This window comes from Pseudophryne corroboree, chromosome 4 (genome assembly GCF_028390025.1).
Source record: "Pseudophryne corroboree isolate aPseCor3 chromosome 4, aPseCor3.hap2, whole genome shotgun sequence".
In the NCBI taxonomy this organism is placed as follows: domain Eukaryota; kingdom Metazoa; phylum Chordata; class Amphibia; order Anura; family Myobatrachidae; genus Pseudophryne; species Pseudophryne corroboree.
Window position 1 is genome coordinate 177,797,950 of NC_086447.1, and position 72,089 is coordinate 177,870,038.

The following is a 72,089-nucleotide window of genomic DNA, read 5'->3' on the forward strand; positions in this document are numbered from 1 at the left end:
AGGCCCAGTTAGATGTAATGACCAACCGATTCCTACAGAGAGGCTACCCGCTTAGCCTTTTAAAAAAAGCACGAGCAAGGGCCTTATCCCTCAATAGACAGGAATTACTACAGGCCAAGGAAACAACGCCGACTGTTTTAAAAATGGCGTGGGTGAACCAGTTTAACACATCCAGTAAAAGGACCACCAGAAGAGTTAAACAGTGGTGGCCCATGATTACATCAGACCCCAATTTGTCCAGTTTAAAGAACAGCAAAATAATGCCGTGTTATACACGCAGCTCTAACATCAAAGACATGGTAGTCAAGAATGATGTTACAGGGTTCACTAAAGCACGGCCAACCACACATTTTCTGACTCGAAAGGCAGGCTGTTTCAAATGTCTGGGATGTACCACATGCAGCTACATGCTGACGGGGGATTCCATCCTACATCCCCACACGGGGAAAAAGATGAGAATCCTTAAACCGTTGACATGTAGCTCTATGTTTGTCATCTACGTGTTGATTTGCCCCTGCAGCTTGTATTATATAGGCAAAACCCAATGTCTATTCAAAGAACGCATGGCCCAACACAGGTCGGCCATTAGAGCAGCACTAGTGTCAGGGACCAGCGAACAACCTGTGGCGCGTCATTTTGCACAGATGCGCCACAGCTTAGCTTCAGTCCGCTATAAAATAGTGGACCAGGTGCCTGAGTCAATACGTGGAGGTAACCGAGCAAAACAATTGCTACAACTGGAGGCGAGATGGATCCATAAACTGGACACGATCCATCCACGCGGCCTAAATGAATATCTTAGCTTGAGTTGTTTCCTGTGAATATCATGATTTATTCAGGAACCGCAAAAATAGGCAACCTCCTCATGCCCAGAATGATATCCGCCTTTTCTCTCCCCCGGTTTTTCCCCCCCTTTGTTTCCCCCTTTTTTTTCCCTTGTCCTATGTGTCTCGTTTCCCCCTTTTTGGGGGTCTCCGCCAGAGGTTCTGGATTAGACAGTTAGGTCCAGTTTGCTGTTGGCTTTATAGATTGATATAGAAGTACCTATATGACATTAGTAAGTTGTGCCCGCATGTTTTTTAAATTTTATGACTGCACTTTAATTCTATATTTGCACTTTAATTGGTACACCATCTAGAATGATTGTTCTAGACCTATTTTAAATACACTCACTTTGATTATACATAGTACACTCTGCTGGTACAGCGTGTGTCTTCCAGGTTGTCTCACAATTGTTCACAGATTCACGTTGTGTGATCAGATCTGCACTAACAGTTTTACTTTGTTTATGTTTTTGCTGTTGCTATAGCAACATATCCCCATGACAACGCTGGCTGTAGCCTGCGTGGACTCTCCTAGCGGCTGCGACGCCCGGCAGCGGAAGTTCGTCATCCGGAAGAGGCGGGGTTACCAAAACCGGAAGTGCGGACTCCGTGGTCCGGGACGCCGCCAGCCGCGACGGAGACGACCGAGCCAGGGGAAGGTAAGGTATTTAAGTTTGTTTGTTGCACTGTGTTTTCACTTGTCTTGCTGTATCTTGAAGAAGGGAGTCCGTCTCCCGAAACGTCATATTAAAGCACTTCTTTTTCACTCACTTGAAAGTCTCCTGAGTGCCGCCTTCCACGTATCCTATTCAGAGCCACCTTGCTCAGGGAGGGCACCGGAGCAAATACCCAGCCGGGACGAGGAGTGCCAGACCCAGCAGATTGGTATATATATATATATATATATATATATATATATATATATATATATATATATATATATATACACATATATACATACACACACACACACACACACACATATATACACATACATACATACATACTAGGGTCTCAATCTCTGCTGATAAGGTACCTGTCCACACTGCCACAGCACTATAAACCCATGCCGACACAATCGCCGGTCTGAGTAGTGTACCAGAATGTGCACGCTATCTGCAGGATCCCTGAGAATAGCTGTTACGTCAGGGCTACCTTTTGGGCAAACGTGACACCCTAGGGGAAGATTTTCATCATATCCTGGCCCTAGTGGGGAAAGGATACTGCCTGAGAATTCTTTGTGGGAAACTGCAGTCTCTTGTCTGGAGATTCACGCTCTTTTTCATCATGAGAGGAGGGAAATTTACCTCAGCTTTCTTCCCCTTAAACATGTGTACCCTTGTGTCAGGGACAGATGAGTCATCAGTGATATGCAAATCATCTTTTATTACAATAATCATATATTGAATACTTTTCTGCCATTTTGGCTGTAACTTTGCATTATCGTAGTTGACACTGGAGTCAAACTCTGTGTCGATATCAGTGTCTATTATTTTGGATAGGGAGCATTGAGAGACTCTGAAGGTCTCTGCGACATAGGGACAGACATAGGTAGATTTCCTGTCCTCTAATCTTTTGTGCTTACACATATCCAAACAGGTGTCGGCGTTGTCGACGGAGACACCCTCTCACACGCATATTTGCTCCATCTCCTTAGGGGAGCCTTTTACCTCAGACATGTCGACACACACGTACAGACACACCACACACTCAGGGAATGCTCATCTGAAGACAATTCCCCCATAAGGCCCTTTGGAGAGACAGAGAGAGAGTATGCCAGCACACACCCCAGCGCTATTAACCCAGGAATAACACAATAACTTAATGTTAACCCAGTAGCTGCTGTTTATATTGATTTTTGCGCCTAATTATGTGCCCCCCTTCTCTTTTTACCCTTTTTTTACTGTGTAACTGCAGGGGAGAGACTGGGGAGCTTCCTCTCAGCGGTGCTGTGGAGAAAAAACATGGCGCTGGTGAGTGCTGAGGAAGAAGCCCCGCCCCCTCGACGGCAGGCTTCTCTCCCGCTTTCATGTACAATTTTGGCGGGGGCTCATACATATATACAGTGCCCAACTGTATATTATGCAAACTTTTGCCAAATAGGTCTCTAATTGCTGCCCAGGGCACCCCCCCCCCCCCCCGCGCCCTTACAGTGACCGGGGTATGTGGGTGTAGTGTGGGAGCAATGGCGCACAGCTGCAGAGCTGTGCGCTAGCTCATATTTAGACTGGAGTCTTCTGCCGCCGATTTCGAAGTCTTCTTGCTTCTTTCACCCGGCTTCCGTCTTCCGGCTCTGCGAGGGGGACGGCGGCGCGGCTCCGGGATCGGACGACAAAGGGTGAGATCCTGTGTACGATCCCTCTGGAGCTAATGGTGTCCAGTAGCCTAAGAAGCAGGACCTATCTTCAGAGAGTAGGGCTGCTTCTCTCCCCTCAGTCCCACGATGCAGGGAGTATGTTGCCAGCAGAGCTCCCCGAAAATATAAAACCTAACAAAATACTTTTATAGCAAGCTCAGGAGAGCTCACTAAGTAGCACCCAGCTCGTCCGGGCACAGATTCAAACTGAGGTCTGGAGGAGGGACATAGAGGGAGGAGCCAGAGCACACCAGAATCTAAATTCATTCTTAAAGTGCCCATGTCTCCTGCGGAGCCCGTCTATTCCCCATGGTCCTTACGGAGTCCCCAGCATCCACTAGGACGTTAGAGAAAGTGTAGTGTAAACGCTCTGTGAGGGGAGGTCTGCCATTATACAGGCGAGAGGGGATGCATATACATTAATAGAAAAGTGTAGTGTAAATGCTCTGTGAGGGGAGGTCTGCCATTATACAGGGGAGAGGGGATGCATATACATTAATATAAAAGTGTAGTGTAAACGCTCTGTGAGGTCTGCCATTATACAGGGGAGAGGGGATGCATATACATTAATAGAAAAGTGTACCATAAACGCTCTGTTGGTCAGAAAAACATTAGTGGAATCTTGGAAGAATATCATATAGTTATTTGATGTGACAAGTGTTGCCTATAAAGCAGCAGAGTAGTATTTCAGGGGAGCTGAACTTTAGTTAAACTTTAATAAGTTAAAGAGACTTTATACAGACTGTCATAACATTCCCATAAAACAACTGGCAAGATCCCTTTACATAAACCAACAGCGCCTGAGACCTAACAGTGGTTATAAAGTATTCACCCCTTTGGCATTTTTTCATACTTTATTTTCTTACATCACAGGATCAAAATAGACTTCGGAGTTCTCATTGAGCAGCTCAAATGTCAAATAAAAACAGAAAAATGAAAGTACAAAACAAAATATTAATGGACAATAATGTATTACTTAAGTATTCACCAATTTTGCCAAGATACACCAAAATCCATTACAATCCATTGTCTTAAAGAGTCACAAAATTAATTAATATTCACCTGTGTGCTTTTAAAGTGTTACAACAGATTTCTAAAAAATAAATAAATCTATATGTGATATGGCCCACAAGTTGGTTTGGTGCATTTCCAAATGAGCGCTTCATCGTGAACATCAAAGAATACTGAAAACAACTATGAGAAAAAGTTCTTTAAAACCTTATATTTTGGTGTGGGCAGTTCCCACGTTGTTAAAAACTTTTTATAGACCAGAAATGCTTCACTACATAGGGCAGTGCAGTGTTTAGATCTAGAATGTTGCATTTATATTACATGGGCTTGAACCAAGGGCAATATACTATTAAATAAATATGATACAATAGAGTCTAGTGAGTTTGTAAAGGCAAGAGTTGGGTTCTAGCCCTGACATAGGGAGTAAGTAACTAAGTATCCCCCATAGAGCTTGTACAACGTGAACGTAGGGGCCAGAACTAATATAGCGATCAATTAGTTGCTATGCCAAGAATAGGAATTGTACCAATTGTGGGATTACATGAAATGCCTGGATACACGAGGCAAAATGGGGGAATAGCAAAATGTGTATTTCAAAGCTACTATTCTTACAGCTTCTCAGTTACTCCAAGTGTGGCTGAAAATCCTTTACATAAACGACTCCATTAAGCTAGTAAGAAATCTTATACAATTCACATTCCACTTTTAAAATCCACTTTATTTCGCTTTTTTCATACAGGACTTAAGGCATCTGCACAAGACACACAATTCTTGCAGAGGTTATAAAATCTTTCCTTGATTTTTTTTTGTATTTTTACTCTTTTTTTGTATTTATTTGTTTGTACATGTTGGTCAGGTACCATTCACTTGTTTGTAATTTTTGTTCCCTAAAACTGTGTAGGCGTTTGAGATATGACCGTTAAACCAGTGTTAAATCAATTAAATATTTACATAGCACAACACATTAAGCTTGTAACACTCACAGAGGGGGCTTTGGGGGAAGGAATAAAATCACATCAAAAATAGGACGAAGACCACCAGTATTATGTTCGGAATCAGCTATTTACAGGTCCCCTAATATGAAATGATAATTTATTTAGGTTTTTAATTGTTTGTAAACTGGCCCCCCCCATAGGGGCAGAGAGATGCATGTAAGGGAAAATGTAACCTCTTCCAAGTCGGAGAAGTCAGGAGAACCCAATCTAGCATTCTAAACACAGAAGAGGTTAACGCATCAGATTTGGAAGCACATTGTTATGCTACCCTGAATCATGTGCCACTTATATCATCCTCCCAGATGGTTTCAGATTCTACAAAAAGCAGGTATGGCTGATTTAAAAACAAAAAACAAATAAAGAAGAAAAATCTCAAAATAATAATAAAAAAAATATTAAAACATAAAAAAACAAAACAATTTATTCAACTGGACACTGTTCAGCTGCCTATTTTAATCCTGAATTTGGATTCTAAAATTCACTCGACCAAGGAACTTGTCTCGATCGTCTTCATTCTTCAAGTTGGCAGATCCGTAGATCTTGCACTCGACCAGTACTTCTGATGTGCCGGTGGAGTTGGCGGGTATAATTCTCACAGCAACCAAGGGCTGCACGTAATTCAACTGTAGGGAGAAGGAAGTGTTGAGGGGTTTCCTGCCCACAAAGTACTTGATAAAACAGTATATACTGTAGGGGGATACGGTCATTAGGTCAACAACACTTAGGTCAACCACTACTGGTCGACATGGTCACTAGATCGACACGAGTTTCACTTTTTTTTTTTTTTTTAACTTTTTTATACTTTACGATCCACATGGACTACGATTAGGAATAGTAATCTGTGCCGAGCGGAGTGGTCGACCTAATGACCCATACCCACTGTAAGTAGCAAATCCATCAGTGGTAGTTAATGTTTATCTATATGTACCCACAGTGGCGGTAAACACTCTCTATTTTCACTACCTTTTGTGCTCTGTGTATTGTGTGAGCAGCAATATAGTGCTGGACTTAAATAGGCCATGAAAATAATACATTGTGGGGGAGATGTACTAAGCTTTGTAGAGTGATAAAAGTGGAGAGAGATAAATTACCATCCAATCAGCTCTAACTGTCATGTTACAGGCCCTGTTTGAAAAATGACAGTTAAGAGCTGATTGGCTGGTACTTAATCTCTCTCTCTCCAAGGCTTAGTACATCTGCCCCTGTGACAGTGTGTCTGGTATGAAATTATTCAAGGAAGTTTGAATGAAAGCAATACAATAGTGAAAGTTGGAAGTGAAATATAAAACTCACAATGTCTTTTTTTTTTTTTCCCCCTTAAGCAACCCGAAGCTAGAAAGCCCCTTTTACGTAAGGGTATAGTCAATAAGTGTCGGATCCATTCAGACATGCATTTGTCGGAATGGATCAGACAAGGGCTATTCAACGAACGGCCAAATCAGACTGTTGGATTTGAGCCAAATCAGACAGTCCGATATGGCCGTTCCCGGTGTGCTGTCCTGCTGCTGCTGTCAGGAAAGCTGGCGGGGGGGGGGGGGGGGGGGGAGAGGAAGCTGCCGGGAGTGAGGAGCGCCGGGGGGACGTCGTGCTCAGACTTTTTTTAAAGTCTGATTGAGATTGTTGGAAAGGGGACCAAAACCTGTCAGATTTGGCCCAGTTTCCGACAGAAGCACACGGATCGGCGCCTATTCCGCCGCACCACATGTTTTCCGGCAAGCCGGGAATTCCCGACTTGCCGGAAAAAAAACTGCCCAAATTGAATAGGTCGGAACCCCTTCCGTCAGAAATCAGTCGGAAGCTGCAGTCTTTCCGACAAGAGGGCAGCTTCCGACAGCTATTGAATACAGCCCTTAGTGTCCATGTTTAAAAAAATAAAATAAATCAACTCGGGTAAACTAACAGGCCATAACTGACTACAGAGAGAGAATTTGTATTTATTCATCTCTTTATAATAGGCTGTTACTTACGTGGGTCTTCTTCCCGTAGTATGGAAAATACATCAAGTCAATCTTCCCAAACTCCGGGTAATACTGCAGGCTCACGTTCTCAGTCTGTACAAATTAAGCCACATGTTAGACCTGGTCCAGCAATAACCATTATTAAAAGCTAAAAAAATAATACAAATAATAATAATAATAATAATAATAATATATAATAAAAAATAAATACAAATATAATAATAAAAATATAATAATAATAATTATCTATAAATTATGTATGCTGCATAATGGGTAGTAATTGAGCCTCTTGGCTTACTTAATACTGGCAGCATAAATTGATACCAGATTTAAAAAAAAAACCAATAAAAAAAAAAAACCTGGATTTACCAGTTCCAAGATAATCTTATTTTTTTAATAAGCAAGAGGCTAAATATTGATTTTCACGTATTTCTCTTTAATTGTGGCAACGGGTGTGACTCATAAGACTGGTCACTGAACAGTAGGTTAGTCCTTACAGTAATGCATTTATCAGATGGGATGTGCATTACAAGGCCAGCTACTACTACGGATATGAAACATTCGGCGGGATGTAATGGAGTCCGAGATCGCCAAAGGTGTGGGATGCCGGACAATCTGGGGCATTTTTTAAAAGGGGCAATCACTTACAGGGCAAAAACATACCTTGTAAGAGACTGCCCCTTTAAAAAAAATATCCTAGATCGGCCGGCATCCTGCCGATTGAATTGTATGTACTAAAACAGTAACAGGACATGAATATATATAAGCAACTGCAATAGCCGGTGCGTTACAGTAAGTGACAAGATTTTGTTGAACTAGCTGTGAGATTTTAAGTGGTACAATCTGGTTTTGCCTTTAAAAAAAAGAAATAAAATTACAGCTTTAAATCTCGTGGCTAAAATCACCAAAATCTTGGTCTGCCATAACTTGCAGGGCACTGCATTTGGTGCTTAGTATTGCATTATTAGACATGCTGGAACTGGGTTAATGGACATATTGCCACAAAAGTAGAGAGGATTTTATGAACATTTGTTCCATAGCTTTGAAGAAGACTGGTTTTGTGTATTCAGCTGCTCTCCAAAAGCTGCCTAAAGAAAAACAAAACACGTGAGGCAACTAGTACGGGTGTGACTGTGTGACAGGGGGGAAAAGGTGCTGGCTTACAGCCTGTTACACAGAAACAGGACCCGCTGAGTTCTGTACACCCCAGCCGTGTTCTGTGGCATTGTGGGAATTCTCCACATACTCACATGAAGAATCCTTACCACAACCTCATCTGATCGCCCACTGTGCCAGCACTATTCTTTCATAACAACAATCACCGCTAGATATAGTGGCGGCCCCACTTTTCTTAAGAAAAGCGGACAACTTAAAGTCGACCGCAGCATCATTTGGGAAAGACAATCATAAAAATATGACATTTACTTGAAACACTGCATGAAATATCTGCAGAGCATTGCATCAGCAACTGCTAGGGCTCCCCCAGACTTCTGCATTCTCCCACACAGTATTTGCATTGGGTATGGGACTCAAGGTCGACACCTGAAATAGGTCGACATGGACAAAAAGTTGGCACAGGTTACCATTCCCAATTGAAGTCCACGTGGATCGTAAAGTATGAAAAATTAAAAAAAGAAAAGTGAAAACCTCATATCGACCTATTGCAGGTGTCGACCTTGGGTCCGGATACCATTTTGGGTCTAACAATAAATGACACAAGTATACAGCAGATAAGAGAATGTCAGCAAAGGATGCACAGAGATCCAGAAAGTTTTCACAATTGCAGAATATGCCGCCGGACCCAATGGAACATTTTGGCAGGCACTCAGCCTTCATTATGGTAAAGTGGTGGAACTTTACCATATAATTCACAGATACGATCACTTTACTGACAGAGTGTTGGATATGCAGGTGGGAATGTCACAGAACCAGTACAAAAAGTATATAACGGCAAAGTCACAGCTAGATTTACAAACGTATGTTTATCTTAGAGAACAGTCCATGGCAACAGAAGAGGTGCAGCAGCCTTTGTAGTGAGGAACAGCTTCCTGGGGTATTGGTGGCTTTTAAAGTTAATGTATTTTTAAATATAGCTGTGATTTCTTGTATACATACACCGCACGCTGGTCCTGCCTACAACTGGTTTGGCCTCACCTACAGGTCACTTTCAGGTCCCAAGCTGCCCCTGCAGTGAGGACAGAACAGGCACCTTGACCTGTTCCTAGGAGCTGGTATTATACTTGCACTGCAAGTCGGCGTGCCAACACAAGGTCCTACTATTTAAGGTATTGAGAAATACCTGGATACCATTGCCATTATTCAGGTCCTACTGGAAGCTTACCTTAGAAGTGCAGTTTATTTTCGGATTTCCTTGCGGCTTTAATCCAATAATCTAAAAAAAACAAAGCATTAAAAAAAAACCCCCACAATAACGTAGAGGTATAAAACCATTCAACAAATAACGTCAAGTTCTCTGCACTACCCAAATAGCCAATCACCTGGGTATGATTTTTACACCAGTTACCATTCTACTCACTCTCTGCTGTTCTAAAATGAATATAACAAAAGTAACATGGGATTGCAGTTAATACAATGGCAGGTGTCTTACAGTATTTAGGACACTGTATTGGGGTAACTTCCTTCTAGATTTTAGGAAACCAGTTAAAATAAATAACATCATTATGAGCTGGTTCAAGTAACAGAATGTTAGCTGCTGAATTTCCTTACAAATACTCAGTTTATAACATTTATTTATGGTATTTAGCTAAACCCCTGATATTCCAGACAGGGAGGAAAGGCACTACCCTTCCTCTAGTGCCCAACCCAATAACCCTCCCCCCCCTTAGTGCCCAACCCTATAACTCTCACCCCCTTAGTGCCCAACCCTATAACCCTCACCCCCCACAGTGCCCAACCCTATAACTCTCCCCTTGGTGCCCAACCCTAACCCTCCCCTTGGTGCCCAACCCTATAACCCTCCCCTTGGTGCCCAACCCTATAACCCTCCCCTTCTGCAACTGAACCCTAAAAATCATGCAAAGTCATAAAAAAGGTTGACACGCGGTTTTTTCGTGTTGTCCGTTTAAATATCAACCTTTTGACCCTGTCAACCTAAATCCATGTCCACCTACTGACTATCTGGTGTTGACCTTTTGACTATGTATTTATGGTCCATCTCCATCCGTATACCGCCATAAGAACTTATTGTGGTGCACTTTGCCATCTCCATCCAATTGTACAATTCAATAAAAATGACTAACTACCCCAACTCCACCTAATGTCTGATGTACTCCACCCTCCTTAATAGCATGGTGGTCCACGTTCTCTTTATTACTAAAATGAATAAAGGTGACAAAGCACTTGAGACTGACGCGCATGGTACTTTGTAGACACATACTCTGTTCATCTTGACGATCACACATGGGTTCCCCTCGTCGTAACCAAAGTACTCATATCCTTCAAGCCCGGAGCAAGGTCCCAGTGAGGACCTGTTGAACTGGCAAGACTTCCTCTCTTCTACACCATCCTGGTCGTAGTAATGTCCTTGTATGCACTGCATATTTGTGGCTTGTATGGAGTCATTGTATGCTGGAGGAAAAACAAGAAAAACATTTTTGTGGCGCTCCAATATCTCTGCCCACGTGTCTGTCCACAATCAGCATGTAAGCTTTAAAAAGTGTGATGAATTCTATCTTTACACCCATAAACATAAGGAACAGGGTTTAATCTGCCACCAGAAGATTAAAGACCAGACTCTGAAGATGAAGAAACATCTTGAGATCAGTGTGAGAGTTACAAATGTTGAAAATCGCAATCTTTGCAGATATTTTTCCACCTCACTTCTGCAGGACAGAAGGTCACTTTGGTCCTGCTGGGAAGTGAACAAGTGACCTCCTGATCACAGCACGTCTAGTACAGGCCTATGTAACTATTTCACTGCTAGGCAGAGGTACTGTACAATGCTCAGTAGCAGAAGAACTTGCACTGTGCATCAACCCGCTGAAAGTACCGGTCAGCCACACACACAATAGAGGCAACCTTTTTACATGTGAGCCACTATTCGTGGAAATAGCAGCCTATCACTAAGATCATAGACATGAGCAACTTTGTCTCAGGAATTCAGGCACTTTGCAAGGGCACCAGATTAATATAGGATAGACTGCATTGAAATGAATAATTCCAGAAAGTGGCTCACTATACTCTGTAAAGGAGATGGGTACAATTTTATTTCTACTAAATAAAAAAATAAAAAAACAGAACAAAAAAAACAACACTTTTTTATATTACCAACATCCTCCAGAATATTTCTTTTTAGCAGTGTTAGAAAATCTAATGAATCTACTATAACCTATTGTGTACTGCATAAACATATCATCTGTGATGGCTGATACCAGTAGCAGATAATACCTAAGGGCTGACACTTGCAGGGATTGCATAGCAGTGACTTCCCATAAAACGATCTCCCTGCTAATCAGACAAACAAGAAGTCTCAAGTGGGGGTGTTTTCTCCCCCTGGGACTGCCAGTCCACCTGCGATAGCAGACAGAGCACTTCCCATGGGATGCCACTCCCCTGCTATCACATTAGCCCTATATGGCTTCTATGGACTGCATCAGCTGCAGTCCGGAGAAGCAGGGTCATTTAACCACGCTCCCAGGCCTAAGTCCCACCTCTGCCTCCCGGTGATGGCCCAGTGATGAATAGGGGAGCAGAGAGAAAAGTGCTGCAGATCCCCCGGCCAGACAACAAGCCGCCACTGGTTAATACAGATTCCAGGTCAGGTCTCTCTTGATGAGCTACAAAACCCAGACATATGTATGTACTGTGTGGTTGGAGCGTTTAGGAACCTTGTCCAGCAGCAATGAATAGTGTTTGAACACAGTATGTATGTATGTATGTATGTATGTATGTATGTATGTATGTATGTATGTATGTATGTAAATAATAGGAATCATAGGAGTACTAAGTCCATATATAAAGTTTAAAAAGGTCAAAGAACACGGGGAGAGAGAAATTAGAGGCATTGCTTTTAGCAACGAGATTCTAGCCATCATTTTATAAAATGTACTAGTTAAAAAGGACAGCTAAAATCATATTGGTTGCTATGGGCAATATCTCCACCTTTTTATTCAAAATCAAAATAGCACGAAGCACCAGTTACAAATATACATGCAATGGATTATTCAGATATGGACAGATCACCTTGCAACATATTTATGTATTCTAGAAAGAGAAAAGAAGACTATCTTGGGGGCACTCTTTGAAATATAAATAGGGCCAGATATACCCTTAGGTATCATTAAAATATAACCTTTAATTGTATCTTTAAAATTAATAGGAATTTGAAAAGGAAAAATATATAAACACACACACAGGTTTATTCCAGATAGTGCAGTGAAGTGAGCAAGCCTACGGGTGAAAACGCGTTTTGGCACGGTTGGAATCAGCATGGCAATGTCGCCTTGTGAAAGTTAGAATCACTGGTCCTACAACCAACATACGCTGCTCCGTCCAGAAGTCCTGCTGCCTTTAGAACGGTAATCTTCCTATTTTCAGCTAGCTCTCATCCACGGATTGTGGTGCAGCGTCCTTGCTCTGTCCTATGATATCAAGGCGCTGCAACCGCTCTAACGTGGAAAGCAGCACAGCTACTAATCTTTTTTCCGGCCAGTAATACCCGAAGCGCTGCCGTTTTCATATTTGCCGTCCGCTGCACCGGTCCTAGTTACCAGAGTACATGACGAAAAGAGATCTCAGCGGCTGGACTGGGTTTGCGGTCATAAAAACTTTTCATTCTAGCTGGGTTTGCTGCTACTTTTAGCCCAACACATATTGTTCAGTGACCTATGGTCAAATGTTAGAGAAAATAATAAGAATTTACTTACCGATAATTCTATTTCTCGGAGTCCGTAGTGGATGCTGGGGTTCCTGAAAGGACCATGGGGAATAGCGGCTCCGCAGGAGACAGGGCACAAAAGTAAAGCTTTCCGATCAGGTGGTGTGCACTGGCTCCTCCCCCTATGACCCTCCTCCAAGCCAGTTAGGTACTGTGCCCGGACGAGCGTACACAATAAGGGAGGAATTTTGAATCCCGGGTAAGACTCATACCAGCCACACCAATCACACCGTACAACTTGTGATCTAAACCCAGTTAACAGTATGATAACAGCGGAGCCTCTGAAAAGATGGCTCACAACAATAATAACCCGATTTTTGTAACTATGTACAAGTATTGCAGATAATCCGCACTTAGGATGGGCGCCCAGCATCCACTACGGACTCCGAGAAATAGAATTATCGGTAAGTAAATTCTTATTTTCTCTATCGTCCTAGTGGATGCTGGGGTTCCTGAAAGGACCATGGGGATTATACCAAAGCTCCCAAACGGGCGGGAGAGTGCGGATGACTCTGCAGCACCGAATGAGAGAACTCCAGGTCCTCCTTAGCCAGGGTATCAAATTTGTAGAATTTAGCAAACGTGTTTGCCCCTGACCAAGTAGCTGCTCGGCAAAGTTGTAAAGCCGAGACCCCTCGGGCAGCCGCCCAAGATGAGCCCACCTTCCTTGTGGAATGGGCATTTACATATTTTGGCTGTGGCAGGCCTGCCACAGAATGTGCAAGCTGAATTGTATTACACATCCAACTAGCAATAGTCTGCTTAGAAGCAAGAGCACCCAGTTTGTTGGGTGCATACAGGATAACAGCAAGTCAGTTTTCCTGACTCCAGCCGTCCTGGAACATATTTTCAGGGCCCTGACAACATCTAGCAACTTGGAGTCCTCCAAGTCCCTAGTAGGTGCAAGGCACCACAATAAGCTGGTTCAGGTGAAACACTGACACCACCTTTAGGGAGAGAACTGGGGACGAGTCCGCAGCTCTGCCCTGTCCGAATGGACAAACAGATATGGGCTTTTTTGAGAAAAAAACACCAATTTGACACTCGCCTGGTCCAGGCCAGGGCCAAGAGCATGGTCACTTTTCATGTGAGATGCTTCAAATCCACAGATTTGACTGGTTTTAAACCAATGTGATTTGAGGAATCCCAGAACTACGTTGAGATCCCACAGTGCCACTGGAGGCACAAAAGGGGGTTGTATATGCAATACTCCCTTGACAAACTTCTGGACTTCAGGAACTGAAGCCAATTCTTTCTGGAAGAAAATCGACAGGGCCGAAATTTGAACCTTAATGGACCCCAATTTGAGGCCCATAGACACTCCTGTTTGCAGGAAATGCAGGAAACGACAGAGTTGAAATTTCTTTGTGGGGCCTTCCTGGCCTCACACCACGCAACATATTTTCGCCACATGTGGTGATAATGTTGTGCGGTCACCTCCTTTCTGGCTTTGACCAGGGTAGGAATGACCTCTTCCGGAATGCCTTTTTCCCTTAGGATCCGGCTTTCCACCGCCATGCCGACAAACGCAGCTGCGGTAAGTCTTGGAACAGACATGGTACTTGCTGAAGCAAGTCCCTTCTTAGCGGCAGAGGCCATAAGACCTCTGTAAGCATCTCTTGAAGTTCCGGGTACCAAGTCCTTCTTGGCCAATCCGGAGCCATGAGTATAGTTCTTACTCCTCTACGTCTTATAATTCTCAGCACCTTAGGTATGAGAAGCAGAGGAGGGAACACATACACCGACTGGTACACCCACGGTGTTACCAGAACGTCCACAGCTATTGCCTGAGGGTCTCTTGACCTGGCGCAATACCTGTCCCGTTTTTTGTTCAGACGGGACGCCATCATGTCCACCTTTGGTATTTCCCAACGGTTTACAATCATGTGGAAAAAAACTTCCCGATGAAGTTTCCACTCTCCCGGGTGGAGGTCGTGCCTGCTGAGGAAGTCTGCTTCCCAGTTTCCATTCCCGGGATGAAACACTGCTGACAGTGCTATCACATGATTTTCCGCCCAGCGAAAAGTCCTTGCAGTTTTTGCCATTGCCCTCCTGCTTCTTGTGTCGCCCTGTCTGTTTACGTGGGCGACTGCCGTGATGTTTTTCCCACTGGATCAATACCGGCTGACCTTGAAGCAGAGGTCTTGCTAAGCTTAGAGCATTATAAATTTACCCTTAGCTCCAGTATATTTATGTGGAGAAAAGTCTCCAGACTTGATCAAACTCCCTGGAAATTTTTTCCTTGTGTGACTGCTCCCCAGCCTCTCGGGCTGGGCTCCGTGGTCACCAGCATCCAATCCTGAATGCCGAATCTGCGGCCCTCTAGAAGATGAGCACTCTATAACCACCACAGGAGAGACACCCTTGTCCTTGGATATAGGGTTATCCGCTGATGCATCTGAAGATGCGATCCGGACCATTTGTCCAGCAGATCCCACTGAAAAGTTCTTGCGTGAAATCTGCCGAATGGAATCGCTTCGTAGGAAGCCACCATTTTTACCAGGACCCTTGTGCAATGATGCACTGTTTTTAGGAGGTTCCTGACTAGCTCGGATAACTCCCTGGCTTTCTCTTCCGGGAGAAACACCTTTTTCTGGACTGTGTCCAGAATCATCCCTAGGCACAGCAGACGTGTCGTCGGGATCAGCTGCGATTTTGGAATATTTAGAATCCACCCGTGCTGTTGTAGCAGTATCCGAGATAGTGCTACTCCGACCTCCAACTGTTCCCTGGACTATGCCCTTATCAGGAGATCGTCCAAGTAAGGGATAATTAAGACGCCTTTTCTTCGAAGAAGAATCATCATTTCGGCCATTACCTTGGTAAAGACCCGGGGTGCCGTGGACAATCCAAACGGCAGCGTCTGAAACTGATAGTGACAGTTCTGCACCACGAACCTGAGGTACCCTTAGTGAGAAGGGCAAATTTGGGACATAGAGGTAAGCATCCCTGATGTCCCGGGACACTATATAGTCCCCTTCTTCCTGGTTCGTTATCACTGCTCTGAGTGACTCCATCTTGATTTGAACCTTTGTAAGTGTTCAAAATTTTTTTTTTTTTTTTTTAGAATAAGTCTCACCTAGCCTTCTGGCTTCAGTACCACAATATAGTGTGGAATAATACCCCTTTTCTTGTAGTAGGAGGGGTAATTTAATTATCACCTGCTGGGAATACAGCTTGTGAATTTTTTCCCATACTGCCTCCTTGTCGGAGGGAGACCTTGGTAAAGCAGACTTCAGGAGCCTGCGAAGGGGAAACGTCTCGACATTCCAATCTGTACCCCTGGGATACTACTTGTAGGATCCAGGGGTCCTGTACGGTCTCAGCGCCATGCTGAGAACTTGTCAGAAGCGGTGGAACGCTTCTGTTCCTGGGAATGGGCTGCCTGCTGCAGTCTTCTTCCCTTTCCTTTATCCCTGGGCAGATATGATCTTATAGGGACGAAAGGACTGAGGCTGAAAAGACGGTGTCTTTTTCTGCAGAGATGTGACTTAGGGTAAACACGGCGGATTTTCCAGCAGTTGCCGTGGCCACCAGGTCCGATGGACCGACCCCAAATAACTCCTCTTCCTTTATACGGCAATACACCTTTGTGCCGTTTGGAATCTGCATCACCTGACCACTGTCGTGTCCATAACATCTTCTGGCAGATATGGACATCGCATTTACTCTTGATGCCAGAGTGCAAATATCCCTCTGTGCATCTCGCATATATAGAAATGCATCCTTTAAATGCTCTATAGTCAATAAAATAATGTCCCTGTCAAGGGTATCACTATTTTTAGTCAGGGAATCCGACCAAGCCACCCCAGCTCTGCACATCCAGGCTGAGGCGATCGCTGGTCGCAGTATAACACCAGTATGTGTGTATATACTTTTTATGATATTTTCCAGCCTCCTGTCAGCTGGTCCTTGAGGACGGCCCTATCTATAGACGGTACCGCCACTTGTTTTGATAAGCGTGTGAGCGCCTTATCCACCCTAAGGGGTGTTTCCCAACGCGCCCTAACTTCTGGCGGGAAAGGGTATACCGCCCATAATTTTCTATCGGGGGGAACCCACGCATCATCACACACTTTATTTAATTTATCTGATTCAGGAAAAACTACGGTAGTTTTTTCACATCCCACATAATACCCTCTTTTGTGGTACTTGTAGTATCAGAAATATGAAACACCTCCTTCATTGCCTTTAACGTGTGGCCCTAATAAGGAATACGTTTGTTTATTCACCGTCGACACTGGATTCAGTGTCCCTGTCTGTGTCTGTGTCGACCGACTAAAGTAAACGGGCGTTTTAAAACCCCTGACGGTGTTTTTGAGACGTCTGGACCGGTACTAATTGTTTGTCGGCCGTCTCATGTCGTCAACCGACCTTGCAGCGTGTTGACATTATCACGTAATTCCCTAAATAAGCCATCCATTCCGGTGTCGACTCCCTAGAGAGTGACATCACCATTACAGGCAATTGCTCCGCCTCCTCACCAACATCGTCCTCATACATGTCGACACACACGTACCGACACACAGCACACACACAGGGAATGCTCTGATAGAGGACAGGACCCACTAGCCCTTTGGAGAGACAGAGGGAGAGTTTACCAGCACACACCAAAAACGCTATAATTATATAGGGACAACCTTATATAAGTGTTTTCCCTTATAGCATCTTTTTTATATATTTCTAACGCCAAATTAGTGCCCCCCCTCTGTTTTAACCCTGTTTCTGTAGTGCAGTGCAGGGGAGAGCCTGGGAGCCTTCCCTCCAGCCTTTCTGTGAGGGAAAATGGCGCTGTGTGCTGAGGAGATAGGCCCCGCCCCTTTTTCGGCGGCCTCGTCTCCCGCTCTTAACGGATTCTGGCAGGGGTTAAATATCTCCATATAGCCTCCGGAGGCTATATGTGAGGTATTTTTAGCCAAAATAGGTATTCATTTGCCTCCCAGGGCGCCCCCCTCCCAGCGCCCTGCACCCTCAGTGACTGCCGTGTGAAGTGTGCTGAGAGGAAAATGGCGCACAGCTGCAGTGCTGTGCGCTACCTTTAGAAGACTGAGGAGTCTTCTGCCGCCGATTCTGGACCTCTTCTTACTTCAGCATCTGCAAGGGGGCCGGCGGCAAGGCTCCGGTGACCATCCAGGCTGTACCTGTGATCGTCCCTCTGGAGCTGATGTCCAGTAGCCAAGAAGCCAATCCATCCTGCACGCAGGTGAGTTCACTTCTTCTCCCCTAAGTCCCTCGTTGCAGTGATCCTGTTGCCAGCAGGACTCACTGTAAAATAAAAAACCTAAGCTAAACTTTTCTAAGCAGCTCTTTAGGAGAGCCACCTAGATTGCACCCTTCTCGGCCGGGCACAAAAATCTAACTGGCTTGGAGGAGGGTCATAGGGGGAGGAGCCAGTGCACACCACCTGATCGGAAAGCTTTACTTTTGTGCCCTGTCTCCTGCGGAGCCGCTATTCCCCATGGTCCTTTCAGGAACCCCAGCATCCACTAGGACGATAGAGAAAATGAATTATGTTAAGTGAGCCTAACAATATTAGTATACCGATAAAGTATACCTGAAAATAAATTTGGGAAAGTACTTTGCTAATAGCCTGTGTGGAGAACGGCTTTTTTGATAAATTCATTTCTATGTGAGAATGTGCACGGCACTGGTTTAACATTGAACCACTCCCTATCATCTCCCTGCAATTACCTGAAAATTAAACAATGTACTCAATTTCGGTTAACACTCATCCCTGGATTGCGGTGCAGTGTCCTGCAATGTCCTAGGATATCGAGACATTCCATCCGCTCTAACAGGGAAAGCAGTACGGCCACTTATCCTCTTTCTGGTCAGAAATTTCAAGGTCGCTGCCCTCTCATCCACCGGCCGCTGAGCTAACAAAAACCTTGAGCTCATGACGGTGAGACAGTAGAAGCAATGTACCATGGCATACTGATCATCTTTTTTACTCTTTCCTTTTTTCTCTCTATACCAACTATTTATGTCGGGCTACTAATGAGCGCATAAGATACCATATAAATATGATGGGCATTCTGCATCTCTCAACACTGTGTATATACCATTTGGGTAAATTTTGAATTTTTATAATTATACATGTGTTTGAGAATATAGGAGCTGACGTTCGGTAAATCAATACCTATTCATGATATGGTTGTTTAAACAGTGAGAGATCATAATTGGTTATAAAAAAATCTGAATAAAAATAATTAAAACAAGCTCCTCGGTGAGCAATCAGTGTTCTCTGAACCAATAAGCTCCATAGTGAGCAATCAGTGTTCTTTGAACTCCTTGTGATAGACAAGTGATCCCAAGGTGTATATGAATAAACCTGTGTGTGTGTTTATATATTTTTCCTTTTCAAATTCCTATTAATTTTAAAGATACAATTAAAGGTTATATTTTAATGATACCTAAGGGTATATCTGGCCCTATTTATATTTCAAAGAGTGCCCCCAAGATAGAGTCTTCTTTTCTCTTTCTAGAATATTTGGTTTTCTGACTCTGGGGAGCAACACCAACCCTGTATTATGGTGAATCTACCCGAGTAATCATAGGTATTTGGTTTTCTTTAAAGAATTAACCCCCCTCGTGTGTTCATTTTGTGTGTAACTGTGTCATCCAGGCACAAACAAGGGGGTATCTTGTTGCGGATCATCACAAATGTTTCTTCCAACATATTTATGTATCTAAGGAAGACAATTTCCCCCTTCCCACACATCCCATGTTTAGCAACGTGACCACTTTAGACATGTGGTCATACAGACATTATTGTCACTTTTGTCCTATGCAGAGTATACAAACATTAATGTCACTATGTACTGCGCAGAGTATTTACTTACGCCCTAGAAAGGAGTGAAGCGCTTTAGTATAGACCTCATATGTGGTCTTATCACTTTTACTGTATGACATCTCCAGCCCGGGTGACTTAGGAGAAATCATTAGGCCTGTATGAAGAAGAGAGGAAAGAGAAAGAGGGAAAGGTCATTAGGATTCTACAAGCTAACCGGTGCTATTGCAAGATTGTAGTAATCACAAGGTCATTCATTTAAACCCATAACCTGTTTTCAATCAGTGCAATATTTTTTAAATGGTAAAATCAAGTAAGGCCATCCGAACCCAACAGAGCATAACTGGGCACACCTCTGATCAGCAAGCAGAAAATAAACCAACATGGAAATGACAGGACTTTATAGGCGGTGGTAAGAGATAGGCAAGAAGACACAGGAAGACTTGTATTTCACAAAACAACTTACATGTCATGTACAGACCTGGTGAAGGGTAGAGCCAAGCATTTATAAATGGGGTGTTTAAATGTAAGCTGTTCCCAGGAGGGGGGGAGACAAGGCTTACAGAGCTTCGTGTGTCAGGTCGGAAAACTGACGGAGTAATGTGGAATTTTAGTGTGAAAAGCTTTTGTGCTGTCATGGGGGAAGGTGCAGGCTGCAGGGGTCTGACGCAGGGTGCACACTGAGCTGGTTGTCATGGGTTATAAAGGGAACGGGGAGTGATTAAGGTAACTGGGAATGTGTAAACCCAATCACACGGCTCGGGCTTCTGAGATTATAAAATATATATATCAGCGGTTCCATCTGTGGTTGGTGCAAAAATCCCAGAATTCATTCCCATTGGTGGAAGGTCAATGCAACTACTACGATATAAAGGGTTAATGAATCTGGCATTGTGTAAAATAATGTAAAATGCAGAAAAGTGTAGGTCAAGCAGTCCTCAAAAGACCTCAATTACTTTTAACTACCACCCTCTAACATATGCTAATTTTTGTAATGTCAGATGCACACAAGAGAATCAGCCAGGGCAAAGGTCACTGGAGGGTAAGGAGCTCAATTCAGGCCTCCGAGGTCGGTCTCTCCTTTCCAAGAGAGCACCAGACACACTTCAAGCAGAAATCACTTAGAAATATTAAAATACATATTTTCCTTAAAATATATATATAAATGCTTGGCTATATATTTATTGTAAATTGATCATTCTTAAAATGTATCCACACTGGTGCATAATGTCATAAGCAGAGAAAATTTGTCTGCATTGTGACATCCTCCCCAGTCCCTCTGACATGCTGAGACTAGGGAGCATGTGGAAGCCACATTTAGGTTTGCCCTCCAGGAAGGTATTGAAAGGGAGATAACGATCTGTAGGATAGTGAAGAATAATGACCGGCTCTGAGATGCGTGCTTAACGTTAAATATAACCAAACACAAAAACTGTTGGATTGCCACTTTAAACCTCTGATTTGGCCAAAACAGTGGAAAGAATTTAGACACAAGGGGGACATTAATCAATGTAGTAACAATGATGCATCAGACTTGAGTATCTGTTGGCATGTAACAAGCTTTTGTGGGAACCACCACAATAATTTTCTCTATGCATTTCTACATCTAGTCAGTCAGGACACACAACTGATGTCCTGCAGCAATTTAATGCTTAGGTTAGGGTCAGCCAAAAATAGGGGAATACATCTAATCCAGGATATTCAACATGTGATATGCCAGCTGCTGTGGAACCAGACATCCCAGCATGCCCTGCCATAGATTTAGATGCCGTAATAGCTTAACTATGTCAGGGCATGCTGGGATGTGTGGTTCCACAGCAACTAGAAGGCTGCATGTTGAATATCCAAGGTCTAAGCCAATACAATAACATTTACAACTTGGCTCAATATGCATTTGTGCTCTAAGCTACATTGATAAATGTCCCATAATCAAACCCTTCAGATCAGATGATTATTACTATTGTACTGTGATCACACCAACAACACTATTGCACATACTAAAGCCTGTGTGTATCTACCACACGGTTATTAATTTACTGAGAGACTCAAATCCACGGACTCTGCAAGTGAGTGCACAACACTGTGGAGAGAAAACAATTTACGCAACAAGTTAAGTACGTTATAAAAAGTCTCTTATTAAGTCTGCAAATAGACAAAAGCTCTTTCCTAAGCTCAGCATAGAGAGCTACAACACAGATTCCACTGCTCATTTTGGAGTAAACAGAGGCGCTCTAGAAAGAATTCATTGTCCAAAGCATGCAACTTCTTAATACCAGTATTTATATAGCACAGAATGGTGTGCAGTGCTGCAACGCTTTGTTTAATCAGAATGTACAGAAATGGGTCAGCAGTGTACACTTGCAGCAAGAGGGCTAACCTCGAGCCAAAAGGCATCATCACTGGTTTTCTGGGTGAGAGAGGCCTCCAGTACTCAACAGGTGATTGTATTAAGCCTCCAACCAAATTCTACCTATCATTTTATAGAATCTACAGTATTTAAAAAATGATGGTGATATGGGCAACCTCTACATTTGTCCACTCTTTTGAGGGCTTGATTTCCCCCAGAATCTCTAGTCATCTAGATAATGGACAACTACCATTCAAGTGACACCGATATCCAGTAGGACTGGCATGCCACCTACAGCTAACCAGCAGTTACTGGTGCCCAACGCCTATCATTCTCTACTGCAAACCAATGGCAGCTGGCAGAGAGGTGCCCAGACTGGCTACAGTGTGGGCAAGCACGAGCTGGGCAAGGCCATACATCTATTAATCAGAGTTTTTATTGAGTGTATAAATGAATACAGACATTTCGGCAGTGAACAATCAGGTAAAAAGGCGAAACCATAAGTAACTGAAATGTCACCGTACATATTATAGTCACACATTTTGTGTATAATATTTGTATTCATAGCTGAAAAATAAGACACAAAAATAAAGCAAATACTAGGTATTCTTCAAGCAAATAAACTGTGTTATAAGATATCAACAATGCAAAAAATAAGAATTTACTTACCGATAATTCTATTTCTCGGAGTCCGTAGTGGATGCTGGGGTTCCTGAAAGGACCATGGGGAATAGCGGCTCCGCAGGAGACAGGGCACAAAAAGTAAAGCTTTAGGATCAGGTGGTGTGCACTGGCTCCTCCCCCTATGACCCTCCTCCAAGCCTCAGTTAGGATACTGTGCCCGGACGAGCGTACACAATAAGGAAGGATTTTGAATCCCGGGTAAGACTCATACCAGCCACACCAATCACACTGTACAACCTGTGATCTGAACCCAGTTAACAGTATGATAACAGCGGAGCCTCTGAAAAGATGGCTCACAACAATAATAACCCGATTTTTGTAACTATGTACAAGTATTGCAGATAATCCGCACTTGGGATGGGCGCCCAGCATCCACTACGGACTCCGAGAAATAGAATTATCGGTAAGTAAATTCTTATTTTCTCTATCGTCCTAGTGGATGCTGGGGTTCCTGAAAGGACCATGGGGATAATACCAAAGCTCCCAAACGGGCGGGAGAGTGCGGATGACTCTGCAGCACCGAATGAGAGAACTCCAGGTCCTCCTTAGCCAGGGTATCAAATTTGTAGGATTTTACCAACGTGTTTGCCCCTGACTAAATAGCCGCTCGGCAAAGTTGTAAAGCCGAGACCCCTCGGGCAGCCGCCCAAGATAAGCCCACCTTCCTTGTGGAATGGGCATTTACATATTTTGGCTGTGGCAGGCCTGCCACAGAATGTGCAAGCTGAATTGTATTACACATCCAACTAGCAATAGTCTGCTTAGAAGCAAGAGCACCCAGTTTGTTGGGTGCATACAGGATAACAGCAAGTCAGTTTTCCTGACTCCAGCCGTCCTGGAACCTATATTTACAGGGCCCTGACAACATCTAGCAACCTGGAGTCCTCCAAGTCCCTAGTAGGCGCAAGGCACCAAAATAAGCTGGTTCAGGTGAAACACTGACACCACCTTAGGGAGAGAACTGGGGACGAGTCCGCAGCTCTGCCCTGTCCAAATGGACAACCAGATATGGGCTTTTTTGAGAAAAAAAACCACCAATTTGACACTCGCCTGGTCCAGGCCAGGGCCAAGAGCATGGTCACTTTTCATGTGAGATGCTTCAAATCCACAGATTTGACTGGTTTTAAACCAATGTGATTTGAGGAATCCCAGAACTACGTTGAGATCCCACAGTGCCACTGGAGGCACAAAAGGGGGTTGTATATGCAATACTCCCTTGACAAACTTCTGGACTTCAGGAACTGAAGCCACTTCTTTCTGGAAGAAAATCGACAGGGCCGAAATTTGAACCTTAATGGACCCCAATTTGAGGCCCATAGACACTCCTGTTTGCAGGAAATGCAGGAATCGACCGAGTTGAAATTTCTTCGTGGGGCCTTTCTGGCCTCACACCACGCAACATATTTTTGCCACATGTGGTGATAATGTTGTGCGGTCACCTCCTTTCTGGCTTTGACCAGGGTAGGAATGACCTCTTCCGGAATGCCTTTTTCCCTTAGGATCCGGCGTTCCACCGCCATGCCGTCAAACGCAGCTGCGGTAAGTCTTGGAACAGACATGGTACTTGCTGAAACAAGTCCCTTCTTAGCGGCAGAGGCCATAAGTCCTCTGTGAGCATCTCTTGAAGTTCCGGGTACCAAGTCCTTCTTGGCCAATCCGGAGCCATGAGTATAGTTCTTACTCCTCTACGTCTTATAAGTCTCAGTACCTTAGGTATGAGAAGCAGAGGATGGAACACATACACCGACTGGTACATCCATGGTGTTACCAGAACGTCCACAGCTATTGCCTGAGGGTCTCTTAACCTGGCGCAATACCTGTCCCGTTTTTTGTTCAGACGGGACGCCATCATGTCCACCTTTGGTATTTCCCAACGGTTTACAATCATGTGGAAAACTTCCCGATGAAGTTTCCACTCTGCCGGGTGGAGGTCGTGCCTGCTGAGGAAGTCTGCTTCCCAGTTTCCATTCCCGGAATGAAACACTGCTGACAGTGCTATCACATGATTTTCCGCCCAGCGAAAAGTCCTTGCAGTTTTTGCCATTGCCCTCCTGCTTCTTGTGCCGCCCTGTCTATTTACGTGGGCGACTGCCGTGATGTTTTTCCCACTGGATCAATACCGGCTGACCTTGAAGCAGAGGTCTTGCTAAGCTTAGAGTATTATAAATTTACCCTTAGCTCCAGTATATTTATGTGGAGAAAAGTCTCCAGACTTGATCACACTCCCTGGAAATTTTTTCCTTGTGTGACTGCTCCCCAGCCTCTCGGGCTGGCCTCCGTGGTCACCAGCATCCAATCCTGAATGCCGAATCTGCGGCCCTCTAGAAGATGAGCACTCTGTAACCACCACAGGAGAGACACCCTTGTCCTTGGATATAGGGTTATCCGCTGATGCATCTGAAGATGCGATCCGGACCATTTGTCCAGCAGATCCCACTGAAAAATTCTTGCGTGAAATCTGCCGAATGGAATTGCTTCGTAGGAAGTCACCATCTTTACCAGGACCCTTGTGCAATGATGCACTGATTTTAGGAGGTTCCTGACTAGCTCGGATAACTCCCTGGCTTTCTCTTCCTGGAGAAACACCTTTTTCTGGATTGTGTCCAGAATCATCCCTAGGCACAGCAGACTTGTCGTCGGGATCAGCTGCGATTTTGGAATATTTAGAATCCACCCGTGCTGTTGTAGCAGTATCCGAGATAGTGCTACTCCGACCTCCAACTGTTCCCTGGACTTTGCCCTTATCAGGAGATCGTCCAAGTAAGGGATAATTAAGACGCCTTTTCTTCGAAGAAGAATCAACATTTCGGCCATTACCTTGGTAAAGACCCGGGGTGCCGTGGACAATCCAAACGGCAGCGTCTGAAACTGATAGTGACAGTTCTGTATCACGAACCTGAGGTACCCTTAGTGAGAAGGGCAAATTTTTGACATGGAGGTAAGCATCCCTGATGTCTCGGGACACTATATAGTCCCCTTCTTCCTGGTTCGTTATCACTGCTCTGAGTGACTCCATCTTGATTTGAACCTTTGTAAGTGTTCACATTTTTTTAGATTTAGAATAGGTCTCACCTAGCCTTCTGGCTTCAGAACCACAATATAATGTGGAATAATACCCCTTTTCTTGTTGTAGGAGGGGTAATTTGATTATCACCTGCTGGGAATACAGCTTGTGAATTGTTTCCCATACTGCCTCCTTGTCGGAGGGAGACCTTGGTAAACCAGACTTCAGGAGCCTGCGAAGGGGAAACGTCTCGACATTCCAATCTGTACCCCTGGGATACTACATGTAGGATCCAGGGGTCCTGTACGGTCCCAGCGTCATGCTGAGAGCTTGGCAGAAGCGGTGGAACGCTTCTGTTCCTGGGAATGGGCTGCCTGCTGCAGTCTTCTTCCCTTTCCTCTATCCCTGGGCAGATATGACTCTTATAGGGACGAAAGGACTGAGGCTGAAAAGACGATGTCTTTTTCTGCAGAGATGTGACTTAGGGTAAAAACGGTGGATTTTCCAGCAGTTGCCGTGGCCACCAGGTCCGATGGACCGACCCCAAATAACTCCTCTTCCTTTATACGGCAATACACCTTTGTGCCGTTTGGAATCTGCATCACCTGACCACTGTCGTGTCCATAAACATCTTCTGGCAGATATGGACATCGCACTTACTCTCGATGCCAGAGTGCAAATATCCCTCTGTGCATCTCGCATATATAGAAAATGCATCCTTTAAATGCTCTATAGTCAATAAAATACTGTCCCTGTCAAGGGTATCAATATTTTTAGTCAGGGAATCCGACCAAGCCACCCCAGCTCTGTACATCCAGGCTGAGGCGATCGCTGGTCGCAGTATAACACCAGTATGTGTGTATATACTTTTTATGATATTTTCCAGCCTCCTGTCAGCTGGCTCCTTGAGGACGGCCCTATCTATAGACGGTACCGCCACTTGTTTTGATAAGCGTGTGAGCGCCTTATCCACCCTAAGGGGTGTTTCCCAACGCGCCCTAACTTCTGGCGGGAAAGGGTATACCGCCCATAATTTTCTATCGGGGGGAACCCACGCATCATCACACACTTCATTTAATTTATCTGATTCAGGAAAAACTACGGTAGTTTTTTCACATCCCACATAATACCCTCTTTTGTGGTACTTGTAGTATCAGAAATATGTAACACCTCCTTCATTGCCCTTAACGTGTGGCCCTAATAAGGAATACGTTTGTTTATTCACCGTCGACACTGGATTCAGTGTCCGTGTCTGTGTCGACCGACTAAAGTAAACGGGCGTTTTAAAACCCCTGACGGTGTTTCTGAGACGTCTGGACCGGTACTAATTGTTTGTCGGCCGTCTCATGTCGTCAAACGACCTTGCAGCGTGTTGACATTATCACGTAATTCCCTAAATAAGCCATCCATTCCGGTGTCGACTCCCTAGAGAGTGACATCACCATTACAGGCAATTGCTCCGCCTCCTCACCAACATCGTCCTCATACATGTCGACACACACGTACCGACACACAGCACACACACAGGGAATGCTCTGATAGAGGACAGGACCCACTAGCCCTTTGGAGAGACAGAGGGAGAGTTTGCCAGCACACACCAAAAACGCTATAATTATATAGGGACAACCTTATATAAGTGTTTTCCCTTATAGCATCTTTTATATATTTCTAACGCCAAATTAGCGCCCCCCCTCTCTGTTTTAACCCTGTTTCTGTAGTGCAGTGCAGGGGAGAGCCTGGGAGCCTTCCCTCCAGCCTTTCTGTGAGGAAAAATGGCGCTGTGTGCTGAGGAGATAGGCCCCGCCCCTTTTTCGGCGGGCTCGTCTCCCGCTCTTTAATGGATTCTGGCAGGGGTTAAATATCTCCATATAGCCCCCGGAGGCTATATGTGAGGTATTTTTAGCCAAAAAAGGTTTTCATTTGCCTCCCAGGGCGCCCCCCTCCCAGCGCCCTGCACCCTCAGTGACTGCCGTGTGAAGTGTGCTGAGAGGAAATGGCGCACAGCTGCAGTGCTGTGCGCTACCTTAAGAAGACTGAGGAGTCTTCTGCCGCCGATTCTGGACCTCTTCTCGTTTCAGCATCTGCAAGGGGGCCGGCGGCGAGGCTCCGGTGACCATCCAGGCTGTACCTGTGATCGTCCCTCTGGAGCTAATGTCCAGTAGCCAAAGAAGCCAATCCATCCTGCACGCAGGTGAGTTCACTTCTTCTCCCCTAAGTCCCTCGTTGCAGTGATCCTGTTGCCAGCAGGACTCACTGTAAAATAAAAAACCTAAGCTAAACTTTTCTAAGCAGCTCTTTAGGAGAGCCACCTAGATTGCACCCTTCTCGGCCGGGCACAAAAATCTAACTGAGGCTTGGAGGAGGGTCATAGGGGGAGGAGCCAGTGCACACCACCTGATCCTAAAGCTTGACTTTTTGTGCCCCGTCTCCTGCAGAGCCGCTATTCCCCATGGTCCTTTCAGGAACCCCAGCATCCACTAGGACGATAGAGAAATGCTCTTCGTTTTAAATGGTGTTGAGATGTTTAGAAATCAAGAAAAGAATGAATTAAAGAAGGTGTTAAAGAAAGATGTTATGTATGGTGTATATATAGGAAAGAGACGAAGAAGGGGTTAAAGGGGGAAGAGGGGAGGGTGAAGTTCCTCTGGCAAGTGGGAGTAGAATAATAACAGGTTATTAGCTATAAATAAATAATGAGAAGAGAAAAAAAGAAAAGGAGGTCAAAGATTTAGCGGAGGCCCGGAAGAGAGAGGGGCCATACATCTTAATTCACAAATTGGCTACATGTGGCTCTAGTTTGGTTCAGTGTGCTTCATCAGTAGCGTCCGCAGTGCTGCCAGTTTCGCCAGTGCCTCTATGCAAATGATTATATATAGGTTTGCAACCACTTGGCAACATGAATGCACAATGCTACTTGCCATTACTCGAAGTACTTCAGGTTCCGGTATGAAAATACAAGGTGCTGCAAATATGACAGGGGTTTCTTAATTCATATACTTAAAAAATGGAATTGATCTGAATATTTGTATTTTTATAAAATATTAAAATTGACATATCTTCAAACTGTTTCACATTTCATTTACTGTAAATCAAGATCATACAAAAAGGGTCTAAATGACATGAGATGAATGAAACCAGTACCTGGAGAGGAAACTCTATCCCGATACTTAGGCACGGAGTCATCCAGTGTTTGAAGCATTACCCACATAGTCAGGGTGAAGAGTCCAGCCAGGAAGCCATAAAATACCAGGTAAAATAGCAGAATCAGAGCTGTGGAAAGAAACAGATAATCGTTAGTTTATTACTAGTACCAAAACAGATCTTGCAGGTAAAGTATAGCCTGACTATTAAAAAGGCCTTACGGCAATGTTTATGTTCCTGTGTCATTCTACTACAACTCTCTCCCTGATATCATAACGGGCTATAGGTTACAAGGAGATCTTAAGATTCTGTCTACAGTGCTGTTGATTTAGGTCAAAAATCTAAACTGATAAAGCACTGCATGACAGTTATTCTTGCAGTCACATTACTGGCCTTGCAACCATGTACACATTAACCATCTGCACAATCAAACTCTTTGTTTTCACATCCCAGATGCAATAAAATAGAGAGCTAGAATCACCACCACCCCTGGCAACATCTGTTTCCTCTACGGGACAGAACCTGCAGCACGCTGGACAGATTTAGTTATGGAAAAGGTATATTGTTTAGGTCAGCTGTACAAAAACTTGGCTGTAAGGCATCTATGTATCAACCATTTTTTATTTTAATATTATTTATTTATTTTTTGGAGGGAAGGGGGGGGGGGGGAAAGAGTGCTGGGTGCACCTTAACAGCAGCGCACCCAGCACTTAGCACGGGGGAAGCCCCTTAACCCAGCTAATACCGTGAATTAGGGCACGAGAATGTGGCACAGGGCTGGTCACGCAAGTAATTGGATTTGAATTGCGGCCACTTTAGACGGGAGGTTATTGTCTCAAACAATTGAATCACCCACTTAAAAAAGCCTCAGAATTAGTAGAATTTCCCTTAGCAAATGAGGCACATATCTGGGCACAAGTACCTTGAGGGACAATCCAATTGTTTCCTGAGCCCCCTGCTGGGCATCTATAGCAATGGGTATCTATCGGAGCTATTCAATTTTTGCTCTGATCAGATGGCCATTACCAGTTAAGGCGCCTGACAGCTCCAGGTTTAGCTGCACAAAGCAACTAAATCAGTCTTAAGCAATTGAATGGGCGTCAAAACTATGGCCTAAACACTTTTTTTCGCACCTAAGAAAAAAAATGTGACTGCCGTGGCTAATGGGCGTCTATTGGAGCAACAATTGAATAGCTCAGAGACTCCCATTCCTTCAGACACCCAGCAGATAGCACGTGCCATAATTGAATCGGGCCCTATATATCTTCTTTCATTTTGTATTTTACTTCTAAATCATGTAAATAAGGCATTTAAGCTGGGTACACATGGGGCCAACATGTCGGCGGACCCACCGTTGTGTAGACAGAGCGGCCGATTCAGGTAAGTATATACACTTACCGATCGAGGTCATTCACAGACATATTGGGTGTATACACCCGCCAACGATATATCAACTGTTCGCTCGAATGCCCAATATATCGTCTAGTGTGTACCCGCTCTGGAACTAACATATCCACAACTCTCACTGCCCACGTGACAAATATTGCCATCGATATTTTGACATAGAAAGAAGCTTAGTCACCAAAATTACTCCGATCCATGTCCTGCTATACAAATATAATCATGGATCTTTTGGAGAGTTTACCATTAGGACTTGTATAAATAAATCAACCCACCAAACATCCAGATCAGAATACATATGTATTCCCAATGGATGGGATGCCGGCTGTCAGTATCCAGACAGTGGTATCCCGCCTGCCAGAATGCCAGCAGCCGAGCGAGCACCACAAGTCCCCTTGCGGGCTGGCTGTCGCTGCGCTCGCCACAGGATCTATTCCCACTCTATGGGTGTCGTGTGCGCTGGTATTTCGGCTGTCGGGATTCCGGCGTCTGTATCCTGACCACCGGCAAAAAGATTGCCTCCCTCCAGATCAGCGATCAATTTGGGCTAGATGTGCCCAATTTGAGGCAATACGGTCTCTCATACATTACACCATTAGCTATAAAACTTTTTTTCCTATATTTAAGGGCAGCACGGTTGGTATAATGTATTGATAGCACTGAGGTCTTGGGTTCGATTACTACCAAGACCCTCTGTGCAGAGTGTGTATGTTCTCACCATGTCAGAATGGGTTCCCTCTGGGTACTCCGGCATGCGCCAACAATACAAAAACATACTAGTATATTAAATGGATTAGGGCAAAAAAAATGTAACCCTAGGATCTGATCAAAATGGCCAAATAGGATCTGTAAAGCGCTGCAGTATATATAAACCTGGCCAGTGCATAGACAAGCCCTCACCCAGACCAGCACCTTTTCTGAAAATACCTGTATTGCATTTCCTACATACAGCGAATATCACACGTACAGCAACGCAACACGTGGCAAGTGGCTGCTGTGAACAATACCTGGTACGGCAATGGGATCCCCAACTACCTGTATATTACCAGCACTCTCCTGAAGGATATTGTATATAAGTAAGGATATTGTAAAGCGAGACTTGGCTGCCCAACAAGCAGTAGAACCACTTATAATGAAAGTATCTTGATCTAACAGTGGTAATACACAGCAACCTATATTTAGGCCAAAACTGGACATAACGATAGTGTTCCAAATGCTTTGGCTGTAGAACCAGCCAGTGTAACAGGGTCTTCTCTTATTGTACAGAAATGATCTCTTGGCCATATGACCCAGCCCGCTACAGTATATCCACCATGTGTGCCTTGGAGAGGTTTGCTGGGCATTGTAAAAGGTTTGCAGTCTCACTCCTCATACAGATGATACAATTCTATTTTAGGAATCCTCATCCCCAACCTGGATTTTCTTACCAAGAAGCTTATTCCACATGGGTGGCACTTGATATCCTGGCGCCCATCATACCGGCGCCGGGATCCCTACAACTATTTTCCCTCTTGGGGGTCCACGACACCCCTGGAGGGAGAATAGATAGCGTGGCGCATGTAACTCGCCACCGTGCCCGCAGCGAGCCCACAAGGGGCTCTTTTGCACTCGCCCCGCAGCCGGCATTCCGGCTGTCGAGATCCCGGCACCGGTATGCTGGGCGCCAGGATCCTGACAGCCGGGCAAGCGTAGGAGACCCCTTCCACACACACAAAGCATAAGCAGAAAAATAAAAACTACACACACACACACACACACACACACACACACACAGACACACTATCCTAATAATCCATTAGCATTGATCTGTGAAAGATTCTTTGTAAACTACCACCAGGGGCTATTTTAATGCAGATTACCCTTGTTAAAAAGTTGAATGATGTAAAATGTTAGTCACTCATTTTAGAGTCTGGAGACTAGGAATCCAGTGGCTCTCCAAGAGTAGCAGAAGAACTATAAATTCCAGCATGCACTACCAGTATCTAGTAATGCATGGGGCATATTTTAGTTAGAAAGTTATTGTGGGCCATTACACAATGGGATTGTAGTAGAGTCTGATAAACACCAAAGATCAGGGGTATCATCAAACATACAGCCCTCCAGCTGCTGTCACACTAAAAATCCCAGCATGCCTTGCCAGTTTAAGAGAGCGCCAATAGCCACACGTTGTCAAGGCCTGCTGGGATGTGTAGTTCCATAGCAGTTGGTGGACCACATGTTGAATACCCCAGTTCTACAAATTGCATCCAAAATAAGTAACTCCATTTATCTCCAAGTACTTCCGCCAATAGAAAACGCCATAATACTTTTTGATGTAATGAGTTCTAGGAAACAGAGCAGGAATAATGCGCACATCCTTCAGAAATGGATAACTCTCACAGGTTGGCGTCTGTAATAGAAACACAGAGGCGCCAGTGATATTTTGCTGCTCTAGCATAGGAATAGTACAAGTTCATTCATCAGCGTATAGCTGGTTCTTTGCAGTCAGATGACCAAACACCAGCTTAGTGTGTACCGTAATCTAAACGTTGTCATCAACATGTAGCAGAGTGTAAGGCACAGTCGCCTGCAGTGTGTGTATATAGTGACCCTCGGGGTGTTTATGTTCTGTAAACCAAGTAATATTAGACCTCTAGTGTCTCACCAAGCCCTACTCTGGCCTGTTACAAGATACACACCTCTGCACGCATTCTGTGTTTATGTGTGGTTAGCATTGTGTTAGATTCATAAGTCAGACTGTCCATTGCTGCAGTATAAACAAATAATAAAGACTATTGGGCCCTACACACTGGCCGATCCGCCGCCGACGAATACGGCCGACTAGCGACCCGGCGGCGGGAGGGCAGTGACGGGGGGAGTGAAGTTTCTTCACTCCCCCCATCACGCGGCTCCATTGAAGTGCAGGCAAATATGGACGAGATCGTCCATATTGGCCTGCATGCACAGCCGACGAGGGACCAGCGATGAACGAGAGCGGGGCCGCGCATCGTTCATCGCTGGAGCCTCCACACTGAAAGATATGAACGAGTTCTCGTTCATTTATGAACGAGATCGTTCATATCTTTCAAACAAATCGGCCAGTGTATAGGGCCTATATGGGTCAAGTTACCTAACGGCGATGCAGTGCGTTCCTATGCCACACATACAGTAGCCCCTAAAAATTGTAAATTTTAATGTCAGTCTGGATACTAAAACATGCAATTTGGGTACGAAAATGGTGCGACTGAGTGGGCCTCTGTTAGCACTCACCTGCAATTTGCCTAATAGACTCCAGTCATGTAGAATGACAAAACATTCCAGCAATGTAAAAACCCTATGGTTACGAGATTTTACGTGCACTCTTTGTTCTGCAACAGGAATGACCAAAACAGCGAAAGACGTGAAATGGGTCCAAAAGATAACACTGCCGAGCACCTCTGGAGGAAATCTAGCTCTCTGGCGGACTTCCTTCATTTCAAGTTTGTTTTCTCTTCCTATAGCCCTGCCAAGCAATCCTTTTTCCAATCACTCATCTCTTCTCAGTCCTCCATTCCCCAGCAACTCTTTAATACTTTCAACACTCTCCTTCGCCTCCCCCTCCCTCCTCTTCTCCCACTTACTTTACAGCCTTCTCCCCAAGAACTGGAGGCAATCCAACACAAAATCTCCTCCCGTCTCCCTTTGGAAGCCCCCCTCCCCCACCATGCTATCCCTCCTATCATCCACCTTATGCTCTTTTCTCCCAGTCACAGACAAAGATGTCCACTCCCTCATCAAATCCTTCCCACCCCCCACCCCACCCCCTTACCTGCCTACTGGACACCCTCCCCTCCCTCTCCCCCACTGCCTGCTCTACCGGCATCTTTCATTCACCATTCAAACATGCACCTCTCAACTATTCTCAAAAACCCCAACCTCGACTCTTCCTCACCACTAGCTACCGCCCCATCTCTCTTCTCCCATATGCCACCAAACTACTTGAGCGGCTGGTATTTAGCCATCTCACCAGCTACCTTTCTGACCACTCCATCCTTGATCCTCTTCAATCTGGCTTTCGCCCACTCCACTGAAACTGCCCTGGTCAAAGTCACCAATGACCTGCTTTTGGCCAAATCCAGGGATCACGTCTCTGCTCATCCTTGTGGATATCTCTGCAGTCTTCGACACTGTGGATCATCCTCTCCTCCTCCGCACCCTCCAGTCAATTGGCCTCTCTAGCACTGTCCTTGCCTGGTTCACCTCTTACCTTGCTAACCGCTCCTTCTCCATGTCTGCTTCTGGCTCCACCTCACCCCCTTCCACCCTCCCCATTGGTGTCCCCCAAAGTTCTGTCCTTGGTCCCCATCTCTTTTCCCTGAACACCTCTTCCCTGGGTGCGCTCATAAGCTCCTTCAGCCTCCAATACGACCTCTATGCAGATGATACGCAACTATACCTCTCCTGACCTCTCTGCCTCTGTAATCTCTTGGGTATCCAGCTGCCTCTCTGCCATCTTCTTCAGGATGTCTGAACGCTCCCTGAAGTTCAGCTTGGCCAATACCAAATGCATCATCTTTCCCCCCATCCAGAGTCCCCCCCCCCCCCCCCCCAATATTTCTATCACTGTTGACAACACTATCATCTTCCCCGTTCCCCATCTCCACTGCTTGGGCGTCACTCTTGACTCCTACCTCTCCTTCGCCCCACACATCCAATCTCTGGCTCAATCCTGTCGATTCCAGCTAAACAACATCGCTCGCATCAGGCCATTCTTCTCCAAGAGTGCAACTAGACTTTTTATCCACTAACTATTCATCTCATGGATCGACTATTGTAACATTCTCCTCACTAACCTCCCACTCTCCCATCTCGCTCCACTCCGATCTGTTCTCAATTCCCCAGCTAGACTTCTCTTCCTTTTCTGCCGCTCCACATCTGCCACTCTCCTTCAACAAAACCTACACTGGCTCCCATTCCCCCACAGAATCCTGTTCAAACTCCTCAACCTCACATAAAAGGCCCTCACTGCACCATACATCTCCAACCTCATCTCCCTAAATACTCCCACCTGCCCACTCCTGTCGGCCAATGACCGTCGTCTCTCCTCTTACCTGGTCACTTCATACCATGCACGAATCCAAGATTTTGCCCGCGCTGCCCCTCTTAAATTGAAACAAGCTCTCTTGCTCTATTAGCCTCTCCCCGATCTTGCAAAGCTTTAAACGGGCACTGAAAACCCACCTGTTCATCAAAGCGTACCCTTCCGCATAACCTAGTCTTGAGGCCGATCACCCATCCTCAAACCTTGGCCACCTCTGCCTCGCTTACTTCCCGACACCAGGCCACCTTCTGCTTGCTTGTACCTCATGTCACCTGTGTCTCCCTCTCCCCCTAGTAAGCTCCTTAGAGCAGGGCCCTTTCCCCCCTTCTCACAGCCCTCTTCTCTTGCACTTCAATTACAGCTCTCTCCTACTCCATGACTGTCTATAACTGCAGTTCCTCCTTTGTGACTGTTCATCTCTTCCAATTGCTGCCCGCCCTCAGTAGTATGTCCATTTCTCCTTTGCTTCCTTACATCTTAGCTGTATTGTGTACTGAGAACTGTGGTGCTAATTATTACCTGTGCTCTGTTTTAGTTTTCTGTGACGTTAAGTTCTTTATATCCCTGTATTGTTCTAATGTGTGTTGTATGTATGGCGCTGCGAAACACTTGTGGCGCCTTATAAATAAATTGTAATAAACAACAACTGGTACAGGCAACACTCAACACTAAGGTTTGGGTTATTCTTTAACATTTAAAATAAGAATTTACTCACCGGTAATTCTATTTCTCGTAGTCCGTAGTGGATGCTGGGAACTCCGTAAGGACCATGGGGAATAGACGGGCTCCGCAGGAGACTGGGCACTCTTAAAAGAAAGATTAGGTACTATATCTGGTGTGCACTGGCTCCTCCCTCTATGCCCCTCTTACAGACCTCAGTTAGGGAAACTGTGCCCGGAAGAGCTGACATTACCAGGAAAGGATTTGGAATCCAGGGTAAGACTCATACCAGCCACACCAATCACACCGTACAACTTGTGATAACCTTACCCAGTTAACAGTATGAACAACAACTGAGCCTCAGTAACAGATGGCTCATAACAATAACCCTTTAGTTAAGCAATAACTATATACATGTATTGCAGAGAGTCCGCACTTGGGACGGGCGCCCAGCATCCACTACGGACTACGAGAAATAGAATTACCGGTGAGTAAATTCTTATTTTCTCTGACGTCCTAGTGGATGCTGGGAACTCCGTAAAGACCATGGGGATTATACCAAAGCTCCCAAACGGGCGGGAGAGTGCGGATAACTCTGCAGCACCGAATGAGCAAAGGCAAGGTCCTCCTCAGCCAGGGTATTAAACTTGTAGAACTTAGCAAATGTGTTTGAACCCGACCAAGTACCAGCTCGGCAAAGCTGTAAAGCCGAGACCCCTCGGGCAGCCGCCCAAGAAGAGCCCACCTTCCTTGTGGAATGGGCTTTTACTGATTTAGGATGCAGCAATTCTGCCGCAGAATGAGCTTGCTGAATCGTGCTACAGATCCAGCGCGCAATAGTTTGCTTTGAAGCAGGAGCATCCAGCTTGTTGGGCGCATGCAGGATAAACAGCGAGTCAGTTTTCCTGACTCCAGCCGTCCTGGCTATATATATTTTCAAAGCCCTGACTACATCTAGTAACTTGGAGTCCTCCAAGTCCCTAGTAGCCGCAGGCACCACAATAGGTTGGTTCAAATGAAACGCTGATACCACCTTAGGGAGAAATTGGGGACGAGTCCTCAATTCTGCCCTGTCCATATGGAAGATCAGATAAGAGCTTTTACACGACAAAGCCGCCAATTCTGACACACGCCTAGCCGAAGCCAAGAGCAATAGCATTACCACTTTCCACGTGAGATATTTTAGCTCCACGGTCTTAAGTGGCTCAAACCAGTGGGATTTCAGGAAATCCAACACAACGTTAAGATCCCAAGGTGCCCCTGGAGGCACAAAAGGGGGCTGAATATGCAGCACTCCCTTAACAAACGTCTGAACTTCAGGCAGTGAAGCCAGTTCTTTTTGAAAGAAAATAGATAGTGCCGAAATCTGGACCTTTATGGATCCTAATTTTAGGCCCATAGTCACTCCTGACTGTAGGAAGTGCAGGAATCGACCCAGCTGGAATTCTTCTGTAGGGGCCTTCCTGGCCTCACACCAAGCAACATAGTGTTCACTCTAGGCTGTTTTAGCAGGGCGCCGCGCCCTGCCCGTTTTGTAGCAGGCAAAACCCGCCTTGCCCCTTTTGCGGCGCCCTGCTAGAACAGCTGCCCGCTCCCTGCCCTCCCGGCGTGTATAGATGCCGTGCGCATGCGCGCGGCATCAATTCACGCATTGGGAGAGGGCTGGGGGAAGCCCAGCACCGACGGAGGTGCTGGGCACGCCCCCAACAGTGACGTCGCCGGCCACAGACGCTCTCTATAGTAGCGTCTGTGGGCCGCACCGCCCCCTAAAATGACGTAGGTGTGGCCGCCCCCCCATTTTGGCCGCGCACACATGTGCCCCTGTAGTCCGACGCCCTGCCCCTTTTCACTCCTAGAGCGAACACTAAAGCAACATATTTTCCCCATATACGGTGATAATGTTGTGCTGTCACGTCTTTCCTAGCCTTTATCAGCGTAGGAATCACTTCATCCGGAATGCCCTTTTCAGTTAGGATCCGGCGTTCAACCGCCATGCCGTCAAACGCAGCCGCGGTAAGTCTTGGAACAGACAGGGCCCCTGCAGTAACAGGTCCTGTCTGAGAGGCAGAGGCCATGGTTCCTCTGAGATCATTTCTTGTAGTTCTGGGTACCAAGTTCTTCTTGGCCAATCCGGAACGATGAGTATAGTTCTTACTCCTCTCTTTCTTACTATCCTCAGTACCTTGGGTATGAGAGGAAGAGGAGGGAACACATAAACCGACTGGTACACCCCCGGTGTCACTAGTGCGTCCACAGCTATCGCCTGAGGGTCCCTTGACCTGGCGCAATATTTTTTTTAGCTTTTTGTCGAGACGGGACGCCATCACGTCTACCTGTGGCCGTTCCCAACAATTTACAATCAGCGTGAAGACTTCTGGATGAAGTCCCCACTCTCCCGGGTGGAGGTCGTGCGTGCTGAGGAAGTCTGCTTCCCAGTTGTCCACTCCCGGAATGAACACTGCTGACAGTGCTAGCACGTGATTCTCCGCCCATCGGAGAATCCTTGTGGCTTCTGCCATCACCATCCTGCTTCTTGTGCCGCCCTGTCGGTTTACATGGGCGACCGCCGTGATGTTGTCTGACTGAATCAGCACCGGTTGGTTTTGAAGCAGGGGTTCTGCTTGACTTAGGGCGTTGTAAATGGCCCTTAGTTCCAGAATATTTATGTGAAGGGAAGTCTCCTGACTTGACCACAGTCCTTGGAAGTTCCTTCCCTGAGTGACTGCCCCCCAACCTCGGAGGCTTGCATCCGTGGTCACCAGGACCCAGTCCTGTATGCCGAATCTGCGGCCCTCGAGAAGATGAGCCTTCTGTAGCCACCACAGCAGAGACACCCTGGCCCTCAAGGACAGGGTGATCAGCCGATGCATCTGAAGATGCGATCCGGACCACTTGTCTAACAGATCCCACTGAAAGATCCTTGCATGGAACCTGCCGAAGGGAATTGCTTCGTAAGAAGCTACCATCTTTCCCAGGACTCGCGTGCAGTGATGCACCGACACCTGTTTTGGTTTCAGGAGGTCCCTGACCAGAGATGACAATTCCTGGGCCTTGTCCACCGGGAGAAACACCTTCTTCTGTTCTGTGTCCAGAATCATGCCCAGGAAGAGCAGACGCGTCGCAGGAATCAGCTGCGACTTTGGGATATTCAGAATCCAGCCATGCTGTTGCAGCACTTCCAGAGATAGTGCTACGTTGACCAACAACTGCTCCTTGGACCTCGGCTTTATAAGGAGATTGTCCAAGTACGGGATAATTATAACTCCCTTCTTCCGAAGGAGTATCATCATTTCGGCCATTACCTTGGTAAATACCCTCGGTGCCGTGGACAGACCAAACGGCAACGTCTGGAATTGGTAATGACAGTCCTGTACCACAAACCTGAGGTACTCCTGGTGAGGTGGGTAAATGGGGACATGCAGATAAGCGTCCTTGATGTCCAGCGACACCATAAAATCCCCCTCTTCCAGGCTTGCAATAACCGCCCTGAGCGATTCCATTTTGAACTTGAACTTCCTTACATAAGTGTTCAAGGATTTCAAATTTAGAATGGGTCTCACCGAACCCCACAAACATTGTGGAATAGTAACCCCGTCCCTGTTGAAAGAGGGGAACCTTGATTATCACCTGCTGAAGGTACAGCTTGTGAATAGCCGCCAGCACTACCTCCCTTTCCCTGGGAGCCGCTGGCAAGGCTGATTTGAGGTAACGGCGAGGGGGAGTCGCCTCGAACTCCAGCATGTATCCCTGAGATACCACTTGTAGAACCCAGAGATCCACCTGTGAGCGAACCCACTGGTCGCTGAAGTTCCGGAGACGCGCCCCCACCGCACCTGGCTCCACCTGTGGAGCCCCAGCGTCATGCGGTGGACTTAGTGGAAGCAGGGGAGGATTTTTGTTCCTGGGAACTGGCTGTCTGGTGCAGCTTTTTCCCCCTACCCCTGCCTCTGGGCAGAAAGGATGCGCCTCTGACCCGCTTGCCTTTCTGAGGCCGAAAGGACTGTACTTGATAATACGGTGCTTTCTTAGGCTGTGAGGAAACCGGAGGTAAAAAAGTCGACTTCCCAGCTGTTGCTGTGGATACGAGGTCCGAGAGACCGTCCCCAAACAATTCCTCACCCTTATAAGGCAAAACCTCCACGTGCCTTTTAGAATCAGCATCACCTGTCCACTGCCGAGTCCATAATACTCTCCTGGCAGAAATGGACATTGCATTAATTCTAGATGCCAGCCGGCAAATGTCCCTCTGTGCATCCCTCATATACAAGACAACGTCCTTTATATGCTCTATGGTTAGCAAAATAGCATCCCTGTCGAGGGTATCAATGTTGTCTGACAGGGTATCAGACCATGCTGCTGCAGCACTACACATCCATGCTGAAGCAATAGCAGGTCTCAGTATAGTACCTGAGTGTGTATATACAGACTTCAGGATAGCCTCCTGCTTTCTATCTGCAGGCTCCTTTAGGGCGGCCGTATCCTGAGACGGCAGTGCCACCCTTTTAGATAATCGTGGGAGCGCCTTGTCCACCCTAGGGGATGTCTCCCAGCGTAACCTATCCGTTGGCGGGAAAGCATACGCCATCAGTAACCTCTTAGAAATCACTAGTTTCTTATCAGGGGAACACCACGCTTCTTCACACAATTCATTTAATTCATCAGATGGGGGAAAAGTCACTGGCTGCTTTTTCTCCCCAAACATAATACCCTTTTTAGTGGTAACCGGGTTAATGTCAGAAATGTGCAACACATTTTTCATTGCCGTAATCATGCATCGGATGGCCCTTGTGGACTGTACATTTGTCTCATCCTCGTCTACACTGGAGTCAGACTCCGTGTCGACATCTGTGTGCCATCTGAGCTAGCGGGCGTTTTTGAGCCCCTGATGGCCTCTGAGACGCCTGGGCAGGCGCGGGCTGAGATGCCGGCTGTCCCAAGGCTGTTACGTCATCAAACCTTTTGTGTAAAGAGTTGACACTGTCGGTTAATACCTTCCACATATCCATCCACTCCGGTGTCGGCCCCGTAGGGGGCGACATCACACTTATCGGCTCCTGCTCCGCCTCCACGTAGCCCTCCACATCAAACATGTCGACACAGCCGTACCGACACACCGCACACACACAGAAAATGCTCTGACTGAGGACAGGACCCCACAAAGTCCTTTGGGGAGACAGAGAGAGAGTATGCCAGCACACACCACAGCGCTATATAACACAGGGATTTTCACTATACTGAGTGATTTTTCCCAATAGCTGCTTATTAAGACCAATTTGCGCCTAAATTTATGTGCCCCCCCTCTCTTTTTTACCCTTGTTGTACTGGATACTGCAGGGGAGAGCCTGGGGAGCGTCCTTCCAGCGGAGCTGTGAAGAGAAAATGGCGCTGGCTGTGCTGAGGAAGATAGCCCCGCCCCTTCAGCGGCAGGCTTCTCCCGCTTTTTATAATGTTAATGGCGGGGTTTTTTGCACATATACAGTGTTATACACTGTATTATGTGCTATTTGTGCCAAAAGGTAAACTAATTGCTGCCCAGGCCCCCCCCCCCCCGGCACCCAACAGTGACCGGAGTGTGTGGTGTGCTTTGGGAGCAATGGCGCACAGCTGCAGTGCTGTGCGCTACCTTAATGAAGACAGGAGTCTTCAGCTGCCGTTTTTCATCTTTATCTTCCGTCTTCTGGCTCTGCAAGGGGGACGGCGGCGCGGCTCCGGGAACGGACGATCGAGGTCGGGCCCTGTGTTCGATCCGCCTGGAGCTAATGGTGTCCAGTAGCCTTAGAAGCACAAGCTAGCTGCAAGCAGATAGGTTTGCTTCTCTCCCCTCAGTCCCTCGTAGCAGTGAGTCTGTTGCCAGCAGATCTCACTGAAAATAAAAAACCTAACAAATACTTTCTTTTCTAGTGAGCTCAGGAGAGCCCACTAAGTGCATCCAGCTCTGGCCGGGCACAGATTCTAACTGAGGTCTGGAGTAGGGGCATAGAGGGAGGAGCCAGTGCACACCAGATATAGTGCCTAATTTTTCTTTTAAGAGTGCCCAGTCTCCTGCGGAGCCCGTCTATTCCCCATGGTCCTTACGGAGTTCCCAGCATCCACTAGGACGTCAGAGAAATTAAGATTCAATGTTATGTGAATTTAGTTAGCCCCATTGTTAACTGGAGGCAAAGATAGCACTCCAGCAGCTAATAATACAGCTATTCTCCACCAGTAAGAGCTTGCTTCATTTTCATATGCAAATTAGTATTTATTCCACCATTCTGATCATTTGAAAAACCCACTCGTCAAGCTGGGTTATAAGTAAAAATCAGAGGTTAAGAATATAAAAAAAAATAATATATGGTTTACTAACCAATATGACCCTGAACACTAGATTACTATTGGACTGGCACAGTTATAATTACCTATTGGGCAGATCCTCACAGGAGCGACTGACAAATACATCTCCCATGCGAGACCAACCGGCAAATAGTGACAGACGGTGAATACGTGTCTTATTCATTAGAACGTCAGTGAATGTGAAAATCTTACTTTCTTGATGTAACATGAAGCTCACTTTAATTCTGTTCCAGCATAGGAAGCAGCTTTAATCCACCAAACAATGTCTGTCAGCACACCTCACCTGGGCAGCCCTGTGAATAAACTGTAATTTGGCCATTGTTCCTGGACAAAACTAGGTGAACTTATCACGTTCCATTTAATAGGAAATATCCCTTTCATACATACCACCCAGATATTTCCCTGCTCAGACCGGTATTTTTTACCTCTGCAAAAAACCCGGGAATTTGCTGGCTGCCGCCCTTTCACATTTCACCTGTGAGGAAATTCCCTGGGTAACCCCTTTCAGACCTAAGTCGGGTCTGCCCTGGCATTCAAGAAGCCAGGGCTGCCAGGCTGCTCTCATGTCACATGCATACACAAGCAATCACACACACACACACACACACACACACACACACACCTCTTCTCCAGACCTCACAACGGGTTGGTATTGAAATGCCAGTGGTCAAGATGCCGGCAGTCAGAATCCAGACAGGGGAAGGTAAGTATACTTACACCCCCCCCACCAATGGTCAACTAACCCTAACAATCCCTACTAGCAGCCTAATACCTAACCCTCAACCCTGTGTATTAAGTAGGTTGTGATATGGTGGCATCAACCTAGGGAGAACATAGTACCAGTTTGCATAAGGGTGCCCACACACGGCACGATATAGCTGCCGATGCGACGAATTGGAATATAGCAGCTATATTGTTCCGTGTGTGGGCATGATGTCATCCATTGCGCGCACGCGTGGGGTCATCCGCCTGCATCGCTGAACTTTCGGCATGTTCAAAAGATCAGCGATGCAGGCAGAAAATCCCATGCAGCGCTATGTGTAGGAGGGCCGCACACGTCGCTTCGTGTGTCGCCACCTGTAGCTTCTTCTTAAATGAAAGATAAAAAAACAAAAACAAAGCACATTTATATCAAGTGGTGGTGCTATTTCTATTTAATAATGGGGGACATTTTCTTAGCAGTGATAAGAGCAGAGCAGTGAGCCAGTGGAGAAGTTGCCCCATCAACCAATCAGCTGCTCTATCATTTTATAGTATGCAAATTATAGACGTTACTTCAGTGCTGATTGGTTGGCATGGGCAACTTCTCCACTGGCTCACTTCTCCGCTCTTATCACTGCTTAGTAAATGTCCCCCAAAGGCTTCAAAGAGTAGAACATTTGAAATGTGACATTTTGAGAAACGTGAAGATACTCAGGAAATGCAACATTTTACTGTGCAAATAGGAAGTCTCACGTTTACCCCCCCCCCCCTCCTCTATCACAGTAAAGGCCCATACATACTAGAAGGTTTTTTCTATAGATGTCAGCGATAACGTTTGTGAACGATCAAATAATGCGCGCACCCATGGTCGTTTAAAGCAGGTTGTCAGTTGTCCATGTATGTGGCTCAACCCCCTCAATCCCAGCAGTTCATTCTGAGCCAAATTGTCTGTCGTTCAGATCGTTTGAAGAAAAAAAAAAACACAAAAAAACCCCCAAACATATATAATATCATTTGTCAGGGACTCAAGGGAAATCGCTTATCTTCCAAACTGTTCAACTTTCAAGTCTTCTAATGTGTACGAGCCTTAAGACCCTGTCCATCTAGACTAGACTCTTCTAAATCCAAACTAACACACTATAGCATCTCGGAGCTATATGAATAAGGTGATGAGTGTATAGCGTTAAACCATAATTTTAGATGTCATGGCGGAACAAAGGTTGTAGAAGAAGCCTAATGCAGCTTATAGATCTACAAAACTAACCATACCAGTATAATAGCACAAATACAAGACTCAACCTCTGATAAGTACTATGTCAAAATAACCAGAAAAAATTTAAAATAGTAAAATTCTCCTTTGGATCCCTTAAAGCGCGCATTGCTCTGCAGAGTGATGTTGCAGCCCCTCGAGGACCAGTAGAAGCCTCTAATTCCACTTCGCCTAATTAATACTGCATGAATGGAGCTGTATGCTGTGCAAGGAGGAAGGGCAAAGCACGAGAGGTACCAAAGCCAAGACCCATCTACAGAACAGCGCAGTGCAGCACTAGGATCTATACCTGCACGCCAGCAAGGAGAATGCAGTGCATTAATGAGATGGCCCATAATCTGCACTGCAACAACGGCAGACCTGCAATCCCACAAGCCAGGGAGTGAACACCCTTCAATCCAAGTACTGTCTAAAGAGAGGGGTCACAGATGTGTAGAAAAGACCCCCCTAAGCCATAGAGCCCAATTGAAGACGGCTTATATTTTAAAATATGCAAGATTTTCCTCCAGCAGTGATGAATAGTGACACGAATGATGAACCTGTCCATTATAGTCCTTTCTGAGTAGTATGTGAAATAATATAGAGGTCCGGTCAGTGAAATCTAGCGTGAAGTTTTAATGCATAAAATATTAATAGCAAACAACTCGTTAGGAACCAGCAGTCATTCTGATTAAGCTGCACTGGCTGCCCAGGATTTCCTGCCCGGGGTGTGTGTGGCTGGGTAGCAGCGTTTCATAAGCATCCCATACAAGGAGATATAATATGCTTACAGGTAGTATGGAGAAGCTGCAGTGTGGAGGCTTAATAACATTACAGGCTGAAGAATCACAGTAGACAGCACTGCTCCTGCGTTGTGCCAGGCTCTTGGCAAACAGCAGGTTAACCCACAAGCGATGTAGAACAGCCAAGAAAAGAGCTGGCAAATTCATGTGGGTTCTGTAACGGTTACTGTGACACTCACCTATTCATTCGACCTACGCACAGAATGAATAAAAAGGAGGGAGGCAGAGAAAGACAAGGAGAAAGAAAGTGCTGATTGGGTTCTGAAATCACAAGACAGCAGCAGCCGGGGTGGAAGTTTCCCTTCCTCTCTCAGCGAGCTGCGTTACCAGGGTCTTATTTCCATTTCAATTGTAGGGAGGCGGCACATCACAAGAGCAGCCTGGAACAGTCCAAAGCAGCCAGCCCCCATCTCTTAAAGCAGTAATGTGAACCAGTTATTGCCAATGGAGACCCGGCAGCCCCTGGGGAAGGGGGGGGGGAATCTCCCCATTTCACAGAGACCTCCACTCCTCATGTAAGAATGCTCGCCCTATAGAGATAAAACTGCCCCCAGGATCATTTGGATGCAGCGCATAGCTGTAGCATTGTCGGGAGACGTGACATTTGCAGGGTATATCACACCGCAGGCACATTTGTATCCTGTTGCACACAGACATAAAAATAAACCGTCAAGCGTCTTGGGGGGTGTAAGGTTATAGCAGAGGAGGCGGAGGATAAACAGCATCACAGTTGCTGGGGTCTAAATATTTTTAAGACCAAATGGAGACTAAACGCTTGTAGTGAAAGAGTTAATATCAAAGATGAATAGAACATTTCAGCCTAGAAAGATGCAACAAACCTTATGATTAATTACATCAAGACCATATGAACCGCATGTCATTTACCTGCTGGACAGGACGCCTTGTTCTGGCCTGAGCCCATCAGTTCCCTACAATCTAGCAGCACCACTAAGGCATGGCGGAGAGAATGAGCACATCATGCCTGCATACAGTGGTGGCACCCACTGTGCCAGCACAGAACGGGTGTGGGACAGGGCAAAAGGTCGACATGAGTTTTTTATGTTATTTTGGTGTCGTTTTCTTCGTAGAGTGACCGGGAACCCCAATTAGTGCACCGCTTCGCTTGCCATGCTTCGGGCATGGTGCCTTCGCTCCGCTACCGCTTGGCACAGATTACCGTTCCAATCGTAGTCCACGTGGATCGTTAAGTATGAAAAAGTTCAAAAAAAGAAAAAAAATTGTGAAAAACTCACGTCGACCTTTTGACCTAGAACAGGTCGACCTAAAGACCCTGTCGACCTAGACACCCTGTCGACCTAGTTACTGTCGACCAATAGTGGTCGACCTAGACATTGTCGACCTAGTTACTGTCGACTTAGAGACCGGATCCCGCACAGAACACCATTGCCACCATAACATATATAGGATCACAAACTACTCTGATTACTTGGTCACAGCACAACATGGCCGACACTAGCAATGTCCGTCAGAGACTCCATTTAGAGCAGTAAACCAAATCTCATTACAAATATGAATAGCAGTAGACGTTATGGCGACACTGAAAACGATGGCTTCTTGTGTCACAGCTGTTACATGCATTGTACTTGCGCTAAATATGGTTTATAAAAAGAATGTTACTAGCAGCAGTGATCGGTGATGGATCCACAATCCGGCAGAACAGATTATATGGGCAAAATGTAATAGGGCGCGCCAGTCTGTGCCTGCGGCTAAAATCGCACATACTGCTGAGGTTTAACTTAAAGCTACAATGCAAAGCAGGTTGGGAGCGGGCATCTGCAGAATCCTGCACCCTATTACATGTGGCCCTGTATATAACTGGCCTGCTGGGCACCTCTGTCGCAGATCAGACACAGTCACCACCCTATTACATGTGGCCCTGTATGTAACTGGCCTGCTGGGCAGCTCTTTTGGACATCAGCTACAGTCACCACCCTATTACATGTGATCCCCTTGTATGTAAATGGCTTGCTAGTCAGCTCTGTCTGATAATCAAGCACTTTCACCAGTTTTAAAACAACATCTATAGGTGTTCCATACATCATATAAAATGCTCCCATTTACACTGCACTACTCTCCCCACCCACAACTATAGGTATTCCATATATCACACAAAGGGTGAGATTCAAATGTTGTACTCGCCGGCAGCCACTAGATGGCACCAAACGAAGCTATTCAATTGTAGCTCCGTTTGGGCGAGAATGGCTGCCGGCGTCTGCATTTCAGCTCGCACCCCCTGGGGTTTGCGAGCTGAAATGCGTGAAAAGTGACCCATTTGGGCGCCCACCCCTCATCTATAGGTGTTCTATGTATCAACAAATGTCTCCCAATAACATTGCACTACTCTCCCCACTCCTCATCTATAGGTGTTCCATGTATAATAGAATGTCTCCCAATTAAATTACACTGTTCTCCTTACTCATAAAAACTACAACTTTATTTATATAGCACTTTTCTCCTAGTAGGACTCAGTGCTTTACATGTGCCTTCACAGCATAAAATACAAAAATAAGATTTTACTCACCGGTAAAGCTATTTCTCGTAGTCCGTAGTGGATGCTGGGGACTCCGTAAGGACCATGGGGAATAGTGGCTCCGCAGGAGACTGGGCACAGCTAAGAAAGATTTAGGACTACCTGGTGTGCACTGGCTCCTCCCACTATGACCCTCCTCCAGACTTCAGTAAGGATACTGTGCCCGGAAGAGCTGACACAATAAGGAAGGATTTTGAATCCCGGGTAAGACTCATACCAGCCACACCAATCACACCGTATAACTCGTGATAATATACCCAGTTAACAGTATGAACACAACAGAGCCTCTCAAAAGATGGCTCAACAATAACCCTTGTAGTTAACAATAACTATATACAAGTAATGCAGACAGTCCGCACTTGGGACGGGCGCCCAGCATCCACTACGGACTACGAGAAATAGATTTACCGGTGAGTAAAATCTTATTTTCTCTGACGTCCTAGTGGATGCTGGGGACTCCGTAAGGACCATGGGGATTATACCAAAGCTCCCAAACGGGCGGGAGAGTGCGGATGACTCTGCAGCACCGAATGAGAGAACTCAAGGTCCTCCTCAGCCAGGGTATCAAATTTGTAGAATTTTGCAAACTTGTTTGCTCCTGACCAAGTAGCAGCTCGGCAAAGTTGTAAAGCCGAGAACCCTCGGGCAGCCGCCCAAGAAGAACCCACTTTCCTCGTGGAATGCGCTTTTACAGATTTAGGCTGCGGCAAGCCAGCCACAGAATGCGCAAGCTGAATTGTGCTACAAATCCAGCGAGCAATAGTCTGCTTTGAAGCAGGAGCACCCATCTTGTTTGGTGCATACAGGATAAATAGCGAGTCAGTCTTCCTGACTCCAGCCGTCCTGGAAACATAAATTTTCAAAGGCCCTGACTACGTCCAGTAACTTGGAGTCCTCCAAGTACCTAGTAGCCGCAGGCACCACGATAGGTTGGTTCAAGTGAAAAGCTGATACCACCTTAGGAAGAAACTGGGGACGAGTCCTCAATTCTGCCCTATCCATATGGAAAATCAAATAGGGGCTTTTACAGGACAAAGCCACCAATTCTGACACGCGCCTTGCCGAAGCCAAGGCCAAAAGCACGACCACTTTCCATGTGAGATATTTTAAATCCACGGTTTTGAGTGGCTCAAACCAATGTGACTTTAGGAAACCCAACACCACATTGAGGTCCCACGGTGCCACTGGAGGCACAAAAGGAGGCTGAATATGCAGCACTCCCTTGACAAATGTCTGAACTTCAGGCAGTGAAGCCAGTTCTTTTTGGAATAAAATCGACAGAGCCGAAATCTGGACCTTAATGGAACCCAGTTTTAGGCCCATAGTCACCCCTGACTGTAGGAAGTGCAGAAATCGACCTAGCTGGAATTCCTCCGTTGGGGCCTTCCTGGCCTCACACCACGCAACATATTTTCGCCATATGCGGTGATAATGTTGTACGGTTACATCTTTTCTAGCTTTAATAAGCGTAGGAATGACTTCCTCCGGAATACCCTTTTCTTTTAGGATCCGGTGTTCAACCGCCATGCCGTCAAACGCAGCCGCGGTAAGTCTTGGAACAGACAGGGCCCCTGCAGCAGCAGGTCCTGTCTGAGCGGCAGAGGCCATGGGTCCTCTGTGATCATTTCTTGAAGTTCCGGGTACCAAGCTCTTCTTGGCCAATCCGGAACACGAGTATAGTTCTTACTCCTCTTCTCCTTATTATCCTCAGTACCTTGGGTATGAGAGGAAGAGGAGGGAACACATAAACCGACCGGTACACCCACGGTGTCACTAGAGCGTCCACAGCTATCGCCTGAGGGTCTCTCGACCTGGCGCAATATTTTTCTAGCTTTTTGTTTAAGCGGGACGCCATCATGTCCACCTGTGGCTTTTCCCAACGGTTTACAATCAGTTGGAAGACTTCTGGATGAAGTCCCCACTCTCCCGGGTGGAGGTCGTGCCTGCTGAGGAAGTCTGCTTCCCAGTTGTCCACTCCCGGAATGAACACTGCTGACAGTGCTAACACGTGATTTTCCGCCCATCGGAGAATCCTTGTGGCTTCTGCCATCGCCGTCCTGCTTCTTGTGCCGCTCTGTCGATTTACGTGGGCGACAGCCGTGATGTTGTCTGACTGGATCAGAACCGGCTGGTTTTGAAGCAGGGGCTTTGCTTGACATAGGGAATTGTAAATGGCCCTCAGTTCCAGAACATTTATGTGTAGGGAAGTCTCCTGACTTGACCAAAGTCCTTGGAAGTTTCTTCCCCGTGTGACTGCCCCCCAGCCCCGAAGGCTGGCATCCGTGGTCACCAGGACCCAGTCCTGTATGCCGAATCTGCGGCCCTCTCCGAGATGAGCACTCTGCAGCCACCACAGCAGAGACACCCTGGTCCTTGGAGACAGGGTTATCAACCGATGCATTTGAAGGTGCGATCCGGACCATTGGTCCAACAGGTCCCACTGAAAAGTTCTGGCATGGAACCTGCCGAATGGAATCGCTTCGTAGGAAGCTACCATCTTTCCCAGGACTCGCGTGCAATGATGCACCGACACCTGTTTTGGTTTCAGGAGGCCTCTCACTAGAGACGACAGCTCCTTGGCTTTCTCCTCTGGGAGAAACACTTTTTTCTGGACTGTGTCCAGAATCATCCCCAGGAACAGTAGACGTGTCGCCGGAACCAGCTGAGACTTTGGAATATTCAGAATCCAACCGTGCTGGTGTAGCATCTCCTGAGATAATGCTACGCCGACCAATAACTGCTCTCTGGACCTTGCCCTTATCAGGAGATCGTCCAAGTATGGGACAATTAAAACTCCCTTTTTCCGAAGGAGTATCATCATTTCGGCCATTACCTTGGTAAATACCCTCGGTGCCGTGGACAGGCCGAACGGCAACGTCTGGAATTGGTAATGACAATCCTGTACCACAAATCTGAGGTACTCCTGGTGAGGATGGTAAATGGGGACATGCAGGTAAGCATCCTTGATGTCCAGAGATACCATGTAATCTCCCTCTTCCAGGCTTGCAATAACCGCCCTGAGCGATTCCATCTTGAACTTGAATTTTCTTAAATATGTGTTCAAGGATTTTAAATTTAAAATGGGTCTCACCGAACTGTCCGGTTTCGGTACCACAAACATTGTGGAATAGTAACCCCGTCCTTGTTGAAGTAGGGGCACCTTGACTATCACCTGCTGGGAATACAGCTTGTGAATTGCCTCTAACACAGCCTCCCTTTCTGAAGGAGTCGTTGGTAAGGCAGATTTAAGGAAACGGCAGGGGGGGGGGGGGGGGGATGTCTCGAATTCCAGCCTGTACCCCTGAGCTACCACTTGAAGGATCCAGGGATCTACCTGTGAGCGAGCCCACTGATTGCTGAAGTGTTTGAGACGGCCCCCCACCGTACCTGGCTCCGCCTGCTGAGCCCCAGCGTCATGCGGCGGACTTAGCAGAAGAAGCGGGGGAGGACTTTTGTTCCTGGGAAGTGGCTGTATGCTGCAGCTTTTTTCCCCTACCTCTGCCTCTGGGCAGAAAGGACGCGCCTCTACCCCTTCTGCTCTTTTGGGGGCGAAAGGACTGCACCTGATAATACGGCGCTCTCTTTGGTTGTGAGGGGACATGTGGCAAAAACGCCGACTTCCCAGCTGTTGCTGTGGACACTAAGTCTGAAAGACCATCCCCGAACAACTCCTCACCCTTATAAGGCAAAACTTCCATGTGCCTTTTGGAATCTGCATCACCTGTCCACTGCCGGGTCCATAACCCTCTCCTGGCACAAATGGACAGTGCACTTATTTTTGATGCCAGCCAGAAAATATCCCTCTGTGCATCTCTTATGTAAAAGACAGCGTCTTTAATATGCTCTACGTTTAGCAATATAGTGTCCCTGTCTAGGGTGTCAATGTTTTCTGACAGGGAGTCTGACCATGCAGCTGCAGCACTGCACATCCATGCTGAGGCAATAGCTGGTCTCAGTATAATACCAGTGTGTGTATATATAGCTTTTTGGAGAGCCTCCTGCTTTCTGTCAGCAGGTTCCTTTAGGGCGGCCGTATCCTGGGACGGCAGTGCCACCTTTTTTGATAAGCGCGTAAGTGCTTTATCCACCCTAGGGGGTGTTTCCCAACGTGACCTATCCTCTGGCGGGAAAGGGTACGCCATTAGTAATTTTTTTGAAATTACGAATTTTTTATCGGGGGAAGCCCACGCTAGTTCACACACTTCATTCAATTCTTCAGAAGGGGGAAAAACTACTGGTAGTTTTTTCTCCCCAAACATAATACCCTTTTTTGTGGTACCTGGGGTCACCTCAGAAATGTGTAAAACATTTTTCATTGCCTCAATCATATAACGAGTGGCCCTATTGGACATTACATTTGTCTCTTCGTCGTCGACACTGGTATCAGTATCCGTGTCGACATCTGTGTCTGCCATCTGAGGTAGCGGGCGTTTTAGAGCCCCTGATGACTTTTGAGACGTCTGGGCAGGCACGGGCTGAGAAGCCGGCTGCCCCGCATTTGGCATGTCATCAAATTTTTTATGTAAGGAGTCGACACTTTCGCGTAATTCCTTCCACAAGTCCATCCACTCAGGTGTCTGCCCCGCAGGGGGTGACAACACATTTATAGGCACCTGCTCCTCCTCCACATAAGTCTCCTCATCAAACATGCCGACACAGCCGTACCGACACATCGCACACACACACAGGGAATGCTCTGACAGAAGACAGGACCCCACACAGCCCTTTGGGGAGACAGAGAGAGAGTATGCCAGCACACACCAGAGCGCTATATAAATCAGGGATTAACTAAATTATATCCCCTTATAGCTGCTATATGTATATTGCGCCTAAATTTAGTGCCCCCCTCTCTTTTTTACCCTTTTCTGTAGTGTAGACTGCAGGGGAGAGCCAGGGAGCTTCCTTCCAGCGGAGCGGTGAGGGAGAAATGGCGCCAGTGTGCTGAGGGAGATAGCTCCGCCCCTTTTTCGGCTGACTTTTCTCCCGCTTTTTTATGGATTCTGGCAGGGGTATTTATCACATATATAGCCTCTGGGGCTATATATTGTGATATATTTGCCAGCCAAGGTGTATTTATTGCTTCTCAGGGCGCCCCCCCCCCCCAGCGCCCTGCACCCTCAGTGACCGGAGTGTGAAGTGTGTATGAGGAGCAATGGCGCACAGCTGCAGTGCTGTGCGCTACCTTGGTGAAGACTGATGTCTTCTGCCGCCGATTTTCTGGATTCTTCTTGCTTCTGGCTCTGTAAGGGGGCCGGCGGCGCGGCTCCGGGACCGAACACCAATGGCCGGTTCCATGCGGTCGATCCCTCTGGAGCTAATGGTGTCCAGTAGCCTAAGAAGCCCAAGCTACCACCAGTTAGGTAGGTTCGCTTCTTCTCCCCTTAGTCCCTCGCTGCAGTGCGTCTGTTGCCAGCAGATCTCACTGTAAAATAAAAAACCTAAAATATACTTTCTCTCTAGGAGCTCAGGAGAGCCCCTAGTGTGCATCCAGCTCAGCCAGGCACAGGATTCTAACTGAAGTCTGGAGGAGGGTCATAGTGGGAGGAGCCAGTGCACACCAGGTAGTCCTAAATCTTTCTTAGCTGTGCCCAGTCTCCTGCGGAGCCGCTATTCCCCATGGTCCTTACGGAGTCCCCAGCATCCACTAGGACGTCAGAGAAAAAAGCTCAACAGTACAGTACATATTAGTGAAATGCTGAGTATATAGGAAAGTCTTGAGCTGTTTTAGAAGAATTCTAGAGTGGAGGCTTCTCTGACTGTGCAGGGAAAAGAGTTCCAGAGAGTCAGAGCCACAAAGCCAAAAGCTCAACCCCCAGATGAATTCTGGGAGATTCTAGGTACTGCTAATAGTCTTTAATCAACAGATCGCAGTAACTGAGTGGGACAGTAAGGAATCAGAAGCTGCTTCAAGTACCTTGGGCCCTGGTCATGTAGGGCTGTGAAAGTCAGTGAGCCAATTCCGAAGATAACTCACCATCTTACAGGTAGCCAGTGAAGGCAGCAGAGTATGGGTGTTATGTGGCTGGAATGGGGCTGGTTGGTTAACAGCCTGGCAGCTGCATTTTGTACCATCTGCAAGCCGTGCAATTCTTTTGCTGGGAGACCAAGGTAGAGGGCATTACAGTAGTCTAGGCGTGATGATACAAATACATGTATGACTTTAAGTAGATCTTCTGAGGGAATTAAATGCTAGATTCTGGCTATGTTCCTTAGATGAAAGAATGAGGATTTGGTTGTGGCTGAAACCTGACGTTTAAGTGTCAAGCCACCATCCAGGACAACGCCAAGATTCCGCACATGATCAGTGATTTGTAGTTCTGAACTCCAAGCGCAAGTCCTTTGGTTGGCTATGATGCAGTTTTGTGGCTTATCATACAGCCCTTCGTTTCATCCAAGTTCATCTATAGTTGCTCCATATATCATAAAAAGTCTCCCAATTACATTGCACTACCCTCCCCACCCACATTCACTTGCCGAAGTCTCTGCACAAGCCGCCATTTTCTGCAAAGCCTAATTCATGAGAAGTATGTTCCTTCCATCCCCCCTGGATCTTACCTAACTCCCATACCTTTATGTATCATACACATTGTCCGTAGGATCTGTTTTATAATAAAACTGGTCCTTAATAACATTGTAATCCCCCAGAAGTAGATTTATGTCACCATCTCCATCTGTAAAGCAATGGGGAATGTATACGATTCTTTCTACACCACACGTTTGGCATAGTACACATCTTCAGGTAATACCCAAATGAGGTGCGAGTCTCCATGATATTCCCATAACCACCTATACGACATGGTTAGATCAGCAATTCTGACTAGAACCATTAGAGACTCTGGGCTGATTCGGATTTAGGAATAAAGGGGCAGATGTATTAAGCCTGGAGAAGTGATAAAGCAGTGATAAGTGCAAGGTGATAACGCACCAGCTAATCAGCTCCAATATGTAAATTGACAGTTAGGAGCTGACTGGCTGGTGCGTTATCACCTTGCACTTATCACTTCTTTATTCCAGGCATAATACACCTGCCCCAAAGTAAAACAGCAACCGCACCTAGACAGGAGCAATGCATGCAACCCCCGACTAGAGATAACAGCGCCCCACAGACATGTGCTGTGGCTGCTTTTCCCCCTCCAGCAATGCAAAAGATGTAATTTACTGCAGAGAAGTTATTCTCTACCACAGCTGTCAAACTAAATGTGCCAGTGGCTCTGATAACAGTGGTGATGCAGAAGGAACTCCACAGCCCGGGAAAGTAAGAGAAGGTAGTAAAGTATGTGCTGGAAACGCAAACTATACTGTACGTATGGGGTATAACATTCACAGATACATGCGGCACTTGTCAGTTGCAGACTAGTGGTTAAAGTTTACTTGTCACGCAGTTTAGTCAAAAACAGTCTAACAAATCTTACACTTAGAATTAAAAGGTCAACTGTAATATACACAGTTTAGGCGCCCAAACGGGTCACTTTTCGCTCATTTCAGCTCGTCACCTCAGGGGGGTATCGAGCTGAAATATCGGAGCCAGTAGCTGATTGCTCCCGAAAGGAGAAACAATTGAATAGCTCCGTTGGGTGCCATCTACTGGCAATAAAACAATTGAATCTCGCCCTATATAAAAGTAGAGAGAAGACATTCCAGTGATACTGATCTCATGGCAGCTTGATGAGGTGTCAAGTTTTTCAACCGGGTGATAATGTTAGAGACCTAGTGTTATCACCCAATTAGATACCCAATAGTGACATCGCTAGTGACAACGGGCACCCGTATATTGGGCACACACACTGACGGGCACCCGTATATTGGGCATACACACTATATGTCGTTTCTGGCCAAATCGGAACTACATATGGGGCCAATCTTACTCCAGTGTAATAAGAAGCCATGTTAGAAGACCGGTCTGGTCTAAAAGCACAAATTGGCTGCATTTCTTAAAACAGGTACACACTGGAGCGATATTAGCCCGATACGTCGTTCTGATTTGTCCGGAAAAAACATATTGGGCATATTACTCTGTATGCGTTTAGCATACCGCTCATCGGGATCCCGGCTGTAACAATACTGACGCCAGGATCTCGACGGGGGCACCATACCGCCACTGGTATACTGGCGAGGTAGTTGATTCCCCCTCTGTGGGTGTCCACGACACCCATAGAGGGAAAATTCGCCACCGAGCCCGCAGCATGGCGAGCTCAGCGAGCCCGCAAGGGGCTTAGTTGCGCTCGCCCCCCTGCTGGCATTCTACCACTCGGGATGCTGATGTCGGTATACTGACAATCAGCATCCCGTGCGGTGGTATATCATACTGAACCCTATCACTCAGTGTGTACGCCATATATGCGGATGCCCGCAGTCGCTGGCAACTTTGTCCCTGCTGCACGGCCAACCAGGCGATAATGCTAGCGACCTAGTTCTACTAAATGAAGGATAGAGCGATATGTCATAAATCGTTCTAATGCGTACCCAGGATACGATATGCCGGCCCAACATATCGGCTGGGGACGCATCGCTCAGTGTGTACCATGCTTTAGGCAGACCTCCAAATACTACCTAATTACTGTCCACCATGACTCCTGGTTGCTGTATTGCATCCATCCCATGATCGGCTAGCAGTAACAACTGCAGCTACTGCCAGAACACATCAGAAGAGCCGCAGAGGATACAGTGCACGTAGGACGCATATTCCAGCAACAATGGAGGTAAAACAGATTGTTCAATGGTAATTTGACATTGCATCTCAATTATGAACCATTACATCCCCACTTCACTACAGACAGCAAAAGCACCTTCGACCCCTAAAGTATAGTGTACCAATGAGCTCTCATAGATAACGCAGTGATCTAAGCTACTGGGACATCAGTGGCAGAGTCCTGGCATATAAATACAGCAATCCACACAGCACATATCTGCTCAGTAACTCTGCAAGGATGTCACTCAAACTCTGCCTGTGAGAGGAGCACGTCCCTCCAAACATGTCAGCTGACTGCAGAGGAATGACAGGTTACATGGTGGACTTACATGGTGCACACCGTGGTTAAATTGACATCATCCAGCTTAGAAATACAGTGATATACATTAATGTAATATTCAGTTTACACTTTAATAAGCTTGGAATACCCACCAAAAGCAAGCTAATAATTTATCCTGGCCCAAAATCAAAGGAACCAGACGTGAGTTTATTCAGAGCGCTGAAAACATCCAACATAAAGCTGAAAGGAGCACAAATACAGCGCAGAAACCATTAGACCCCCTAGGAACCACACTGCACATTGCGCAGGGTCACGACTGCTAATAATGCGTGCTTAGGCATAACCTATAGCCTCACACAAAAACCGACAGCTAACGGACAGATTAATGGGTGATGGCTCTTGATGGATCAGTTGCTTTCCAAATAAACCTATCAACGCACTGCTGAATGATTAGTAATTTTTTTTGGCAAGGACTGGGTTAAATAATCACCATTTCAAGAGCTCTACCCATAAAAGTGCAGAGTGTTTGGCAGTAAATATACTGTGTGGTTAACACTTCGCGCCACAACAAAAAAAAAATTATGTGGTGGAATTAGAGCGGGGAGATGCATTAGAATTCTGCATAAAAAGAGGCGAGCGTCTGCTTAAGATTCTTCCCTGGCTATTCCATCAGGGGGACAAAGGGTTAATAGATTGTGTTCTTCGCAGCATAGCTGCATTTGTGACTATGACAGACCATCCCCCACCCCTCTCCACATCTCCTCAGAGGGGCTGAGAGATTCATTCAAACAAGGAGAGATGGAGTCTCATCTAACACATCAAGGCGCTTTAAGAATCCCCAAGAACATACTAAGGGTACATGGACCTGCTCTAGCCCATCCATCTCCCCAAGAAAATGTGCAGGGGCTGCAAAATGAAAGAAGAAGGGAGGTGGTGGGAGCATTTCTCTGCCAGTGAAGAATAAGATGGCAGCCCCCCTTACTGTCTCCCATCGACAATCACACGGAGAGCTATTTTTAGCATCCAATGCGGCTGACTTCAGATGCGCCCCCCACCCCCCTCCCATCCACCATGAGATGTGTCACACCACTGATAAAAAGACTTCCCCACCAATGGCAAATTATTTAACCCAAACCTCCAGAATGGTGATTACTGTGAGGTGTCCTCTCATTCCACACTCACGGTATAGACACAAGGGGAAGAAGGTATCAGGATGCCAGCATCAATGTAGTCAGGCGCCCAGCGCAGATGGGTACATTCCAGCCAAGGTTCTGCATCACAGACTTATACTGGATCCAGGTTCCATACACTAGCCCATTTTATGTGTCACTGCCATATACATTAAGCTCAGTACATACAGGATACAGCAGTACTGGTGCAATACACACCAACCTGTCACGCACCTGCCTTTCCTGAGTCCAAGGAAATGTACATTATATTAGCAACATAACAAAAATTACTCATTCTAAAATGACCAAAGCACAGTGATCATTCACTGTGATACAATTGTATAAAAGGGTTCCAATAGCTCTCGCAGCCACACCTTGACTGCCCCACTCTCCCAACAACAACCAAAAAACACAATGCAAGATACCAAGAGACCATTCATTTTCCTCTCCGCTCATGGCCAGAGAGCCCTCCCCATGCGAAAACACTCCGTCCTCACTCATCCCATTTCTGTAATCTTCCATCACTGGGAATTCTCTCCCAGCAGATAAGACTCCATTAGCAGCAACCAATTCTCACACTTATCCACCAGGGGTCACCAGCTTATGGACATGTTAGCACTTAACGGATCCCCCAACATTTCAGCACCATAACGGTCATCAAAATGTACGAATATTGCATTCCAACCAATATCTACACACACACACACACACACACACACACACACACATTATATACATTGAGATATACATCTCTCTCAATCACTCACTTGTACATTTCCCAACAAACCTCAATAAATACATATTGCAAAATCCCAGCTAATAAAACAGAAATACTACATCAGTGATTTGCACAGGGGGCTGCTTACTCCCTAGCGCCTCCAATGCTGCATCAGCCCCCAAACTGCCCAATTAGGTCACCTCTGCATCTTGCTGCTGGCTCAGCTGGGGGATACAGTGACATCTGCAGCATTACCTGTGCAGGTGGGATGCAAAGCTCCATGCACCCAACTATAGGGGGAGCTAACGGGGAGAGGGCCAATGTCATCACCCACACATCATTATTATTATTATTATTATTATCCTAAATGACTACATTCCCGGTGATAGAGCAGCAGAGGTGACAGCCGCACTGCCCGCAGAAGACTGCAATGAGCTTGCACAGCACAGGCCCCCACTACACACACATAGGAGGTCTTCCCCACCCAGCCACCCCCAATGAATGACAGCCGGTCCCCTCACCCCAGCTGCTGGCCGTGCGGCCCAGGATCTCTCCGCTGCGGGGGTTGTAGATGAACTGCTTCCACCCAGACTTGGGCTGCTCCGTGCTCTTGTTCTCCTCCTTGGCCATAGTGGTGACGCTGGAGATGGGCCGATGCAATGACTCCCGCTGCCTTGTACCGTAAAAAACACAGCCTGGACCACTACGTCCCCCGCCGGCCGCTCTCTGATCTGAGGCCGCTGCGGCACCAGCACTCAGTTCCCCGGCACAGCACAACCGGGGCGTGGCGACAGACAGCCAACCGAAGGCGCCGTGCCGGTATGATGGGCGTGACCGCCTGACAGCGAGCGCCTATCAGGAGCGGTAGTGGGCGTGACCTACGAGTTGCGGGTAAAGCTAGTGGAGGGATGCCCTGCGCAGGAGGGAGGGGCCGTACGCCCGCCGCCCAATCACGGCCATTGCTGCAGGAGCGGGAGCGCGCGTAAGGCAGCTAGCGGTTACTTGAGCGCGCATGGCGGTGTAAGGATGCAAAGCGCATCCCGCCGGGGCTCGTCCCCGTGGGAACGGTGATGTCCCTCCATCAGCCGCAACCCGGTCATGTGTCCTGCCTGCCCTGCACCTGAGGGGGACCAAAGTTCACAAACATATGGAGTTATTCAGTGGGGTAACTAGATTTCCCCCCCCCCACAAGCCAAAACATTCTCTGGCGCGCCCCCCCCCCCATAATTGCCACTAGCAAAGGGATGAAGCGGAGCCCTCCTTCACAAAAAGGGGCGTGGCTTTGTAAAAGGGGCGTGGTATTGCAGGAAAAGACTACCTTATACCCCAGTTTTGCAACGTGCACGCTCAGACGTTAGCCACCACAGGAAAAAAAGAATCCTGATTCATGCCCCTTAAGGTCCATACACACTTAACGATAAAATGAGCGACGTCGCTCATTTTCCCCCTCCTTGAGCGACGTCGCTCATTTTATCGTTAAGTGTGTATGCCGCCAGCGACGACCGATGCGCGGCCCCGCGGGTCGGCAACGATCGTCGCTGTCGGTAGGGCATGCATGAAGGATGTGGACTGTCGTCCACGACCTTCATGCAGGGCTGGCGGGGGCGTGACGTCACTGAGCGATATGAGCGGTCATATCGCTCAGTGCGTACAGGCGGCCGCCGACCGGCCGGCCCGGGAGGGGGAAACGTTAGACGATGTCGCTCACAGAGCGACATCGTCTAATGTGTATGGGCCTTTACATTATTTGTAATTTTCCTCTAGTAATGCCCAGTATACATTATGCCACATACTGCAATGACCCTTAGACATTATGCCACACACAATAATGCCCATGACACAATATGCTACACACCGTAATGCCCCCGACACATTATGCCACATACCGTAATGCCTGTGACACATGCCACGTATTGCAATGCCCGTTATACATTATGCTACAAACTGCAATGCCCCTGATACATTATAGCACATACAATGCCCGTGACACATTATGACACACACCGCAATGTCCGTAATACATTATGTCACACACTGCAATGCCCCTGAGCAGAGCCAGCCCTAACCAATATGATGCCCTAGGCAAGATTTTGGCTGGTGCGCCCTAGCACCACCGCTAGTTCCGCCTCTGACCCTGCACCCTTTTCCCAGCACCATCACCCCTCACCCATAGCAATCCTTTTTTTTTGTTTTCCTACCCCCTGTAATTTAAATAAGAACAGTGTGCACATTCGGCGCACAGCCCAAAAAGGTATTTGTTTTTGCTTGCAAGGGGCATGACCACACAATAGTACCCCCAATTGAAATTATGCCTCACGGTAGTGCATCTTTATTCACAATTTATCATACGATAGTGTCCCTTATTCACATTACATCACACAGTAGTACCACTTTACCTTATATACGTTACTCCTCACAGTAGTGCCCCTCATTCACATAACATCATACTGAATTGCTCCTTATTCACATTACACCACACCATATTGCTCTACATTCTCTTTACACCACACCATATTGCTCTTTATTCACATTAGACCACACAGAGGTGCCCTTTCTATACGTTACGCCACACAGTAGAGTACCTTATACACATAATGCCACACATTGGTAATGCATTTATACACATAATACCACCCAGTAATGCCCCTTACACATATGACACACATTATTAATGTCCTTATAAACATAATGCGCCTTACACATTATGCCAACCCTTATTAATGCCCTTATACACATAATTTCCCTTACACATATGCCGCACATTGTTAATGCCCTTATACACATAATGTCCCTTACACATATGCTGCACATTATTAGTGCCCTTATACACATAATGACACACATAGTGCCCCTTACACATATGTTACACATTATTAATGCCCTTATACACATAATGACACATATAGTTCCTGGCAGTTCTGCTAACGTCGGGTGCCTATTTTTTTATGAAAATGCATCTTATTTGCATTGCTATGTGGCTAGGATGCACATGCAGCTTCTGCTGATTAAAATGATATACGTCATGAATATATACTGTGTGCAACTGTGGCTGTATCTGCATACACACAGAATATAGGCATGCCACATATCATTTTAATCAGCAGAAGCTGATTGTGCCCCTAGGCATACCAGATACCCTAGGCAATTGCCTAGATTGCCTATACCTAGGGCCGGCTCTGCCCCTGAGACAGTATACCACACACTGCAATGCCCCTGAGACATTATACCACATACCACAATGCCTGTGATACATTATGCCACACACCGCAAGGCCCATTACACATTAAGCCCTACAGTAAGGCTTCTAATTACTTTTAAATTACCTGCTCGTTGCCAGGGGTTTCATGCTCTTGGTTTCATTCACGGTGCCAGGGGTTTTCATGCTCAGGGTGTCATGCTCGTTGCCAGGGGTTTCATGTGCTAGGTGTTATGCTTGTTGCCAGATGTATCATGTGCTGGGTTTCAAGCTTGTTGCCAGGGGGTAATATTCGTTGCCAGGGGTTTCATGCACTGGGTGTCATGCTCGTTGCTAGGGGGTAATGCTTGTTGCCAGGGATTTCATGAGCTGGGTGTTGTGCTTCTTACCAGGGGGTAATTCTTGTTGCTAGGGCTGTGCTCCCAGTGCCACATATGCCCCCAGTGTGAGATATTCCCCCACAGTGCCAGATAAAAATATGCCCCCATAGTGTCAGAAACACATATGCCCATGGTGCCAAATATGCCCCCCCCCCCCCAGTGCCAGCTACACATATAACCCCAGTGCCAAATATGCCCCCCAGTGCCAGGTACACATATACCCCTAGTGCCAAATATGCCCCCCCAGTTCCAGTTACACATATACCCCCAGTGCCAAATATGCCCCCCCAGTGCCAGATACACATATACCCCCAGTGCCAAATATGCCCCCCAGTGCCAGATACACATATACCCCCAGTGCCAAATATGCCCCCAGTGCCAGTTACACACCCTCCCCGGGCTCCCCCGCTGCTATGAGTTTTGGGAAGGAGCCGGAGGGCACAGCGCGTGCCTCTTCTGGCTGTGTCCGTCCTATGTGTGTCTCCAGCTGTGTGTCTGTCAAATGAAATGCCAGTTCGTGAGCCAATCGGAGCTCACGGATCGGCAGCTGCCGGAGACCCAGGAGGGATACACAGGAGAGGCGCGCGCTGTGCCCTCCTGCTCCTTCACAAAACTCGCAGCAGCAATCAGTGGTGGCAGTGCCCCCGCAGCCCTGCGCCTCCAAACCACCGCAGTGGCTGCGAGGGCAGTGGTTACGCCACTGGAGTTATTCCTAAATAGGTGCACACAATAACAATACTATTGTATGTTCTGCGTGACAGTGCTTGCTAGAACTATGATTTCCACAGCATTGGAGAGAAGCAAGTGTTCTATCATTGGTTTATTGCATACTTAGTAATACCCCTTTTCCACTGCCACAATAACCGGTTATTGCCGGGGTAACCCAGGTCACAGCTCAGTGGAAAATTTACCCTGTAAAAGCATAGGGAGAGCCATCATTGGAAGAATAGAAACGACGCACACAGGTGCAGTGTGAAAGGGGCTGACCCAGCAATAACCCAGGTGGAATGTGCAGTGGAAACGCTCTGACCCGTTATACGCACAGAAGCATGTGTGTGAAAGGGATGCAGTTAAAATACCGCTTGTGGGGATCCCGGCATTCAAGAGACAGACACTGGAATCCCGACAAACGCGGGGTATTCCCACTCGTTTGGTGGGTCCACGCTACCAAACTAGTGGCAAGCGAAGCGAGCCACCAAACCCGAAGCGTGGCGAGCCTACAAGTGGACTCTCTGGCTCCCAGGCGGCATCCCATCTGCCGGTAACACATACTGATTCTGCGTGAACATATTACAAAGAGTGCTTCTTTTTTTTATATAACAAGCCAGTCACCATGGGGGTGATAGAGTTGTTAGCAAACCAAAAAAGCACACTAATGGGTAAAACCGTGTTGCACTGCAGGTTGGGCAGATGTAACATGTGCAGAGAGAGTTAAGGGCCCCATACACTAGGACGATAATGCCCGATTTCATCTGATTCGGGCATTCGTCCCGAAATATCGGATGAAATCGGGCATTTTGGAGGCGTTTCCGATCTGATGCGCGTTCCCATGAGCATCGGATCGGATCCTCCAGATTGAATGTGCTGCACATTCAATCTGGTCCGACCCCGCAGGCATGGATGGGATTGCCCAAGATACATCGTATGCAAAAGGACAGCATACAATGTATCTTGGGCGATCCTGCCCCCCGGGAGGCTGCCGGGGGTGATCGCCCGCGACATGTCAAACGGACATGTCGCTGTAGTGTATGGGGCCCTTTATATTTGGGTGGTCTGTGTTCAAACTGAAATCTAAATTGCTGTGTAAAATAAAGCAGCCAGTATTTACCCTGCACAGAAACAATATAACCCACCCAAATCTAACTCTCTCTACACATGTTACATCTGCCCCACCTGCAGTGCAACATGGTTTGCCCAATTGCTAACTTTTTTGGTTTGCTAACAACTCTGAATAAGCCCCCATGTGTGACATTTGGAGGTGAATTGAGTGTGTTTATCTCACATTTCTGACAAAGTGCACACAGATTGCATTAGCTCTATGGGGGTCATTCCGAGTTGATCGTAGCTGTGCTAAATTTAGCACAGCTACGACCATTCACACTGATATGCGGGGGGACACCCAGCACAGGGCTATCCCGCCCCACATGTCAGTTCCGCGCCCCCCCCCCCCCGCAAGCGGCGATGCCTTTGCACTTCAAGAATAGCTCATCGCGCCCCGCTGCGGCCGGCTCCCCGTTCGGTCCGGCCGCACCTGCGTTGGCCGGACCGCGCCCACGAATCGGTGGGCAGACACCGCCGTCCCGCCCAGCGACCGCCTCTGCCTGTCAATCAGGCAGAGGTGATCGTAGTGGCCCGACAGCCTTCGCAGTTCTGACCCGATCGCACCGCTGCGATAAACTGCAGTGTGCAATCGGGTCAGAATGACCTCCTATAACTGCAGATTAGGGACAAATGCATCCATTGTCATTTGCACCCTCCCTGACATGGGATGGAAATGCTTATGGGGCGTATACTGTACATTATTAGTTAATTAACATTTATCGCTGGTACAGATGTGTTAACAGAGGAATATACCATTGGTATTTACCAGGTCATGCTAGGATAGTGCATCTGTTAGGTGGCTGTCCCTGCCAAGACTTTGCTTCATTGGCAGATCTTTCACCATTTGCTTACTGCATGGATGAAAGAGCTATACCCAATGGCCGCACACGCGCACAGTGCAGCTGCTGGAGAGGGATCTGCAATATTATGGGTTTTGGACTGAAAAAAGTGGTTGTCCCTAATTCTGGCTATCTACCAACACAGTTACTGCAGAGAAATCACCTCATACTTCTGCAGTCCCTTTAATTTTGGATAGTACAGTGTCCCCATAGCCTAGTATGGGACTGCAATGTCTCAGCAATTTTTGAAACTAAAGGTGCTTACACAATGGGCGATATTTTAGACAATATCGCTCATTTTCAGCCTTTTGAGCGATATCGCCCAGTGTGTATGCTGCAAACGATGACTGCGCATTGTTATCGTCCCCCCGCTGCAGGCTGCGCATGCAGCTCAATTTGGAGGTATCGTTCAGAACTGCATGTACGGGCCAGCCGCAGCATAACGTCACTGGACAATATCGCTAACGATATCGTCCAGTGTGTATGCACTAGGTCGGCCGCCCGGGAGGGTATGGAAAACACTAGAGGATATCGCCAGTGGCGGATTTAGGGGGGGGGCACCAAGGCACGTGCCCCCCCTGTCATTTTTAATTGATTTTTTGTATTGATTTTCGCGCCGCTGCGCGCACCCGGCACCCGACATGTCCCCCTCCTTCCCTGTCACCTGCTGCTGCTGCTGCTCATGTGTTCCTCCTCCTGATTGGCTCCCTGGAGAAATGTGACATGTAGTCAGTTCAGAGGAGCCGAGCAGGAGGAGGAACTTCACAGATCTAGGCCGCCGCCGCTGATGGAGAGCGCACCGCCACTGCTGAGTGTCAGCATCCAGGAACACCAGGAACAGTGCACGGCGGTGTGCACCTGTGTGACCAGCAGCCCGCTGCCCACCCGTACACAGCAGCGCAAGGGTCCGTCCGGGACAGAAGCCGCCATGCTTTCTGCCGGTGAGCGGTCTTTTGTTGGGGGGGGGGGAGTGTGGGGGTGACCTGGGGAGAATGCTGCTGCAGTGGTGAGCGGTCTTTTGCTGGGGGGGGGGGCGACCTGGGGAGAGAGAATGGTGCTGCTGGGGAGGGAGACTGGTGCTGCTGTGAGCAGTCATTTGCTGGGGAGGGGAGGGGAGGGGGGGGGGGGCGACTGGTGCTGCTGGGGAGGGAAGCTGGTGCTGCTGGGGAGGGAGACTGGTGCTGCTGTGAGTGGTCTTTTGCTGGGGGGGAGAGTGGGGGTGACCTGGGGAGAGATGTCTTCAGCGCGACTTGTCCCGGAATTGACGTCAGACACCAGGGCCGTAACTAGGTGTGTGCCGATGGTGCCTTGCCTACAGCGCAAATGCACTGAAGGCGAACCATCAGCAGCACATCCCCCATATGCCCGTTGTCGGCAGTCAGTCAGTAGTGAAAGTTCCGCCGCTGGTCTCCCTCCTCTGCAAGCAGTGGGAGCGCTGCTATATTCACAATCAGGCAGCACACACCTTCTGCGTGTCCCGGCGCCGCCATCCCTGAGTACTGCCAGCGCCGTCATGAAGTCCCGCCGCCGCTGTCCCTGACTCCCGCTGCCGCCATCTGACAGTAGTTATTAAGTACACTCCATGTAAGAGTCCCGCTGGCGGCGCCGGATGTCTCCTCTGTGAAGGAGCGCGGAGTGTAGGCGCAGCTTGCAGGTCCCAGACCGGAGGAGAGTGACTGAGCCGTCCGGATGGTGGATCCTGCTGCGGAGGAGAGTGACTGAGCTGTCCGGATGGTGGATCCTGCTGCGGAGGAGAGTGACTGAGCTGTCCGGATGGTGGATCCTGCTGCGGAGGAGAGTGACTGAGCCGTCCGGATGGTGGATCGTGCTGCGGAGGAGAGTGACTGAGCCGTCCGGATGGTGGATCGTGCTATCCTCCCCAGGCGAGTAACACACACGCGCGTAAAAAGGGGGACGCTGTCTGCTGTAATGTGTGAAAAGGGGGACACTGTCTGCCGTAATGTGCAATAAGGGGACGCTGTCTGCCGTAATGTGTGAAAAGGGGGACTGGCTGCCGTAATGTGTAAAAAGGGGAACGTTGTCTGCCGTAATGTGTAAAAAGGGGGACTGTCTGCCATAATGTGTAAAAGGATCTCTACCTGGTGTAGTGGTGCTACTGTGCAGCGTAATTTGAATAATGGAGACTACTGTGCACCGTAATATGAATTGGTATTATTTTGTGGCCACGCCCCTTCCCCATGAAGCCATGCCCCTATATATTTTTCGCGCGCCTACGGCGCGCACTGCCTCTGTCTCGCATCGTGGCACCAACGCCATTTCTTGCACACAGCGCTAAAATGCCTAGTTACGGCATTGTCAGACACCCGCCCCTGCAAACGCCTGGACACGCCTGCGTTGGACTCACCACTCACCGAAAACGGTGAGTTGCCACCCCAGAACGCCTTCCTGCTGTCAATCTTCATGCGATCGCTTTCTTCGGTGTTCTTGTCAACGCCTGCGCATTGTGTCCGCTGCGTATGCGCAGTTCTGACCCGTTCGCACAGCTACGAAAACCAGCAGCGTACGAACGGGTCGGAATGACCCCCATAAGGTATAAGAACGAACTGTGGACCTGTACCCCCTCCAGCAGTGCATTTCGACCATACACACACTCAATACTCACATTGAGCACTTGACCACACCCCCTCACACAATTGGTCACACCCACTGAAACATGGCCATGCCCACTCCACTACTAACTCCACCCCTCCTTGACACACAACCACTTATGGTGCCCCCCCTGTAATTTTTTTCTGGATCCGCCCCTGGATATCGCTCACGTGAATCGTCTAGTGTGTATGCAGTTTAAGATCCACTTATTGCAGACTTTGATCTGGTAATGAATGGGAGCAATGACAATCGACCATTTGTTCCCAAACACTGACAAACGGACAAAGGGGGGTCATTCCGACCCGTTCGCACGCAGCGGTTCTTTGCTGCGGTGCGAATGGGTCAGAAATGCGCATGCGCGGCGGATGCATTGCGCATGCGCGTTGTTGCCAGCAGAAAAAGTGATCGCATCGGCGATCGCAAGAAGTCTGACAGGCGGGAGGCGTTCCGGGGCATCAACTCACCGTTTTCCGGGCGTGGTGAGGCGAACGCAGGCGTTTGGAGGGTGGATGTCTGACGTCAAACCCGGGGCCTTCATCGCTGGATCCTTCGCACAGGGTAAGTCTGACCCTGGTCTTGTTTTGCAGGAAACTTTTTTAGCATAGCAGGGCTGCACAAGTGATCGCAGCCCTGCTATGCTAAAATACACTCCCCCATAGGTGGCGTCAAGTTGATCGCACGAGCAGCAAAAAGTTGCTACGTGCAATCAATTCGGAATGAGGGCCAAAAACTGTTGTTCAGACTAGTTGGTTAAATCCATGAGTTAACACTTTGAACAACAGTTTTGTCCATTTTCCAGTGTATGGGAGCAATTGGTCGATTGTCATTGCTCCCATCCATTACCAGATTTTCATTCCAACCAGCCAGATTGGCCAGATGATCGGCCAGATGATTGTATAGTGTATGTCCAGCTTTACTGTGTAGTCCGGCATACAGAGTCTTTTTAATATGTGCTGTGCATAATAATCTTCACTTATTGCACACGCGCAGTACAAAAACCACTGCACTCACTCAGCATGGGAGCCTTTCTAGGCTTGATTTAAGCAGTACAGCAGGAAGGATACTTTTCTTTTGGGCATGCCCGGGTAATTCCTTCCTCAAAGAAGGCAGTTTTATTCTGCAAAAGGGGGGGACTGTTTTTGTATACTCCCTAACATATGGTCTACATTCATAAATTGTGGTGGTCCAGTATTCTATATCTCCTCGGTATACTGTTTCGGCATTATGTTCAGCATAATAAATAGGCCTAACAAGAACGTACTTTGCTGCCATGGGCTTTACCAAATGCACTTTCATACTACACGGAGAGGGACGATCTTGTCACTCGGCCCACATGTTAGGATTCCCATTCAACTTGGCTACATACATGGTTGGCCAGATTGAACGAGTCTGGCCACTTGGCGATACTGTACTATGGGCCTAATTCAGACCTGATAGCAAAAGCAAAATCTTTAATCTAATGTGCAAAACCATGTGCACTGCAGGTGTGGCAGCTATAATATGTGCAGATAGAGTTAGATTTGGGTGGGTTATTTTGTTTCTGTGCAGGGTAAATACTGGCTGCTTTATTTTTACACTGCAATTTAGATTTCAGTTTGAACACACCCCACTCAAATCTAATTCTCTCTGCACATGTTACATCTGCCCCACCTGCACCTCACATGGTTTTGCCCAGGGCCGTAACTAGCTATGGGCCAGCGGTGCCTGGCACACAGCACAAATGCACTGTGGGCGCAGGACTGCTGGCAGAACCTGCAGGGCCGCGCCACACGGCAGACTCCTAACCTGACAGGCACTCTCCGCCGCTAGCTGCAGCGCTACCCGCGGTGAGGTGTGCCCAGCTGCTTGCACCATTACCTATATAACATACGAAGCCAGGCAACGCTGCAGCTGCCCACATACAGGCTCCGCCCCTCCTGTCTCCCCTTCACCATTGACACCCAGAAACGCCCACTTCATGTCAATCACTCTGCGGCCAGCAGTGCGACTAAAAAGCTTCGCTAGACCCTGTGTGAAACTACATCGTTCGTTGTAATAGTACGTCACGCGTGTGCGTTGCGCCACATACGCATGCGCAGAAGTGCCGTTTTTTTGCCTCATCGCTGCACAGCGAACGAATGCAGCTAACGATCAACTCGGAATGACCACCATTATGTGAAAAAATAGGAACATATATATATATATATATATATATATATGTATATGTATATACACTGCTCAAAAAAATAAAGGTAACACTAAAATAACACATCCTAGATCTGAATGAATGAAATATTCTTATTAAATACTTTGTTCTTTACATAGTTGAATGTGCTGACAACAAAATCACACAAAAATTATCAATGGAAATCAAATTTATTAACCCATGGAGGTCTGGATTTGGAGTCACACTCAGAATTAAAGTGGAAAAACACACTATAGGCTGATCCAACTTTGATGTAATGTCCTTAAAACAAGTCAAAATGAGGCTCAGTAGTGTGTGTGGCCTCCACGTGCCTGTATGACCTCCCTACAATGCCTGGGCATGCTCCTGATGAGGTGGCGGATGGTCTCCTGAGGGATCTCCTCCCAGACCTGGACTAAAGCATCCGCCAACTCCTGGACAGTCTGTGGTGCAACGTGGCATTGGTGGATGGAGCGAGACATGATGTCCCAGATGTGCTCAATTGGATTCAGGTCTGGGGAACGGGCGGGCCAGTCCATAGCATCAAAGCCTTCGTCTTGCAGGAACTGCTGACACACTCCAGCCACATGAGGTCTAGCATTGTCTTGCATTAGGAGGAACCCAGGGCCAACCGCACCAGCATATGGTCTCACAAGGGGTCTGAGGATCTCATCTCGGTACCTAATGGCAGTCAGGCTACCTCTGGCGAGCACATGGAGGGCTGTGCGGCCTCCCAAAGAAATGCCACCCCACACCATTACTGACCCACTGCCAAACCGGTCATGCTGGAGGATGTTGCAGCAGGCAGCAGAACGTTCTCCTTGGCGTCTCCAGACTCTGTCACGTCTGTCACATGTGCACAGTGAGAACCTGTTTTCATCTGTGAAGAGCACAGGACGCCAGTGGCGAATCTGCCAATCTTGGTGTTCTCTGGCAAATGCCAAACGTCCTGCACGGTGTTGGGCTGTAAACACAACCCCCACCTGTGGACGTCGGGCCCTCATACCACCCTCATGGAGTCTGGTTCTGATCGTTTGAGTAGACACATGCACATTTGTTTGCTGGAGGTCATTTTGCAGGGCACTGGCAGTGCTCCTCCTGTTCCTCCTTGCACAAAGGTGGAGGTAGCGTTCCTGCTGCTGGGTTGTTGCCCTCCTACGGCCTCCTTCACGTCTCCTGATGTACTGGCCTGTCTCCTGGTAGCGCCTCCATGCTCTGGACACTACGCTGACAGACACAGCAAACCTTCTTGCCACAGCTCGCATTGATGTGCCATCCTGGATGAGCTGCACTACCTGAGCCACTTGTGTGGGTTGTAGACTCCGTCTCATGCTACCACTAGAGTGAAAGCACCGCCAGCTTTCAAAAGTGACCAAAACATCAGCCAGAAAGCATAGGAGCTGAGAAGGGGTCTGTGGTCACCACCTGCAGAAAAACTCCTTTATTGGGGGTGTTTTGCTAATTGCCTACAATTTCCACCTGTTGTCTATTCCATTTGCACAACAGCATGTGAAATTGATTGTCAATCAGTGTTGCTTCCTAAGTGGACAGTTTGATTTCACAGAAGTGTGATTGACTTGGAGTTACATTGTGTTGTTTAAGTGTTCCCTTTAATTTTTTGAGCAGTGTATATATATATATATATATTTTAACTATCCAGAGATAAACTGGAAAAACGATTCATGTGATACTGCTAGGGGCAATATGTTTTTAAACACACTTAATGATAACTACTTAGTTCAACTAATTGAGGAACCAACTAGGTACAATGCAATCTTAGACCTGGTATTAACAAACAATGGGGATTTGGTATCAGGTCTTATAGTAGGGGAACCCATAGGAAACAGCGACCACAATATGGTCACATTCAATATCAGTTTCCATAAACAGCCCTATACTGGCTCAACTAGGACTCTAAACTTTAGCAAAGCAAATTTTGAAAAGATGAGGGTATTTTTCAGGGATATTGAATGGGAAGGTTTGTTTTTAGGAAAAAATACTACGGAGAAATGGGAGGTACTAAAATTCCTGCTAGCTAAAAATACACTCAAATTTATTCTTACGAGCAGCAAAAAAACTGAATAAAAATCATAAACCGATGTGGCTTAACAAAAAGATAAAGGAACTTATGGGCAAGAAAAGGCGAGCATTTAAAAAATACAAATCTGACGGGGAAGCAGAGTCATTTCAGCACTATAAGGAATGTAACAAAATATGCAAAATGGAAATAAGAGCGGCTAAAGTAGAAACTGAAAAACTAGTAGCAAAGGAAAGCAAAGCGAATCCCCAAAAATTCTTTAAATACATTAATAGCAAGAGATTAAAGAAGGAGAGTATAGGCCCTTTAAAAGACAAGTTGCGAGTCTTAAGCAAAAATGATAATGACATAGCGGACACACTAAATGAGTTTTTTTCAACAGTATTTACTAGAGAGGACCCAATTCAGGGACTAACACATA

The 72,089-nt window shown here is 47.0% G+C and overlaps 1 protein-coding gene across 1 annotated transcript; it reads right to left on the reverse strand.

The window, feature by feature from the left end:
• Window positions 1–4,888: 4,888 nt before the first annotated feature.
• On the reverse strand, window positions 4,889–59,492 carry ATP1B3 (ATPase Na+/K+ transporting subunit beta 3). The gene is made up of 7 exons (XM_063915585.1): window positions 59,142–59,492; window positions 29,007–29,135; window positions 19,883–19,987; window positions 10,542–10,732; window positions 9,486–9,536; window positions 7,154–7,237; window positions 4,889–5,809 (listed from the first exon to the last, which is right to left on the reverse strand). Exons 1-7 carry the CDS (start codon window positions 59,248–59,250, stop codon window positions 5,639–5,641), a joined length of 840 nt encoding a protein of 279 aa, XP_063771655.1. The 5' UTR covers window positions 59,251–59,492; the 3' UTR covers window positions 4,889–5,638.
• Between the last annotated feature and the right edge of the window lie 12,597 nt (window positions 59,493–72,089).

What these genes read in the sequence shown, in the direction of transcription:
- ATP1B3 (XM_063915585.1), bottom strand. Translation starts at nt 59,250, where the DNA reads ATGGCCAAGGAGGAGAACAAGAGCACGGAGCAGCCCAAGTCTGGGTGG. An exon ending in AAATAAACTGCACTTCTAAG is followed by an intron (nt 7,238 to 9,485) that starts GTAAGCTTCCAG and finishes TAATTTGTACAG; the next exon opens with ACTGAGAACGTGAGCCTGCA. An exon ending in ACTACGGGAAGAAGACCCAC is followed by an intron (nt 5,810 to 7,153) that starts GTAAGTAACAGC and finishes TTCTCCCTACAG; the next exon opens with TTGAATTACGTGCAGCCCTT.